Source organism: Acartia tonsa, chromosome 8, assembly GCF_053477335.1.
Source record: "Acartia tonsa isolate MP-2025a chromosome 8, ASM5347733v1, whole genome shotgun sequence".
Classification (NCBI taxonomy): domain Eukaryota; kingdom Metazoa; phylum Arthropoda; class Copepoda; order Calanoida; family Acartiidae; genus Acartia; species Acartia tonsa.
In genome coordinates, this window is record NC_137267.1 from 47481215 (window position 1) to 47546664 (window position 65450).

The 65450-nt window shown below is 33.1% G+C and overlaps 2 protein-coding genes across 3 annotated transcripts in view; both read left to right on the forward strand.

The window, feature by feature from the left end:
- Positions 1-9832, forward strand: part of LOC145325657 (uncharacterized) — a 10736-nt gene extending 904 nt beyond the window's left edge. Inside the window, exons 1-4 of one of the 2 annotated variants that reach the window (XM_080168612.1) lie at positions 786-862; positions 3593-3785; positions 6001-6225; positions 9711-9832. In XM_080168612.1, the coding sequence (XP_080024738.1) occupies positions 840-862; positions 3593-3785; positions 6001-6225; positions 9711-9782 (513 nt within the window). In that variant the 5' untranslated portion in view covers positions 786-839 and the 3' untranslated portion in view covers positions 9783-9832. Of the gene's footprint in view, positions 1-785; positions 863-3592; positions 3786-6000; positions 6226-9710 lie in introns of those variants that run through there. The other variant, XM_080168611.1, reaches the window with a different exon arrangement.
- Positions 9833-16646: 6814 nt separating this feature from the next.
- LOC145325658 (uncharacterized) lies at positions 16647-41577 on the forward strand. Its single transcript, XM_080168613.1, has 7 exons — positions 16647-16715; positions 31615-32276; positions 39149-39180; positions 39760-39818; positions 40199-40284; positions 40690-40733; positions 41459-41577. The coding sequence occupies exons 1-7, from the start codon at positions 16657-16659 to the stop codon at positions 41540-41542; spliced, it is 1026 nt and encodes a 341-aa protein (XP_080024739.1). The 5' UTR covers positions 16647-16656; the 3' UTR covers positions 41543-41577.
- The last annotated feature ends 23873 nt before the right edge of the window (positions 41578-65450 follow it).

The window sequence follows — 65450 nt, forward strand, 5'->3', positions numbered from 1 at the left end:
AATGTCCTCTTCCCTCCCTGAAATATTTTAAGTATCTTGTTGAATATAGAAGCTTGTGTTGACAAGCAACAGTTTAAATAATAGTATCGACTATATGTAGTAAATAGTATGTACGTCCATTTAAAACATGCTAATTTTTAACTTTTTTGACAACAAATTTTTTATGATAAAATCATCCCATTCATCTGATTTTTGGAGTGACGATTCCTAGGACAATAAGGTCAAATATTATAAGCGAAGCATCCTTATAATTAGATCTAAAAAATGAAAGTATGTCCTTATACAATATCTTGTATTTACGCAATTTTGCCACATATTTATGTTCAATTTTTTATAGACTTATGTGTTAATGTTCTGTTTATCACGTTCTGACACTCTACAAGCGTTACTGTTCGTTTGTCCTTCCTTTAGAGCTTCGCTTTTAAGGATGTTGTCATCCTTGTTTTTCATGCATTGCCCTGTGTATTTATAACTTTTATAATGTTATCTCTGAGTGTATATTCAAGGAGGGAGGGGACATTGTCCTGTTTATTACACTAGTCCCCAAACTTGTATAATAACGATTTCTTATTTTTTTGGTTTAACAACTTAGAGAACTGTTGTTAAAATTTGATTGGTTGGTTCATTAAGTTGAGTGTCCATAATATCAACCCCTAATTGAAACCCATTGAAGGATAATTTGGTGTATTATCATTGGGGATGTACATTAATGTATTGTCCATTGTCTTATAACTGAAGTGCACTTCTTTGAAACATTACATTTACATTTACTTTATTAGTCATCAAATTAGTTTTAAGAATGTTGAAATGTATCACATACATTAATATTTTTGTTTAAAATGTCTGATTTTCCTCACATTAGGTTTTATTTAATTTCTTTTATTCTAAGATATTTTGACTGTAGCTTAAGGTCCCAAAAACGGATCTTGGACAAAGTAGCTTCGGGACATTTACTAAAGAAAAGTAGCTTCTTAAGAAAAATAAGTTTCCAATAATAATAAAGGTAATGGACGCAGCGCTCGGCCCCCTGGCATGCCTAGCCGCGGGCGCTCGGCCCTTTAGCCTATGATCTAACCTATGTTAGCCTCAGAAAATTTATTTAAGAAAATATCATAAACTGATATTACATAGGTGGTTTATAATTTCAAGGATTTTACAAAAAGTGATTGGTAGATTTTTTACAATTTTAAATATTGTTTTTACAATTTTTAATAATGTTTTTACAATTTTTGGATAGTTTAGGTTAGGTTATAGGCTAGGGAGCCGAGCGCCCGCGGCTAGGCAGGCCAGGGGGCCGAGCACTGCGGCCATGACCCTTATTAACAATGGAGGCTACTTTCCTTAGGAGGCTACTTTGTCCAGAAGCTACTTTGTCCTGAAGCTACTTTGTCCTGAAGCTACTTTGTCCGAAGCTACTTTGTCCAAGATCCCCCAAAAACTACTGAACCGATTGAAATTTCTATTTGAAATAAGCCTTATATATGTCCTGTTAGGATTTTACTTTCAGATTTAAGTTTTGGGATGGTTTTAAGCTATTTTACAGCCTCTCCCTGCTTCTTTAAATATAGAGCCATAAGGTGCTAGGGACGTAGGGACTAGTAAATCATAATTTATTTCTTTTGATTTATAAAACTTGCTTCATATTTATTTAAAAAATACCTACCATATCACATATATAAAAACAAGGATGACAACATCCATAAAAGCGAAGCTCTGAAATGGAAGGACAAACGAACATTAACACTTGTAGATTGTCAGAACTGAATTAGCAGAATATTAATGCATCAGTACAAACAATATTTTAAGAAAATTTGTTGCTAAACTGCATTAATAGATGATACTGTTTAAGGACATACTTACATATTTGGGACTTGTTTATAGAGTTGCTTAGCTTATAACATTGTACCTTGTTGTAATAGGAATCAGTTTTCAAAAAATCAGAAGAAACGGATAATTTTAATGATTTGTTGTCAAAAAAGTTAAAAATCGACATGTTTAAAATGAACGTATGGACATTCTGGTATTGTTTATAGAGTTGCTACGCTTTCTAATTTGTACCTAATTACAATAGGAATCATCATGCAAAGTTTGGAATCGATAGGACAATTCTAACCTGTTTAAATTAACGAAAAGAGCTAACTCTCTGTGACGGACGGACGGAAGGACCGACCCTAATTATAGAAAAGCTTCACTTTTAAAAAGTCTAATATTTCCTATTTCTTATTGTATCTTATTGGTATTTTCTTGGAATTGAACTTTATTTTCCAACCTGTCTTCAAATTGATTTACTTCTAAGAGTATATTTATTTTTCCAGGGAGAGGGACAATATTAGAAATTTTAATAAATTCAAACTTCTTGAACAAAACCGTCTAAAATAGAGTGTTTACATTCTCCATCCATAGACACCATACAAATATTTGAGGGATAAAGTTAATACCCACCCATGTCCAAAAAAAGCACTAAACTCCCAAAAATTTAAAAACACATCAGGCTAATTTATGTCATTTCATCCTCAATTGAAGATTTAAAGTAAAAGAATAGAAGGGGCACGAGCTATATGTAATTCTACCCACGGGATGGGGACCCTGTATCTACTTTCAAATGGGTCTTTGAATATCAGCCAAAAGCATCGGAACGACAAAAAAGCAGAATGAAGTTTGCCAGCTGCCAAAATAAGGTACTAACCACTTGGGCCAGATGGTTGTTTGGGTTATATATCTATGCGTATACATTTGTTTTACACACTAACGTAACATAATCCAAACACCAATTTTTTTCTGATAATAAATCCCTTGCTCTTCGTAATATTTACCATTCTCTGTCTGTGAAAGTAAGTTTGCAGCTCATCAAAGCAGTTTCCAATGAGTTAAGATTATATTCCCTCTTGGAGCAGTTATTGTTTGTTTTGGAAACTTGGTGTCACACAATCTCAGCTAAATCCTTTTGTTAGCTGAGTATCACTCACACATTTTGCAAAACTAAGTTGCCAAACAAATCATAATCCTTGGATATAATAGGGTTGCCAAATTTTAAAATAACCAGATTCTTGAACTATTACACCTTTTAATGAAATACACATTCTAAATTTTAAATTTTGATAGTTATGTATCGAATTGTATTATTGTTAGCTTTTTTTTTCTCGAAACCAACCCACTAGTGTTTTCATGTCAAAAAAGTTTTCTTTGATATCTCAATCCAATTTGCCTACAAAAATGTAGGGAAAAAATTGGCGGATTTTCTTAAAAAGGGACCATTATAGATTTTTTTTTACTTTTTCTAGTATGTCAAGTCATGTGACTTTAAGGCTGTGCAAACAGCTTAAATGGGTTTTTTCAAAAACCTGGAATTTTTTTGGCCTACCCGTGACCAGAATCAATTAATATAAAATGAAAAGTAAGTAAAATACAGATAGAAATGCTAATAATAATAATATTAATGTTGAATCAATTAGGTGCTTTTTTCTGATTTGCTCATATTGTGTACATTATGTACAGTGACTTTGTTAAAATAAATTCACCCATGAGTGTAGTTAATACTTATCAAATAAATGCACTAAGTTAAAACCAATCTGGCAAGAATTTGTATATTCAGGAAGCAGAGCTATGCATCAGGTGCTAGAGACCTGGCAGAAGAAGAGAGGGAGAACCTTCTTGTCCAAAACAACTGCAGCACAAGTGAACAGATCAAGTATGGGAAGAATGGCTCCAGTGATGAAGCTATGACCAGACTTATTGATGGTGGAGGTGGTAATACATCTCTGAAATGTTCACAGTGTAATCAACAGGTCATTTTTAACTTTTATTTTTTATTTTAATGAGATATTTAGTTTTTAATTGTAATTAGCAGCAAAACCAATAGATTATTATAATTTTAATTAATCTAATCTGGCCTTACCTAAACAACCCCCATGTATTTTGAATAAAATCAACTAAAAAAAATTAATTTTACATTAAAATAATTTTCAAAGATTAATTTTGTTTTTATTTAGTTGATAGTTTTAAAATCTGATAAAAATTTTGTTACCAACTTGTAGGTTATTCAAATTTGAATTTGTAAATGTGTAAAGGTGGAGATAAAACAAATTATCTGACAGGGAGATTAGAGAAAGTTTCACTAGCCCAAGTATCAAATTGAAACTATGTGGGTAGGTGCTCAGGGAGGGAGGGAACACTGGGCTGTTTATCACACTAGTCCTCAAAGTTTTATAATAATATTTTCTTCTTCGTTGCTCAACACTTTGGGGACTTTTATTGAATTTTGATTGGTTGGTTCATTTAATTTTAATTTATAGAAGGGGTAATTTTGTGTAACATCATAAGGGATGCAAATTTTCTTTTTAACCATTGTCTTATCCTTTTAGATCCCTGGTGCTGCATACATGTTGGCATTTAATTTGATAAATTCCATGGTTTGCTTGATTGCATAACTAACAGTAATACATTTATTTTAACCTTTAAACTTTCAGGCCTTTTAGTTTGAGTTTAAATCCTATAATATAAAGTAGTATGGTCTTTTTGTCTGTAGTAAAGGATCTCGCTAGCCTCTAAAACTGTTTTCCTGGTTTTTCTGTCAATGTAGCTCTAGGGAAGGTTTATAACTACCTAAGGGAGGAAGGAGCACAACCCTCTCAAGAAATATAGGCCCTAGAAAAATGTAACTTTTTCTATTGAAAACTAAAATTGATGAAAATGGCAGGATTCGACTATCCCCCCCTCCCATATCAAGTGCTTCTCACCGCGTCATAACTAAAGACGTTAAAAATGGTTCCCACTGCTACTATGTCAGATGCGCGACGTAAATAGTTAGAGTGGGGGGAATGACTTGGCCCAAAACAGGCGCAACTCGTTACCATGCACAGTTGGGACTTCTCAGACAAAGGTCGTGCATCTCGGGGAGTTGGTTGTCTGATGGGTGAATGGAGCTTTACACTGCAATCATAAGCGGAGTATGTTTCAAGGTGCATGGAGAAGAGGTCTAGTACCTGAAGCGACACCTAGCCCCTTAGAGTCTTATCTTATATCAAGTGCTCCTAGAGGCATCTAGGAGCGTAGTCGCTAGTATTATTATTATGAACATTAACCTATTTAAATTCCCAAAGATTTCATAAGTAAATTTTTTTCTCGTATTGATTCCGATCCGGTGGATAGGAACCGGTTCTTATTCATATGAAAAAACCATGTCTAGCATTGTATTATATCCAACTTTCTACGAATATAAAAACTGGTTTTAATCCTATAATTGTACTTTCTATATCCGCGGAAAGCTGTTTATGATACGATGCGAGAAATAACTATTATTGTCTTACTGAACAGTACAAACGTTTATAAGATATAGAAAATATATATATAGATATAGAGAATAAGTATTATTTGTACTTTATAAAAATCAAGCAATAATATTATTATTGCAAAGAAAATTCTTGCCAGTAGCAATGCGACTCTATATATTAATGCTTCTTAGAGAAGGCCAGTAATAAACAAAAAACAATTAGATTTACTATTACTAGAGAATTCCTCTTACAAAGAGCAGGTAGTAAAAAAAACACTTCCTCCCTCATCGTTAGGAAAAACTTTTAAAATTTTTAGTCATTTTATCTAACAGTATGTCTGTCTGTTTGACTATAAAGCTGAGTAATGATAAATACTCCGCTTTTAGCTTTATAAATTTATTAATTTTATTAAGATGTTCTCTGAAACATTGAGCATTGACTGTGTCTGTCTGCAAGGAATTGAAGAAATAAGCCAATTGCCGATCAATTAATGCACATCTCCATGCGATACACAAAATTACCCATTCAGTAGATTAAATTGGTGGTTGAAACGTTCAAACACTCAAACCAACTAATTAAAATTCCACAAAGTTGTTAAGCCAACGAATGAGAACGTTATTATAAAACTTTGGGGACTTATGCAATCCTCTCTCTTTGATTTTTCATCCTTGTTTTCTCTTTCAATCATTGATGCATTTCAGTTTGTCTAATCATTACTTTTTCTTCTTAGATTGAGATTAAATGTTCCAACTGTGCACAATTAACTGCAATAAAAAACAAGAAGAAGCCAACTAAGCAGAAAAATTGGCCTTGCAACATGAATTCTGGCGAGAACGGGAGAGGAAACGCGGCAAAAATGCGCAACCCGCCAGGGTCGCCAAATTCAAGGCCTAGGGAATCCCCTGGGGAGGAGGGATGCGGACAGCCTCATCAAGATTCAGCTCAGACACACAAAGTAAGAGTTTTACATTAAATTAGGTCGATCTGCACCCCTCATCCATGTAATTATATAAAGGGAAGGACAAATAATTTATATACATTTTTAATTATAATAAACAAGAGTATCCCTTTCGTAAATGATATTTATTGTTGGAAAAAATTAAACACTTTTAGTACCTGAGTCCACCAGCCAAATTGTAAATAGAGTACCCAAAATTTTTAAATCATTCAATAAAAAATCGTTGACAGTACAAGTGTAATTAACAGTCTAAAGTTTTTAGTGTTAAAACGCGTATGATCTAGTTATCTGTTACTATTTCTTTTTTATATTAATCTTACTTCCATGATCTACATCTTTATTATATTCTTTTACTTTTTTTTTCAAAAGATATGGTTCATTTAAATTAGATTGGATCCTGTAAATTTATTCGTTTTTTTTGCATTGAAAGTAAGGATGGTTGTGTACTTGATGCAAATGAACTAACTTTTATAACACAGGGTCTTTCTTTTTAAAGGAAGCCTGCAAGAGATACCACGCTTTAACTGCTGAAAGACTGCCACAAGTAGACCAAATACCCCAAATTTGAAGCCTTCAGCTTCTATTACAAAAAAGTTCTAGGCATTTTAAAATGACATTTTATGTACAATGAAAATTTTGAAAGAATTGCAATGCTCATGTTGAAAACTTTGAAATTAAACTACGTGGCCTAGAAACAAAATTATAAGCTTATTTTTGTCATAAATTTAGGTTTCCAGTAACTAATTATATTTTTACAATAAAAATACCCATTTTTATAATCAAAATCATTAAAAAAAATTAAGTTTAACTTGCATTGTACCGAGTGTGCTGTAGCCAATCAGAAAGCTGAATCAGCTTAACAACCAATCACAGCTTAGCTTGTATTAGATTCCCCCTTTGTTTCCGCTGTGATTTTCGTTTAAAATGCAATTTAAATCGATTTTTTTTCATAGATTTTGACTATTAAATCTGGTGTTTTTATTGTAAAAATGTAATCAGTTACCGGCAATCTAAGTTTCTGACAAAGATAAGGTTATAATTTTGTGTCTAGGTGACGTAATTTAATATTGTTTTTTCTTTTATGAGCATTGAAAATCTTTCATTAATTTCATTGTACATAAAATGCTATTTTGAAATGCCTAGAACTTTTTTGTTATTGAAGCTGAAGGTTTTAAATTTGGGGTATTGGGTCTACTTGTGGCAGTCTTTCAGCAGTTAAAGCATGGTATTTCTTGCAGGCGTCCTTTAACTGGCGCTGTTTAAAAATAACTAGCGGCTAAGCCCCCTAAATGCCTCTAGAGGTACTTTAGTAGAGGGAAGTCGACCAACCCCACTTTCATTTATAGTTTTAAAAGAAAAAGTAAAACAATATTTTAGGGAGTTGGAAATTTTTTCAAATGGTGTTTTATCTTTGGAGGGTTATAAACCTTCCCAGGACCTATGAGGAGCAAAATTGTAAAGAAGAACCATATTGGTTCATTTGTTAGTGATATCCTTCACACACAAACGGACAGACAGAGATTATGTTACTCTTATATATGATACCCAAATACTAGAAATATTTTAGGGAAAACGAAAACTACATAATAATATCTTCTACTCTATATTTCACCATGTCCGCCTAACTGTATGTATGTCAATCTTGCTGCTATGAATAAAATTATACTTGTATAAAAGAAATTTTATTTACTTAACCGCTAAATTATTATTCTCTGGCTTATAGTACGCATTTTCTATAAAGATGTGTTACCGTCTAGTCAAATGCTCTTAATATTGACCATTTCATATAAATACATTTGTTCATAATAAGGAACAATTTAACTTAATAAGCGTTTTTTTATTAAACAATAATGCACAACTTTACGGAAATTTCGCAAAAAAATACCGCCTTATTGATTACAACAAATAAAAAGACCCTGTATTTTGAAGATTATACCTTTTTTTTATGCACATGCATTAAGAAATGAACTTTTGTGTAAGAAAAGTAGCTATGTACTGTTTACTTAATTTAGATATAGTCAACAATTTTTGAATGCAATATGCATTATAAAATACAAATAGCAAATTAAATTCAAATTCAAATATATTCTTTAATACATATATGTAATATCTATGTATCTCTTGGGAGATTACAAAAAATATCGTAGAAATATATTTCTAAATTGCGGCTGTGCCCTGCCAATATCCTAAATTATAAAGTAAAAAGGTTATTTTGTCTGAAGCTAAAGATCTGGGAAAATTGGTTAAATTTTTAGGGAAGCTTTATACATATTTGATGATGGATTTATGCTATTTTCTGATCTCCCCGTCATCCTCTAGAGGCTAGGGGCGAAATAGCTAATCTATAATACAAAGTAGCTTGATGTCTGTCCGTCCGTCCGTCTGTCTGTCTGTCCGTCCGTCTGTCCCTTAAGATCTCGCTAACCACTGTACCGATCGGATTCTACTCTTCAGGGTATATACCTATTGGTCCTGTGGTGGTTTTGAGCTATTTTCTTGGGGGGTGGGACACCCCCAACTCCTCAAAAGTGAGGAGAGTATGGTTCGGAGCACCAGAATTTTTTTTTATTTTTTATTTTTTTTTTAAACTACCTTATGGGGCAAAGCCCCTAGAGGCTAGGGGCGAAACCGCTAGTTTTAATATATAATATATATAGGGGCTTTTTATTCGAGGAAAGGGTAAAAAAATATTCTAAATACATTCCAAGACTTTATTCTAAAAATGAATTAGTCCAAAACCATCCCGAGATCTTCGTAAAAGGGAGAATCCAATAGGTTTAATTTGAATCTAGAGACAAAAAAATACTAATTTTGGAGTGTTGCTAATGCTCATTGGTCAGCTAGAGGAATCCATTTAAACAAGAATTACAATATTCATAAGAAGTTATGAAGGGACGGATAAAATGAGTTATAGAGAAGTTGTTTAGTTATTATCATATATACTATGTCTTTTTTATAGCATGACCTACAGACCAAAAAATATATACTGGATGCTCATAGAAATAGGAAATCTTCATTAAAAATTTCATTCGTCTTTCCTAGAAAAGAGTCAAGAAAGGCAAATATTTCAGGTTTTTTTTAAAGCTTTGCTTCAGTCGGATAAATATTGTTCTTCTTCAAAATTGCTTTCCCTTAAAGTGCCTATAGAGCACTTATCCCCCCTCCCTTCCAGCCTTAATATTTGTGTGAAAAATTTAAAAAGATATTGATGTTTTTTCCTTATTTCTAACCTATGTGGGGGCTATAACTGTACCTACATTGCCATAATTCTCTGGAGACTACCTAGTAAGCAAAATATAACCAAACCTAACCTTACCTTAACTATATAAAAGCAAAAAAAACCACCATCATGCCACTTATTTTTTACATAAGTAGGCAGGGGGAGGGGGAGTCCTGTGCTCGACTATGCCCTTTGAGGGAAACCAACGATTTATAGTACTGAGATTCATTCAAAACTATTAATGACATCTATTTTATTTTAGGGCAATTCCAGTTTCTTGAGTTTGATGTCAACATTTATAAATATAATCCTCAAATCTACAACCAGGAAATAATACATCAAAATTTAAACATTTAATCATTATAATAAGGTAACAGGATGTTTATCTGTTTTTCTGTTTGTGGATCTCACTAACCGCTGAACCGACTTGTTTCTCCTTTACAGTGTAGCGTCTCAGAGGTCCTGGGAAGGTTTGTAAATATTTGGGGGAACCACACTCCTAGGATAAATCATCCACAAAAAATAATAATCCCTCTAAAAAAATTCTGTTAGAAACTGAAATTGAAATGATAATGGTTATGCGTAATGGTACTTAAAGTTTAGTTTTATGATTGAAATTTATTCTATTTAGGTATGTGCTTGGTATGGTAATTTTTTGCTTATTTCTAAGGATAAAAAAACCTTGAGACTTCTTCTTACACCATGGCTTCGAAACCGAACAAAATCCGCTTAATTTCTTAACCGGTTCTCAGCCATACTAAATACAATGAACAAAAATAAAATCGTATGATTGATATCAGTTTTGTTAGCCCGGACATTAAAAACCACGGGGCTAAAAAACTGGTTTTAATCTAAAAATTTGCCTTTAATATCCGCGGAAATCTATCTAAAATGTGATGCTATAAATAACTATATTTAAATGCACATTGACATAAGAAAGGCGTTTGATTGCAAAGCATGGTCAAAAGAAAGATTTATACAATATATTTAAATGGACAGGGTCATTTTCCTTTATATACATTAAATATGTTATTATATTTTTAATGAATTACAAATAAGGAGGGTTTTCTTTATGCCTAACCTCTGCAAAGTGCCCTAAACCTGCGGGGATTCTTTGTAACCAATAGCATTTATTCATAGACTCCGACTGCTATTAATTACCAATAAATCACTTTGTTAATTAAGCAGTTTATTCTGTTATCAACTCGACCATAGAACCAGTCTAAAATTCTGTAATGATATCAATTCATTGGGCGAGTGTTTGCACAGAGAGGGAGGGGACATTAGGCTGTTTATTACACTAGTCCCCAAAGTTGTATAAAAACTCTTCTTATTCGTTGGCTTAACAACCTTGGGGACATTTAATGAATTTTGATTGTTTGCTTCATTTAGTTGATTGTCCAGAGCTTGATCTTTAAATCATTTTAAGGGTGATCTAAACCACCCCGCGCGAAATTTCAGCCAATCAGAGCGGCGGATTTTTAAAATGCGCCGCTGTGATTGGCTGAAATTTCGCGCGTGGTGGTTTAAATCACCCTTGAAATGATTTAAAGATCAAGCTCTGAAGTTTCAACCACTAATTGTAATCTACATAAGGGATACTTTGTGAATCATCATTGGGGATGTACATCTTTTTATCGGCCATTGTCTTATCCCTGTAGATCCCTGGTGTTTGCATCACAGAAAGGAAATCATTCCCTTTGTTTTATCTGAGAGCCTTTTAATTTAATGTAGTAGGTTCTCTATTCAACTATTTTATATAACTTTCAGGGCTGGGAGGGAACAATTGACCGTGAATTACACTGGTACCCAAAGTTTGTATAAAACTTTGGGTACTTTATTGGAATTTTATTGGTTAGTTCTAAACTAGAATGCTCTAACCTTTTTAAATTGTAGCCTAACTTTGTAGATTTTCATTGGGGATGTAAACCAATTTATTGTCCATTGTCTTATCCCTTTTAATTTGTGATGACTACCTACCTCTCATTTGCTTCTTTCTAACTATGAATCTTTCTAACTAACTAAATATGCATTTTTATCATCGAATCCATTCTTTAACTCACTATGTTGTTTCTATATCAGAGGTGGATTCTTAAAAAAAATTTGCCCCACTAATCGCTTAGTGGGGCAAAATTGTTTTCGTGAAAAATCCACCAAAATCACATTAAAATTTACAAAAATTAAACAAAATCTTATGTTAACAACCCTTCTATGATTTTGTTTAATTTTTGTAGATTTTTAATGTGATTTTGGTGGATTTTTCACGAAAACAATTTTGCCCCACTACGCGATTAGTGGGGCAAATTTTTTTAAGAATCCACCTCTGAATAGCTTTGGGACAAATAATAATCATTTATAGTTTATCGTATTAAAAACAGCTTTCTGCCGACATGTATGTATATGTACAATCATAAGATTAAAACCAGTTTTGTTACCCCGAGATGCCGAATGTACTGGCTAAACTGGTTTTATGATTGTATTGGTTTTATATTCGTAGAAAACTGGATATACTACGATGCTGTACATAATAATTCCACTGGAGAATAAACATCAGAGCTGGATCTTTAAATCATTTCAATGGTGCACCGAATTTCAGCCAATCACAGCGCGACATTTCGTAAAATGCTGTGCTCTCATTGGTGGAAAGTTGGCTCAACCCGATTTGGCGCACCATTGAAATGATTTAAAGATCCAGCTCAGCTTTACACCTCTTTTTGCCCGTCTGTACGTCCGTCAATTACGTCATGAGGGAGATAATTTTTTCAGTTTTGCTGAACCAGACAGGCAGACATCTTACCCAGGAATCCAAATGGACAAAACACTAGCCGAAAAAAAATCTTCTTTAATGACAATGACAATTAGTGGTTAAAACGTTTGGACACTATACTTTATAAACCAACCAATTGAAATACAATTAAAGTCCCCAACGATTTTAAAACATTTACAATACTTTATCTTTTCATCTATCAATACTTGTCTATCTACCTATTTCAACTTCTATCTATCTATTTCACTCATCCTAATGAAATAAAAGAGCTTACTTGAGATTTGAAGTGGCTTGTTATAAAATTAAATATCCTCCAGACAAATTAAATTAATATCATACACTACATATGCTTACCTATATATTGGCTATGATATTATGTATTTAACCCTTAACAGAGAGGGAGGGTGGGGGGGGGGGGCGTGAACGCCACCCTCCAGTTTTTTCTATCTCATTTTCCGTATAAGATAAGGAGAATTTGCATTTTTTTCCCTCAAGCTCTAATAGTAGCTGAGATGATAGGGGAGGAGGCGTTCAACGCTCCTCCCCTCCACCAAACTCCCCGATCTTTAAAGGAGCGGAAAGGAACCTGACGTTTTAGGGTTAATAAGTTGACCATGGCTAACAAAACCGTTTTTAATCTTTTTTTCATTTTAATATCCGATGAAAGCTGTCTATATAAATAACCATTCTGGATGTTAGAAAATAAATAATAAATAGCATATTTAAAACTTTGTTATGTGTGAACTGTTACAATGTGAAGCTCATAGAAAAAGGAATAACATTATTGGTTGAAAGGATTAGACACTGTTAGTTTGAACCAACTAATCAAGAAACGAATTATAGAACATCTTTTTAAAAAAAATTTGTGTTTGTATAATTTACAGTCCAATAAATGATACACAAAGTTACTCCTTCTGTAGATTAAAATTAGTGGTTGAAATGTTTGGACACTCAACTAAATGAACCATCCAACTCTAATTAACCAACAGTTCCCAAAGTTATTAGGCAAACAAATAAGGAAGCTTTATCATAAGGCTTTGTGGAATAGTTAAATGAACAGCCCAATCCCCCACCCCCCTGCTTATAAACTGACTTAAGACTTGTAATTTTTAAACATTTAACTCATTCCTTTCCTAATTTGTTCAGAGAGGGAGGGGATATTGGGCTGTTTATTACACTAGTTCCTAAAGTTTTACTATAACCTTTTTTATTAGTTGTCTTAAAACTTTGGGGTGTTTAATTGAATATTGATTTTTTTTTCATTAGATTAAGTGTCAAAATGTTTTAACCAGTAAATGTAATCTACAGAACATAAGGGGTACTTTTTATATTATATTTGGGGATATGCATCAATATATCGGCCATTTTCTTATCCCTTTAGATTCCTGATTTAGTTACTGCTTAATAAAGTTTGATAAATGTGTATTACTGCAGACAAATTTAATAAATTACCACTTCTTTAACTACACTACTTAGTTCAGGCTATATTACTAAATAAATATATTCATAATAGTGCAGACAAAATAAATAAACTACCTCTTCTTTGACTATACTACTTAGTTCAGGCTATATTACTAAATAAATATGTATAATAGTGTAGTAATAATAAACTAACTATGTAGATTCATTTAAAAAATGTAGATTTTTACATTTTTGACAATAATTTGTATCTATATCTGATATAAAAAAAATATTCCTAGGGCAACCTAACATTGTTGTAAGCAATGAATTTCTGTAAATAAATTAAAAAATGTAAATAAGCAGTATCCTGTACTCAAGTAATTTACAATTTTGTAACAAATTCATATACAATTATTAAAATCAACATAAATTAACCTGCCCTTTTTGTAATATGCTATGTTGCAAGTCAGGGATATTAAGGGGTAAGATATTGGTCGATAAATTGATTAACATCCCCCAGGACTATACATTAAATTATCCCTCCTGTAAGTTACCATTATTGGTTGAAACGTTTTGACACTTTACTTAATAAACCAACCAATAAATGTCCCCAAAGTTGTTAATTCAAAGAAAATTATTTTAAAACTATGGGGACTAGTTTAATAAAAAGCCCAATGTTCCCTTCCGCCCTGGTTCTAGCACTGTAGATAAATTTGATCAAAACGAGCTTAACCTGCAATGAAATTGTGTATTGGTTTATAATTTAAATGTAGAAGCTTGGTAGTGGTGCAATACAAATACAATTTACTAAAATATTTATAAGTAGCAGCTAAGCCCCTAGAGGCCTGTAATGAAATTGTGTATTAGTTTATCATTTAAATGTAGGTGGTGCTAGTAGTGGTATACCTGTGCATTTGCATTGCAAATAAACTTTACTAAGATATTTAAAAGTAGCAGCTACACCCCTAGAGGCCTATAATGAAATTGTGTATTGGTTTATAATTTAAACTAGCGGCTCGCCCCTAGCCTCTAGGGGCTTTGATCAAACCAATTTTTCGTAATTTAGATTTTTAAAAATTAATCTAAAAAAAAAAAATTCTTTGGGGGGGTTCAGCGGTTAGCGAGATCCTTCGCTACAAACAAACAGACATACAGACAAACAAACAAATAGACAAACAAACAGACAGACATCGTTTTACTTTGTATTATAGATGTAGAAGCTTGGTAGTGGTATGTGCCTGTGCAATACAAATACAATTTACTAAAATATTTATTATAAGTAGCAGCTACACCACTAGAGGCCTATAATGAAATTGTGTATTGTTTTATAATTTAAATGTAGGTGGTGCTAGTAGTGGTATGCCTGTGCATTTGCAATACAAATAAACTTTACTAAAATATTTAAAAGTAGCAGCTACGCCCCTAGAGGCCTCTAATGGAATTGTGTATTGGTTTATAATTTAAATGTAGGTGGTGCTAGTAGTGGTATGCCTGTGCATTTGCAATGCAAATACACTTTACTAAAATATTTATAAGTAGGAGCTACGCCCCTAGAGGCCTATAATGAAATTGAGTATTGGTTTATTATCTAAATGTAGGTAGTAGCATGCCTGTGCAATACAAATAAACTTTACTTAAATATGTATAATTTTTAATTCGGAACTTTTAGAAGCTCAAATGGATTTATTGTTACATGGATCTTTTACCAGATTATCATGTAATCTAATAAAGTGAAGCTTGTAGCTGACTAAAAAAACGATATCCCCATCCAACCCTCTTATCTAAATCCCTCACCTCTTACTTGATGAACGAAATGGCCAATAAATCAGTTACATGTTAGCAACCTAAGTTGACGACAATTTCCACATATATTTTATAATTATTGAAACAACTCACAAATAGTATAGAATTACATAATTTAAGATGTTAGGAAATTTCACAGATGCTAACCAACCATGGCCCAAAATGCGGATAAAATTAGTAAGGTACAAATATACACATTCATTGCAGGTTTAAAGGTATAGGTAAATTTAATTTATTATATTATTTATCAATATATTCAAGGCTATATAAGAATACAATTTTCGTATCTGTTTTATGTAAATAAAAATGTATAACCGCTATTCTTTGAAGATTGTTAAATGTATTGATATAAGTTTATTTCCAGGTTTGTTGTCCCCTGGTCCTGAAGTCCTGGGACACATAATCGGGATTTGCATTAAGTTTAGAATTTTTGTATTAATTTTCGTTAAAAGTTCTCTATAACACGATACGATACATAATTTTATACACAAATATTCTGGTTCAAAGTTTACCTAAATCAACATACATTTATAACAATACTTTTATCAAATTAAGAAAATTATGGAGTGTAGTCCAAGACGGGGGGGGGGGCGAGTATTTTCATATAACTCTTCCTGTTTTCCTGTTTATTTTATCAGCAGTGTAATTATGGGGAGACCAATATAATTTTATGCAAAAACAAAATTGTGTAGTTTGAGTTGTCAAATAGAGTTGTCCCGATTGTGTTCTTTCCCTCAAAGACCTAGCGAGCCTAGAAAATCCTCATTATAATTTTTTTAATAAATTGAAAATGAGAGGGGGGGGGGGAGGTTAGTTTTTAGCCTATCCCTTGTGGGGCTTCCTAAATCTTTGGTGCTATCGTGTACACAAAATAACCTAATCTATAAAAATAAATTACAAAAACAGGAAATCAATTAAATTTCTAAATAAAATAAAAAGATTTTTGACTGATTTAGCGTTTTTTTGCTTCATTTTTTGTCCCTTAAATACTTTAAATGGATTTATTATTACTTGGATCTTACACCAGATTATCATGTACTCTGATAAGGTGAAACTTGTAGCTGGCCTTAATTACGACCCCTCCCCCAATCTATCCACTTTATCTCTATCCCCTTCCCTCTCACTGGATGAACGAACTGATAAATAAATTATGTCTATGTTAGCAAGCTGAATTGGCGTCAATTTTTCCCCTGTCATAATATCGACGTATATTGTACATTCATTATACTTGCTGATTATGTATTATTGTTGTAACTGCAGGAAGGAGTATAACCAACTGGCACAAAATGAGGACAGGTAAATTTTACAATTTCATACCAGTTTGACTCATTAGCATTTTTAATAAATTGAGATGTTTTAAAGGTACAACACTTTTTAAAATAACTTCCAATTGTTTTTTTTAATATCAGCCAATAGCATCGGAAATATTAACAATGCCAAGTCGCTACAAAAAAGCAAAAAGCAATTTGCTAGCAGACGAAAAGGTTCCCACTACTAGAACCAGTTAGTTTTCTGGGTTATACATCTACACTACATATACTTATACATTAATTAATAGAACAATGTCTTAAACTGGTGTTTGAGCCTCGAGCTTCTTAGCATTCTATAATAAAAGAGGTAGGGAAAGGGGCAATAAAATAGCACAATACCGTACTAAGATAAAGATTTAAATTCAAAGTAAAAAATCATAAATTTATCCTAGGACTTTTGTAAAGCTTTTCCAAAAAGGAGAAGTCAATCGTATCAGTGTTTGCCACGATCTTAACAGATAATAAAAGCAGATGGCCTTAACGCAAATTTAAATGTTCTTTTTTTTTAAAATGTGAATACCTGTTTGTTTATTTTTGTTTAAACGAATAAACTCTTTGAACTGCTTTAAAATCTAGTTGAAAGGCCAAAGCTTGACATATTAGCACTTGTATAGTAAATTATTAAATGTTAAAATTGAATCCGCAGTATTTATCAGCATTTAATGCAGGGCTTGGCAGCCGCACGTCAGCAGATATAGAGCCTCAAATTTAAACCTGTTTAGATGCATAAAAATTTGTTTTCAAAGATTTTTTGGAGGATATTGCCATATTTGGGTCAGGTTTAGACATCCAGGGGATAAATAAAATTATAAAGTCTTACAGGCAGTTGTCGAGCCCTGATGTAACAAATGCTTCTATTTATTTATCAGTTGTATTTTGGTTTAGTTTTTAAAATTTGCATCTAAAAAATGCCTCTAAAAAATTATTTGTAACAGATGGGTTACAAAAAAAGCTGTCAGTTCGAATTCTTTAAAATTAAACAATTTATCTCCTATTTTGTCATATATTAAAACTTCGCTCTCTTTGACTTTTACTAAATTTAGGATTTAAGGAAATGGTTTTCTAGTAAGTCTTTGGAACCGAATGATATCCGCTGGAGTAGAACCGGTTCTAAGCCATACTTAGAAATCATGTATTGCAGTATTACAGACAATTTTTTCAGAAATAATAAAATAAAAATCATAAAATGAATACAAGTTTTGTTAGCTCAGGCCTTTGGCATCTCAGGGCTACCAGACTGGTTTTAATTATATTACTTTTATTTTAATATTAGTTGTAAGCTGTCTATAACACAATGAAATGATAAATAAAAATGGTCCCTATATGTTCTGGATATATTTTATAGACATAAATTTAGAATAGCTCTTAATTTCATAATTTAAACGGGAAATCAAATTAACTAATTATAGGTGTTTTTCCTAAATGTGCCAATCGAGCGAATAACTCCTTCCCAATTTTTATTTACCCAGTATCGAATATAACCTAACCTAACCTGACCAGAAGTAATAAACAAAGAGACGAATAGCTACCCAACCCCTTATTTCAAAATTCCTATGCATGACTAGGCACTTTAATGGAAACCGTCCAAATAAAACACTGAACTATCCATATATCCAAGATTTAATTCTAGAACTCAGGGATCTAAAGGGATAAGATAATGACCTATAAATTGATAAACACCCCCAACAAGGATACCCAAAATTACCCCTTTGTAGATTAATATTAGTGGTTGAATGGGTTGGACATTCAACTTATTGAACTATCAAATCAAAATCAAAATCCAAGTCCCCAAAGTTGTTAAGCCAACGAATAAGATAACACTACTTTAAAACTTTGGGGACTATTGTGATAAACATCCCAATATTCCCTTCATCCCTGTTTGAACTTGATATGTGACTAATTTTAAAATTTTGTCAGACAGATTTATTTGTCAGAGCAGGAATTTTAAAATGCACAAAAAGTGATGAATAGGAATAAGATTAGGAATCGAAAGGGATAAGACAATGGCAAATAAATTGATATACATCCATAAGGATTATAAGCAAAATTACCCTTTCTGTTGATTGTAATAAGTGGTTGAAACGTATGGACACTTAACTCTAAAAACCAAACAATCGAAATTCAATAAAGTCCCCAAAGCCAACGAATAAGATAAAATTTGTCGACTAGTGTATTTAACAACCCAATGTCCCCTCCCTCACCTTATAGGAATAAAAATGAGAAAAGAAAAAGATACTTTCCCTCAAAGTTTCTATCGAGCAGTGACACATCCCCCCCTCCTCACATTTTAAAATAAATTGAAAAGGGGCAGGGTATGTTTTTCCTAATACAATAAAGCTGATATAGACTAAGGGACTAGTCTCCAGTTCAGGAAGAGATACTTTGGACTGTAAGTTATCCTTGTCCCCAAAGTTTTATTAATATGTTCTCTCATTATTTAGTAATAGCGGCTACGCCCCTAGAGGCCTCTAGGGGCACTTGTAAATGGGGGAGTCGAATTTGATAACCTAATTACTTATTTTAGATTTTAAAAGAAAAAGTAAAAAAAAATTTGGGTGGGTGGAGTGTCCCCCCTCATTTTTGATTTTAGTTTAAAAAATGTAAAAAAAATTTTGGGGGGAGGAGGGTATTTTTCATTTTATGGGGGGGTTGGGGGTGTCCCACCCCCCAAGAAAATAGTTATAAACCTTCCCGGAACCTATGAGAAGCTACCCTGTTAAGGAGAACCCGATCAGTTCAGCGGTTAGCTAGATCCTTCGGTACAAACACACAGACAAACAAACATCCGGTTACTTTATTATAAGGTACAACAGAAGTGGTAATTAATTGTATTAAATTTTAAGTATTGAAAAATACCGTCTTGCTAATAAATAAGAAAATAAAATTGGCTAGTGAGCAAGTGCCCTAAACTGATCTAGAGATCCACCCTACTAATACAGGGATCTTAAGGGATAAGACAATGAACAATAAATTTATGTATATCCCCAATGATGTTAAATAACATTACTCCTTGTGTAAATTAAGATTATTGGTTGTAAAGTTGAAACAAATTAAAATTCATAAAAACGCCAAAGTTTTTTAAGCGAATGAATAAGGTAACAAGGTTATAAAACTTTGGGTACCAATGTAAAATCCAGTTCAATGTTCCCTCCCTCCATGCTACTAATCTGAGAAGTAAGATTGGTGTTGCATTAAATGATTGTAACCAAAAGTATGTGCACTCCTCAGGGACACATGGATCAAATGATTGTAACCAAAAGTATATGCACTCCTCAGGGACACATGGATCAAATGATTGTAACCAAAAGTATGTGCACTCCTCAGGGACACATGGATCAAATGATTGTAACCAAAAGTATATGCACTCCTCAGGGACACATGGATCAAATGATTGTAACCAAAAGTATGTGCACTCCCCAGGGACACATGGATCAAATGACTGTAACCAAAAGTATGTGCACTCCTCAGGGACACATGGATCAAATGATTGTAACCAAGAGTATGTGCACTCCCCAGGGACACATGGATCAAATGATTGTAACCAAGAGTATGTGCACTCCCCAGGGACACATGGATCAGATGATTGTAACCAAAAGTATGTGCACTCCTCAGGGACACATGGATCAAATGATTGTAACCAAAAGTATGTGCACTCCCCAGGGACACATGGATCAAATGATTGTAACCAAAAGTATATGCACTCCTCAGGGACACATGGATCAAATGATTGTAACCAAGAGTATGTGCACTCCTCAGGGACACATGGATCAAATGATTGTAACCAAAAGTATGTGCACTCCTCAGGGACACATGGATCAAATGATTGTAACCAAAAGTATGTGCACTCGCCAGGGATGCAAAGGATAGAAAATTTGTAATTTTTTTACAAATATTCATTTAACCCTTTACAGTCGGGCCCCTTGCCGCACCTTAAACGGTCGTGGGTGGGGGGGAGGGGGGGCGTTCAACGCACCCCCATATTACCTCAGTTCCTATTAGAGCTAGAGGGCTAAATTTTTTTGTGTAAGTCCCCTGTTTGATAATGAATTTCCGACCTTTTATAAGTCTAAGTAAATTTTCGCTTCCTTCACCCTTTTATTTAACAACCTTTGTTTGAAAGTTTTTAAAATCTTATAGTTGACTTTAGACGCCATTTTACTAGTTCCTGATAAATTTTCTTAAAATACTGAACTTAGCAGAAGACTGACAGATTTGGACTGCTGTTTTTAAAGCAAAGATTAATGTAAATTCTGCTGCTTATTAAATCTTCTAGCAAAATTAAGAAATTAAAGATTCAGTTTTTTGACTTAAAAAGATATTAAGAAAAGGAGTAGATAAACAAGAATTTATATATCTCTAATTCAAGAAAGATTTAATGATTTTACGTTATAAAGTAAAAAAATATATGACTTTTCTGTTTAATAATATTGAATAAAATACGGCCAAACAGTGGAACATATAGATCATGCTCGCACATGCAAACAACAAAAGAAGGCCTACAAATAATCGGGAAAAGTCAAAAGTAAATAAGACAGTTATCTCGCAGTGCACATAAATGCGCAAAATAGACTTTTTTACCGTAAACTTCACTAGATCCTAATTTTCTACTTCTTTTCCTCTCTATTTACAAAACAAAATATAGTGCCAACAGTCAACGATTGACTTTTATTTTGGAAAGAAGTACAATTTAAAAATAAACCCTTTCTTTTTACCCTGATAACAAATATATTTTATACAGGGGGCAAAATAATACATCAAATCCATACATCATATTCAAATATATGAATTTGATTATATATTCTATGCCCACTTTTCAAAAGTAATAAAACAATAAGTAATTGCAAAACTTATTGCACTTGCATATTTCTTTTTGCACATATCTATATTTGCAAGTTTTTGCGGATTTTTTATGTGTTAGTATTGGCCCTGTAGGTGTCCTATTGAATTCCTATTATTCTAAATCTTAATGGGAAAAGGAATTGAAGTTTGCAAGATTTTTTGCGCAACTCTTCAGGGTTGCCACACAAGATTAAGTTTAGAATACATATTTTTTGGAAAGTCTTTAAAAACGTATTCTTTGTCTTAACAACCTTAGGGACTTATATTAAACTTCGAATGATTGGTTTATTAAGTTGGGCGTCCAAACGTTTTATAACCACTAACTGTAAATTTCAGTAGGAGTTATTTTGTGTATCATCATCTGGCATGTACATCAATTTATCGGCCATTGTCTTATCCCTTTATATCCCTGGATGTTAGTGTTAATAGTCAGGGATCTAAAGGGTTAGGACAATGCCTGATAAATTAATATAAATCCCCAATGATGATACTCAAAATTACTCTTTTTGCAGATTACAATCAGTGGTTGAAATGTATGGGCAATCAACATAATGAACCATGCAATTAATTAAAGTCTCCAAAGTTAATAATCAACAAATAAGAAACGTTATTATGAGACTTTGGGGACTAGTGCAATAAACAGCCCAATGTCCCTTCCTCCATGTGTATAACCCCAGTTAAAATTAATTTGACTACCTAGGTTTTATATCTGCTTTTATATGATAGAATAAGTTTCCTACTACCTAAATAGGTTTTGCCCCATTTCTGTAGTCATTGGCAAAACAATTATCATAACCTAACATAACAGAAAGAAAAAATAACTTGTTTTTAAAATTAAAACTAGATTTGTCAACCCCGAGGGGTTCTTAATATAGATTTGTAAGGGATAGGTAAATGGCACATGAAATGTAACTTCAATATTTTTCAATTCCAATCAATTAACTATAAAAGCATCAAAATTAATATCTATTTTATCCTAAACAAATGTCTGCGCCCCTAAATGGATTCAGGGTAAGAAAGAGGGCAAAAATTAAGATACAGATACAAAACTTTACTGCATTATATAGTAGGATACCAAATAATATGTATTTTTTATGTATTAAGTAATGTTAGAAAAATTGGCGTGAATTAATTGTCCGATGTTTTCAACCAACTTTCAACATACAAAATTTCAAAAAATGGCTTAATGGTTATTTCTTTCATCGTATTATAAACGGCTTTCCGCGGATACAATTATAAGCTGCTGAAGGCACGGGCTAAAAAAACTGGTCTTAATCTTATGATTGTACATTTTTATATTCGTAGAAAGCTGGATATAATATGATGCTAGACATAGTTTTTTCGTATGGATGAGAACCGGTTCCTATCCACCTGATTCGAATGAATACGAGAAAAACCATTCCAGTAAACTGAAAAATCACGTACAGCATCGTATTACAGACAATTTTTCAGGAATATAAAAATAAAATCATAAGATTAAAACTAGTTTTGTTACCCCTACAGGCGGAAAGCTGTCTATTTTACGATGCGATAAATAACTATTCCAGTTGTAAAGTCTGAATTAATGCAAAGATTATTATTAAGAAAACTTACCTTTTCTCTTATTCCTGGTGTTATTCACACAGCATCCCCCACAACATTAACATTAATGCCATGGGTTACAATTTATATAACATAATAATAAACACAGAGTTATATAACCTTAGCGGCTATGCCACTAGCATATGGGAGCAGAGAGAGACCACAACATTAACATTAATGCCACGGGTTACAATTTATATAACATAATAATAAACACAGGGTTATATAACCTTAGCGGCTATTCCACTAGCATATGGGAGCAGAGAGAGACCACAACATTAACATTAATGCCATGGGTTACAATTTATATAACATAATAATAAATAGAATTATATAACACTTGCCTACACTCCTAGCATCTAGGAGCAGAGAGGGGATAAACAACTAGCTTAAAACCATTTGAAAATTTAATAGATTTAAGTCATTACAGGACATATGTGAAAATTACCTAAACTAAAGAACCCAATTAGTTCAGTACTTCTTGGGGTTCAGACAGAAATCCTTAATACTTTATATAACTGGATTAGTGGATACGACTCTAGCATCTAGAAGCTCTATATCATAATGGGCAGAGGGGGGCTAGATAAATAGCTTTTAAAAAATTTTGCCTTCAATCAGAAAATGAAAAAAGTCTTAAACCATCACAGCTTACCTAAATAAGAGAACCCTATACGTGTAGTAGTTCTTGAAATCTTAAGCTTCAGACAAAAATTCTTACTACTTTTTATGATCGATACAAGCAGCTGCTCCCCTAGAGGCTTTTAATTTAAAGGGGAAACGATGGAAAGATAAAATAGCATAAAAACATTTTAAGCACTAAATCTGAAAATAAAATAGCCCCAAACCTTCATAGGACCTATGTGAAGCTTACCTGAATTAGAGAATTATATCAGTTCAATAGTTCTTGAGATCTTAATCTTCAGACAAAAAAAGCTACTATAGTAAAGTAGCTATTTTATACTATAGGAAGATAATACCTATTTAAAATCTGTGCAGAAAATTTCATCACATATATTCTCTTAAAAGATTATTCCTAAATAGATGTGTCTGTATTTTGTTTCTTTAATCCTGGGAGGTTTCTATCATAAATCATGTAAAGAAATTTACAGGCATAGCAGGATATGTAAATGTTTTAGAAACTTAATTGTTAAAATAATACATATTATTTTATGAACAATTGTCTGTTTAGTTTAGAATAAAATTCCAGTAAACATAAAATATAAACTTGAATTTCTAAATTATTACAAATTTTATTTTAGGTTTAAAATAATTATCTTTCAAGAATATACTTTAATAAAAATTGAAAAAAGTTACTAGGTATTTTTTGTAAAGTTAACAAATACAAATTAGGAATGTTATTTAACTAATCATTTTATATTTTCACAACCAGAATGGCCAAGTTAAGTAATTGATTTACAATAAAAAAAGAGAAACTGAAAATTTTTTCTGAGAGAAATTTAAAAAAAAATTTCTACTGAGATTCTAATTTGAAACAACTTAGGTGCTAGAAATATCACTAAATGGAAATAGTGGTATTAGGAAAATTTTGAGATTTAACTAACTTTTTATAGTTTTATCTTGTATTTAATCATACAATAATGAAAGCTTCAAAATATCCCTCAGGTTTATTTACTTATAAGTATACCCATGGCAATAGTAAAAGAAATACAATTAAGAATCTGAAAGAGGCATTCTCATCTCATTCTCAGCCTCTTTAATAACATTAATCTCTCTGTTAGTCTGTCTGTGCAGGGATCTAAAGGGATAAGACAATGGCCGATAAATAAAAGGGTACATGGCGTTCCTGCAACTGGCAGAATTACAACTGGATGTATTTTTGTCAAAATGTAAAAACCTCTGCCAAAAATACAGTCATACTTAAAGTAACCGCCATAAAAACATCTAACACAGGCATTTATACATCCAAAATTGTCAACAACTGAACCAAGGATTTATTTACAAAAGGGATGACTTCATTTATTATAATTTGGGATGTAATCATTTAATATCCCATTGTCTTATTCCATAATATCCCTGGAAAACAGTGAAAAAAAAACTGAGTTGGTGATTTATGAATCATGTGCTGTCAAGATAGATATACCTAAAGTAAAAAAATTCATTGCTATCAGCTTATATAGGCCTAACACCCATTCTACTTTGACCAATAAAGAGCAACTTGACCAATTTTTTAATTATTTGTATGAACACTTGGAAACCCTTTCTAAGTATTCAATTCCCATTTATTTTTTTACTGATAGCAACATTGATCTTTTAAAATATAATAATGATGAAAACTCTACTTTATTTACAGATTTACTTATATCTTTTGGATTTCATCAAATTATTAGTAAAGCTACTCGTATTAGTGGTGAATCCCACACATTAATTGATCATATTTTTACCTCAGATAATTGTAATGATATAACAAGCTCTGGAATTTTTATTGATAGTATTTCAGATCATTTTCATCCTTTCATTGACATCAATCTCAAAAAAGGTCCTAAGAAAAAAAATATTCCTCGTCATTATAGAGACTTTTCATTGGCAAATAAAGAAGTGTTCAAAGCAAAATTGCAAGAACAAACATGGAATAATGTACTTCAATCTAATGATCCCAATATTGCAGCAAATAATTTTCATCACACTTTTAGCGAAATTTTCAATATTTGCTTTCCATTAAAAATTGAAAAAGTCAACAGTAGATACAAACCAATCAATAAATTTATGACACTGGGATTGTTAAAAAGTAGAAGGAGGAAGATTAAGCTTGCTAACAAAGCTAAACTCCGCCCTACTGAGGAGAATAAAAATAAGTATAAAAAATATAGAAATGTTTATATATCTCTGATTAGGAAATCAAAACAACTTCTTTTTAATAGCGAAATTTCGGCAGCAAGTGGAGACTCTAAAAAAATCTGGAAAATAATAAATGAAAACATGAATAATGTTTCCAACCAGAACTCTATAGGACCAATTTTAGTAGATGATCAGTTAATCACAGAAAACAAAGAAATGGCAAATCACTTTAATTTACACTTTTCTAATGTAGGTAAAAAAGTCGCTGAAAAAATACCAGAGTCTTCAACTCATTTTTCTGATTACCTCCCCCCTCCTATAAGAAACTCATTTTTTCTTGGACCTATAACTAGGCTTGATGTCATATATTACATTTTAATGTTAAAAAAGAAAAAGTCTCAAGATATGAATGAAATTTCTACCGAATTATTACAATTCATTGCTTGTCCTATAGCTGCTGCATTGAGTCATATATTTACACTTTCAGCTCAAACTGGTATTTATCCAGAAATATTCAAAATGTCTAAAATTATACCAATTTTTAAGTCTGGTGATATGAAAGATATGTCATGTCACCGAGGCGTAACAATAACAGATAATATTTCAAAAGTCTTTGAGAAAATTGTAAATGACAGATTAACAAATTTTCTTGATAAAAATAATTTTTTCTACTCCCATCAATATGGATTTTTAAAACATAGATCAACAAATCATGCAGTCATTGATTTTATTAACCACATTTCTGATAATTTAAACAAAGGAAATATAGCTTTAGGGCTCTTCATGGATGTAGAAAAATGTTTTGATTGTATATCGCATCCTATTTTATTCAAAAAACTGGAAAATGCAGGTGTGCGTGGCATTGCACTTTCTTGGTTTAAAAGTTTTTTTTCAAACCGTACACAAAAAGTAAAAATTGGGGATGAATTTTCTGAAAATACTTGTAATATAGATATTTCTACTTTTCAGGGAAGTGTATTAGGGGTATTAATGTTTATTATATTTGTTAATGATGTACACAATTGTACAGATGCATTTGCAGATTTGTTTGCAGATGATATTTCTACCATCACTGCAGCAAAAAATTTAAAGGATCTTATGATTAAAGCAAACAAAGACTTAGATAATCTCTCTAATTGGTATAAAGCAAATAAGCTTTCTATACACCCTAACAAATCTTATTTTATGATCTTTAGTTCAAACAGAAATATTCTTTCTGATCTTCCTGTTCATGATAGCAATATTTATCTACCTTTGTTTATAAATAATAATGCACCAGGAGAATCTAACATAACTAAAATTTCTCGTGTACAAATGGTACCTAATAAAGATACTAAATCAATTAGAATGTTAGGTGTCTATCTTGATAGCAACTTGAATTTATCAGAACATTGTAAACATATTCATGGAAAAATTTCTAGATCCTTGTATAGTCTTAATTTAGTTAAAAACATTTTGAACAAAGATTGCATGAAATTAGTTTTTAATGCTCACGTCCAATCACACCTTGAATATTGCTGTAATATTCTAGGTATTGCACCGGAAAAATATTTAAAACCAATAAAAATTGTTCAAAAAAAGCCATACGCATTATTAGTGGAGCTTCATACAATGAACACACTCCACCCTTGTTTAAAGAAAATAAAATTCTTCCTCTAGCTGAACTTATCAATTATAATATATTCAAATTTATGCTTGATTTTAAATTAGAAAGACTCCCAATTTCTTTTTCTGGCACATGGATTCAAAACAGTCAACGTGGAACTTATGCTCTGCGCAATACAGATGATTTTTACATCCCCATTGTCCGATGCATTTCATTTTTTAAACACCCTTTGTTTAATTTTCCTCGTGTTTATAACGAGTTACCTAATGATTTTAAAAATCTTGAAACTAATAGAATTCTAAACTTGAAAAAAGTAAAGGATTACCTGTTAAATTCGATATAAATTTTTGTACTTTTGTTAAAGATAGAGAACACCATACTAAATTTTTTACCAACAAATATTAATATTAACATCATACGTGACTACTATGGTTTAATACTTCTATACCTGAACCAACCCACCTTGTCCTGCTTGGGCCACCACCGAGCCACCACTCCTGACAACATCACCATTTTACTATTAATATTAAATACTCTATTCCGGAACCAGCTTTACAGGCAAGCTTTCCTTGTAACAGTGGATAGCTTACATGCCTTCTTGGAATCTGGATCACATGGATCATACCTTTTATGAACCCGACCATAATCATCATGATTTACAATATACAACAATAGTAATAATTAATAAAATATTTTATTTGTAAACATATTGTCAATTTGATCTCATGTAATAAATATTTTAGTATTTAGTATTTAGTATTCTTGGGGAATTTAAATTTAAAAATCAAAAAAAAAGGAAGCAGATTAAATTGAATTTAGGCTTTGATCAACTTTTCTGTTTTTAAATCCTGGAGCAAATTACTTAAAACAAGATTTGATCGTTTGAAAATTGTGTGTTAAACATTTCATTCAGATAGTTATTATTGGAGTCATTATTGTAAACATAATTTTACACAAAATCTTCTTTATTTCTAAAATCTGATATCTTTGTTTGGCAATACTTTAAAATTAACTATGTTGCTCTCCATCAGGAAAAGAACATCTACAATTATAAAAAAATATTTTAAACAAAATGCAGCACATTAGGAAAACAGAAAATCTTTTGGTATAATCAGAAACTATAAAAAATGTTTTATACTTAGAGTTTGAGAATATCTTGTTCTGCTGATATTTCTCAGCAGAAATCATCATTTCCTCAATAAGAAAAGCTTCTTAATAATATCATACACACATATTATCAGTAATATATAAAATTTCTGGGTAAAAAATATAAAATTGTATTAATACATTAATATAATACATGGTAAGTTAACCCCCACCCCAAAACTTTTAAGTTTAGCTTTAAAAAGTATTTTTTTGTATGACTAATTTTTTTCTAGAAATTATTTCTCTTTGCAGAGTTGTGGTACCTTCCCCCAAAATATATGTAAGCCTTCCCAGAACGAAGCTATACTTTTCAGCACTTACACAATCAAAGACAGACAGACACAGATCCTGTTACTTTTATATAAAGATAATGCAAATTAATGTAATAAGGTAGTATTATTCTTTCTATCTTTACTAATGTAATGTATGTACTAATCTGTTGAAAAGGGGTAATTTTAATGGAAATAAAAGAAAAGTTTACTGAAATAAATAAAAGTTGGATTTAACCTATATTTCTATGGTTTAAGTCTACCTTTATGCCCCTACAGGCCTTTAGAGGCTCTTGAGGTAAGGTGGTTGAGGTTGAAAGTCAACTCCTCACCTAAGAGCCCAAAAAACCTTATCAAAACCTATAAGAATCTTCACTGTAAAGGAGTACTATATTAGCTCAGCAGTTAGGAAGATTCTACTGTACAAACAGACAGAGAGACACACATACATCCTGTTACTTTTACTTAAGGACTATTTGATTACACTATTTATTTGTGGGAAAGATATCTCTTTTACTCTAATCTTATGTGTTTATGTGTTGTTAAAGTAGAGATTAACATTATAATATCAATATAAATGGAAATGAGCAGGGAGGAAGGGGAAATAGCGTTGTTTACTACACTAGTCCCAAAATTCTTATAATAATGTTTTCTTATTTGTTGGCTTAACAACCTTGGGGAATTTTATTGAATTTTGATCATTCAGTTGAGTGTCCAAACATTTCAACTACTATTTGTAACCTACAGAAGGGGTAATTTTGTGTTTAATCATTAGGGATATATATCAATTAATTGACCATTGCCTTATCCCTTTAGATTCATGGGAAATGACGCTACTTACTATCCAGGATAAGTAGATAATCCAAAAATTAAAGCAGTTGAGTAAATCAGATTTTACTAATGTAAATTAAATAAAAATCAGAGCATTACCGACAGACTAACAGATCGGACTAAATGATCCTCAAACAGAAAAATCATTACCTATAGAAAAAAACAGCTATCTATCTAAAATAGCTCAGAGTAATTATTTTTTTTCTAATATAAATTTTATGACCATCAGAGCATTACAGACTTACGGACCAAATAAATTGTATACTCATTGTTAATATAGGGAATATTGACGAAAATCCCCTATACTGTTTCCTACAGACAGACGAATGGACATTTCGAGTTTTACATTAGATTTGCTACTAAAAAATAGGCACTACATAGGAAAATATTTACTACTAGCATTTTTTGGGAAAATTAATAATCATGTTTTACTTCTTTAAAGCAAAATTTAATATAAGAATCTTGTAGAAAGATAGAATTGTGCAGAATTTTTTGAACTTATTTGTATTTATTTATCTTTATTTCCCTGTTAACCCTAATAAATCTACTCTAACGCTACAACTCAGGGACCAAAAGGGATAAGATTGGTGTACATCCTCCATGATGACAGACAAAATAATCCCTTCTGTAGATTACAATTATTGGTTCAATAAAACATTGGGGACTAGTTTAATGAACAGCCCCGTGTCCCCTTCCTCCCTTGCCACAAATATTTGCTTATTTTCTTACTTTCAAAATTGAAACGCCAAAGATCAGGGTTGCATTATAAATTACATGGCTTTTAGGAGAAAAATATATTATATTTAAATCGTTATATTATTACTTGGATGTTGCACTAGATTTTCATATAAAAATATAAGAGAAGAAAAAATATTCAAGCAAAATGCCCCAAGCATGTAAGGGAGGGCTATAGGGAGGGGAGGTCATGAAAACAGCCAAAACCACCTAATACATTTAAAAGGCTTACCTATTCAAACCAGCATTTCCCGAGATCTTTAGATTCAAACAAAGAAAACCTGAATACTTCAAATTAAAGGGGCCAAGAAAACAGAAATTGAAATTGAATCTATGTTTTAAGTAGCGAAGCTACTGTATAATTTGAAATGTCCGTGTGTCTTAGTTTGGGGGAAACGTGATTTTCTCGGCTCCTTTAAAAGATAAAAGGCTGAAATTTTTTGACAACATTCCCATTATTAAGGAGCACAATTATCTATAAAACATCAATGGCGGTAAGACCGATTTTTGCAGGTTTTAGGCTATTTTTGTATTTTTCACATTTTTCTCCATATCTTTGGTGTTTATGGTCCGATTTCCAAAATATACATGCTTTTGACAACTTATCTTCAAATTCTTATACATATTTTTGTGCTTCGCTACTTATGGATGTTGTCATCCTTGTTTATTATACTTTTTTGTAGAAAACTATTTTAATACGCTAAACACAGTTTAACAAAGATGACACAATCCATAATTCAGAAGGAAGGACAAAAGAATAATAAACTTGTATAGTAACGTAACTTATTAAAAACATTAATTTGTAAGTCGAAACAAAATCATCTAAAATAAAAAAATAGATTGGGTGACTCTAATCATTCTAAGACAATGACCAACAAATTGATGTACATACCCAATGATGATACAGAAAGTTACCTCTTCTCTAGATTACGTTTGTACACTCAACTTGATGTACTACCAAATCAAAATTCAAGAAAAGTTCCCAAAAACTGTTTTAAGATTTTTGGGTCTATTGTTATAAACACCCCAATGTCCCCTCCCTCCCTGAATAAAGACAAAGATAAAAATGTTGTTTATTACAGAATTCCAAGCCGGGATGTTTGTGAGGAGTTGAAGATATGCAATCAACATTCCTCCATGCTCAACAATCCAACTTCTTCTTCAACCACCAACAATGGAGAGGCTAACACTAAATTTCATTATCATTGTGCACATTACAGTACACAGTTGGACAGTTCGCGCCAAAATACGGACCAATCAGCGCCCAGCAATTCGAAATCTTTGCGCCTCACTCTTGACCAATCAGCGTCAAGCAATTCAAAATTTTCCCGCGCAATTTGTGAAACTGGGTCACAGCAGCTTAGTGAAAGTGAATATTGTTGTACGACTCGTACAACACATGACTGTAGTGACATAAGTAAATGTAAAAATTTTACGTCACATAATTTCACAATAACAGCTGATGACAAAGACCAGATTTTAACCCCAGAAGCAAGTACAGATTCAGGGTTGCCAGACTCTGATGTCTGCACAGTGCAAAGTTGGGAACCTTGTTCCTTTAGTAAATCTGGCAAAGAGCAGGATTCCTGTGCTCCAATAACTGGAGTGCTACGCTGTTGTGAGGTTAGCTGTTGTGGCGAGGAGGAATGTCCTGGCAGAATTGGTCCGCATGATGATACAGAAATAGAAGATACAACAACATGTACAGAGGAGTACACTGAATTTCTTAATTACACTGAATGGGGTAAGTTTCAAAGTTTTTCATTATTCATTTCTCTCCTCAACAAGACCCCTTTTTGGTCGATCTGTTTGATATCATATTACAATGGAGAACATATCCAACGCGAAAAGTGTCTTTGCCCTTTCATTTCAAGTTATTTTTTCCTTATAAACTAGCGGCTGCGACCCTAGCATAAATGGCACTATATTGGATGGCAGAAAAATAGCTTGAAACCATTCCAAGGCTTGAATGTAAAACTAACTAAGCCTAAAACCATTCCGGGGTTTGTGTCAAGCTTAATTGTTTTAGTAGCTATTGAAATCTCAAGCTACAGACAAAATTACCTTACTGCTTTATATAATAGGATATTATAAAATTGAATGGCTTTTCTACTCATGGATGTTTCCATCCTTGTTTGTTTTCTTGTGCAGCTACTTTTTAACACGGAGGGACGGGATATTGGGCTGTTTATTGAATTAGTCAACAAAGTTTTATAATAATGTAATTTTAATGATGAAACAATGAATAATATAATGTGTAATGTAATACAACTTGCTGCTATTACGACTTAAAACTTTTTGTTTGGATATGTTTGAAATATATGAATGTAATTCATATAAAAATATGAATATAACATCTAAAAATGCGATGCTTTCAAATCAGACGGCTGGACAAACGAAAAGGTTCGAAATTAACTTTCTAGTAACAATTATAGAGTTGATACGTTCTCTAAATCATCTTTACATGTTTAAGGAATCAGCATGCAAAGTTAAAATCGATAGGACAATTTAAAAAAGTTAAATCAACTTGTCAAAGCTATCTGTAACGGACGGACGTTCTGAACCTAATAAAAGAAAAGCTTCGCTTTTAAATACGCGTGTATAACTACTATACATGTAATAAAAAGTTATCTAAAAGTTTTTTGAAACTTTGTAAATGTAAAATAAATTCTGTAACTTTTTTTGTAGATACAAACATATCTTGTATAGTCTCATTACATATTTTTTAGATAATTTACATTGAACATAAAATTATGAATATACATTCCCATATAAACAACCCCTTAAATAGTGGATGTAAATATTCATTTACTTCCCGGGGGTAGTCATTTATTTCCCGGAGGTAGTCATTTATTTCCTGGAGGTAGTCATTTTTAGAAGATTTATATTTTTTTTTTGGAAGATTTTTGAATTTTTATTAATTACTAAAAGAAAGAAAAATGAAATAAAAGGAAATAAATGAAAATTAAAAACCAAAATTAAACCACATTTTAGCATAAAAAAATGAGTTTTTTGTTTAAATGAATGATGGGAATAAATATTCATTCCTACACAAAAAACTGGACAGGAATACCCCATTATATTATACTAAAGACTGCGCCCCAAGCATCTAGGTGATTCATTTTTGGAGGGAAAAATATCATAAAACTACCCCAAGACTAAAGCTGTAGACAAAACATTATTACTAATTTATGTAATAGAATTGATTAATTTTTTGTCCTTTTCCTTTTTAAAATTAAAATAAACCCTTCCCCTTTCTTTCATGTTCCCCTAGAAGCCTCTAGGGGCGGATCCACTGGTTACATGATATGGTGGACAAAGTGCTATTCTAACAATTATGATAATCTGTTTTTGATTTCTTATAGGACAGGTAATGACAGATTATGTCTGGTCTATCCAGAAAAACATAATTTTCATAAGTTTCTTTTTTTGATGGATTTTTTTTACAGGGATCTAAAGGGATATACAATGGCTGATAACTTGATTTACATCCCTAATGATCATACACAAAATTACCCCTTCTGTTGATTTCAATTAGTGGTTTAAACGTTTGCACACTAAACTTATTGAACAAACCAATCAAAATTCAATACTAGACATGGAAGTTGTTAAGCCACCGAATAATAAACTGTGTTATAAACCTTTGGGGACTAGTGTAAAAATCACCCCAATGTCCCCTTCCTTCTTCGTGTTTTCATCTTTTCTTAGTGCAAAATTTCATCAAATTTATGATACTTTTAAGTTTTAATCAGTTTGACTTTTGCAAAGTGTTTGTCAATTTTTTTGAAAAGGATGAAAATATCAATTAAAACCCTTAAAGATGCATTCTTTTTCAATATTTTTAAAAAATCCAATAAAAGAAACGATTTGCTAAGAAAAATTATCATATATCAGAATGTACTTTCATAATAAGAAGATTTTTATATATTTATATGTAGGTCGAAATATGTAATGCGTTATACTCTAAAAGATTAATTTTTATGATGGATTGAGAGTCAAGAAAGAAATATTATATTTCTTTCTATGACATGATTGTCGTTGAATGCAGCTATTTTAATACTTAAGTAATGTTGTACTTGTACAGAGTTATTTTAAGGATAAAAAATGTGGCTTGTAATAACCCACTTACCTTTAACCAAATTTATGTCATAAAAGACTCCAAAATTGTTGAGCTAAAGCTTTGGGGACCAATGTAAAAAACCAACTCAATATCTCCTCCCTCCCAGCATACATTACCTAGTTATGTTGTTACTATTTATGATTTATTTTTTGTCTGCTACATCAATGGATATAATATACGTGGATATTATGACAGGGAAAATTTTGTTGTTGTTTAGGTTGCTACTTTAGTCCTCACTAATTCGTAAGTATTTTCCCCCAGTAGGGTAAAAGTAGGGTATCGTTATAGTAGCCAGCTCTGGAAGGATAATTTTATTAGAGTAGGCGATAATATGGTGTAATATCCAAGTAATTATAAATCTATTGCAGCATGTTAATGATGAATAGGAGGGTGCTTTGTCACTGAACCATATAATCATCAAACACATACACAAACACACACACACTGACACACGCATACACACTCATACACACACATAAACATACATACACTCACACACACAAAAAACACACACACACACATACACGCACACACAAAGAGTATTAGGAACTATTACAAATATACAATGTTTTTATCTTTTTTTGGTTGGTTTTAAAAAGGGGGTCGGTAATGAAGCTTTTTTATTATCTTATTTTTGGGATAATGATTCCTAGGGCAACAAGGCACAATATCATAGGTAATGCAACTCTATAATCAAACCCTAAAATGTAATTATGTCCTTAAAAAGTTTCCTATATTTTTCTTGTGTGTAGCTTCTCTACCATGGGCAAATTACATGGTTTTGTACAATGATTTTGTTAGGATATTGTCAGGGATCTAAAGGGTTAAGACAATGGCTGATCAATTATTGTACATTCTCAATTGTGATACACAAAATTAAGAAGATAGTGACTCAGATTATGACGTCAAAAAAATTAACCAATGAGAGGCCAGTATACACTGTAATTGACCAATGGTAAAATTTATAGTGGCCTCTCATTGGTTAATTTTTTTTGACGTCATAATCTGAGTCAGCCACTTTTACTAGCTTCAAAATTAATCCTTCTTTAGATTGCAATTAGTGGTTAAAACGTTTGGACACTCAACATAATAAACTAAACAATAAAAATTCAATAAAAGTTCCCAAAATTGTTAATGCAACAAATAAGAAAAAGTTATTAAAAAACTTTGGGGATTAAGTTTATAAACAACCCCATGTCCTCTCCTTCCTCCCTGTTTTTTTTTTGTACAATGATATTGTAATGTCAGATTTTTCCCAATAATGATATGTCTCCCTACATGAAAAAGACATAAATTATTTTTTTCTCTCATATATTAGTACTTTTTTTCTTCCTTATATTTAAGAAGACACAAAGATGTAACAAAATAATAACTTAGACCTATTACAGTATGGATTCGAAACCGATTAATATCCACTGGATTAGAACCGGTTCCCTCTTATAATGAAAAATCACGAATATTATCGAATTAATAACAATTTTTTTTACAATTATTGAAATAAAAATTATAAAATTAATACCAGTTTTTTGAGTCCGGGCTTTCCACTGATTGGGACAAGAAAAATAGTATGTTCACCTGATTTTGGGAAAAATGATTCCTAGGACAACAATCCTTATAATAAAGTAACAGGATGTTTGTCTGTTTGTGTGTCTGTCTGTGTGCATGTAACCGCTGAACCGATCGGGTTCTCATTAACAGGGTAGAGTCTCATAGGTCCCGGGAATGTTTATAAATATTTTGGGGGAGGGTACCACCACCCTCCCAAGAGAAATCACAAAAAAAATCTAAATTTTTTTTAACTATAGATACTCATACTCAACATAGCTAGGTATCGTAGAAACTTGAAAACCATAGATAGGTATCACATTATTTTTAAAAAAACATTTAAAGTGCCACTAGAGGCTTCTAGGGGGTGTAGCCGCTAGTATACAATAAAATAAGAGATGTCTCTATATAATCGAATACTAAAAATGAAAGCATGTCCTTTACTGTATCCTGTAATTACACAATTTTGCTTATTAAGTTCTGACACTCTATAAGAGTTAATATTAGTTTTTACTTTCTTCTGATTTTAGAGCTTCACTTTTATGGATGTTGTCATCCTTGTTTAGTCTACAATTTAGCTTTGCTATTTTAAGTAGATTCCTAGCGTGGTATTGCCCTTGGAAATATTTCTATTCATTATATATTTCGCAGTGAGTGTACAATCACTTCTGCCATCAATATGAAACCATAAAACTAAAAATAGTTGTTTATCACATCGTAGTATACAGTCAGCTTTCCGCGGAAAAATTATAAAAAAAAAACATTTTTGTAAGCCCCGAAGATTTTTATTTTTATGTTTGTGATTTTTATTTAGATATTCGTGAAAAATTGTCTGTAATACGATGTTTTGCATGATTTTTTGTATGGCTGAGAACCTGTCCGTATACAGCGGATATTAATCTGTTTTGAAGCCATACTGGAAAAATTATTACTATAGCAATGAATGCTCATTTGCTTTTCTTGTTTGTTTTTTTATATGATAAATGTATCCCATTTATTTTTCTTTTGTGTCTTTCTGAAAATCCAAAGCTGATAATACAATAAAAGGCGTGTTGCTTTTGGTTCTAGTCCTCTCTTGGCACTTCGCCTGATAGATAACTTACTCTTTGATTGCACGACCCTTGTTTGGAAGTCCTGACTATGCATGCATGGTAATGTGCTGTGCCTGTTTATTCTAACTACTCTGTCATGCGTCTAATAAAGCAGCAATATGTAACACTTTGAACTTTCCTAGTATGCCGCGGTGTGTTCCATACTCGAACCCGACACCTCCCCGACAGCAGGACGACATTTTGCCAATTACGCGAATGCCGCGGACATGATGAGACAGTTCCGTGCAAAATGTTAATGCTGCAATTTCTACATTATATATACAAATACTTTCACAATATTATTAGGGATGCATAGCAACATTACAATATCTGGTTATGGTGGTAAGGGGGTTTAAGTTTTTTTCCAAGGGGCGTTTTCTCTTGATAGGGTTAAGGTACCCTTCACAAAATAGTTATACACCTTTCCTGGACCTAAGGAACCATAACAGCTGATCGGTTAGCTAGATATTTGCTACAAATAGACAGACAAGCATCATATTCATTTTAAGATATAATAAGTCGACCCTTCGTTTTCAATTTTAGTTTTTTCAGTAACATTTTTTTTACTAGGGATATAACAATAATTTTAACAAAAATTTTCCCCCAACCCTTAAATCTTTAATAGTTACCAAAAACAAACGTGCTACTTAAAAAGGTCCTAGGACAAACAAAGGAGGGACAAACCTCGGAGTTGGCATTACATAAGTTCTTTCCAATAACTATCTGATATGTTAAATTTCGACACAATACAATCTTTCCCGATTTTGTATTAATTTGCGAAACATGATTCCAGTTACGTCATATTTTTCTTTCCCGAAAAAGGGAAGGGGGGAAGAAAAAAAGAGATGGGAGAAAAGGGGGTTTTCCCCATCTCTTTTAAAGAGATTTTCTTCCCCCCTTCCATTTTTCGGGAAAGAAAAATATGACGTAACTGGAATCATGTTCCGCAAAATTAATACAAAATCGGGAAAGATTGTATTGTGTCTTAAATTTCTTTCTTCATGACTTCCAAACAGATATGTTATTGTTTAACGTTATCGTGCTTGGTGTGCAACAAAAACATTTGGCAACGAGCAATAGAAATTGCTAAATATAAGAAAAAGTTGCAAAGATTAGCAATATATTGAAAATTATGCGATAATAGTTATTTCTTTCATCCTTTTATAAACAGCTTTCCGCGGATATAGAATTTACAATTATAAGATTAAAACCAGTTGTTTTAGCTAAAAAATTTGGTTTTAATCTTATGATTGTACATTTTTATATTCGTAGAAAGCTGGATATAATACGTTGCTAGACATAGTTTTTTCGTATGGATGAGAACCACCGGATTCGATTTTTTTTATTTTTTTATTTTTCACTGAAATATTTTAAATTATGAAAGGAGAATAATTGTAAAAGGACGTTCAATGTCTTTTAAAAAGTAACATGTTTTACTTGTAAAGTAAATAATAAAAAAATACAACGAATATTTACATAAAAAACGTTAACTTTGAAGAAAAAAAAACACCAATAAACTCTAAAATTGAAACTTTTTCAAAAAGCTTTTAGATTACAAAAATCTGAAATACATATTTTTAGTAGCAAAGCTCCTCTATAATTTACTTTGTCTGTTTAGTAACGGAGCTATTCTATAATTCATTTTGTCTGTACGACTGTAAGGCTATGGAGAAATAGTAATTTTAATAGCTGTTTTTCAAGATAGAGGCTGATTTTTTTTGTAAAAATTCAGTATACTTATACATTTATTTCCTTGTTTCTTTACCATTTTACTACTGGCTAGCCAAATCCTTAATCGTGGCTGCGACTGCTAAAAATTACTATGAAATTACAAGTGAATTTAAATTTATTTATTTCTAGATGATGAAGAACTGACGTGCAATGTTTGTGACAGGAAAGAAATATTCATCAAATCTCTGTGTGTCTGTCCATACCGAAGGGTTTCGCGCTATCCGCTGAACAGAAATAGTATACCTTTACAATGTAGCTTCAAATGGGTCAAATTCTGGGAAGGTTTATACTCTTTTGTGGGACAATGAATGTAAATGCCCTAAAAAGTTTAAAACCTTCCATGAACCTACAGAATTTAATGTTTCAAAATATAAAATTCTACTATTTAGTATTTCATAAGGGAAGCCTTAAAACCTTTATTTTACAATTCAAATATCTTTTTTGAAAGAGAACATTAAATAAGGATCTAAAATCGTGGAAAATGTTATTGATCAAGGTGTTAAAGTTTTAAAGTAGCGAAACTTTTAGACAAGAAATTGATATATTATTTTTAATTCTTCTTGAAAAAGTTAATAAAACCAAAGCCGGAGTTAAATCTGACCAAGCAAAAAAGTAAAATACTTAAGTACAGACAACCGTTATTTTTTGAGTATCTTGGTTACCAAGAATAAATAAATCTTTCCATAAATCTGGTATGATCTCTTTTGAAAAGGCATAGAAATATTTCTTTTTTATTGTCAAGGGCTTTCAGTAATCCCAAGAAATTGTACGAACATCAAGTTAAAAGAAGACATTGGGGGTAAGGATTTAGTTTATTTTACACGCAATAAATGTTCTTTGTGTTAGATTTGTGTAATATATAAGACAAAGTAAAACGATGTCTGTATGTCTCTCAGTCTGTCTGTCTGGCTGAAGCTTAAGATCTCAATAATCGCTAAAACGATTGGGCTCTTCTCTTCAGTGAATATACCTACTGGTCTTGTAATCAATTTAACTTGATAATATGGACCTCATTTATTGGTCAGTTCGTTCATCCATTAGGATGGGAGGGAATGGGGTGAATGGGGTGGATGGGGGGGGGGGGGGTATATCGTTAACCAGCTTTGAGTATCACTTTATCAGAGAACATAAAAATCTGATGTAACCTCACAATAATAATATATCCATTGTTTTCAATAGGTGTTCAGTTTGTGAGGGATTATTTAACACTGTAATGGATTTAGAACATCACAAAGAAGAGTTAGACCATTGGTCGGATCAAGAACAGGAATTCATCCAATCATTGAATATATCATAACAATAATAATTAACAAATTTACCCCTTTTGTAAATAAAAGATATTGGTTGAAAAGTTTAGACACTACTAGTACAAAAATAAAAAAGTATCCAACTTATTTTAAACTTTGGATACCAGTGTAATTTAAAGTCCAGTTCCGCTTCCCTTCTTTAAATATATAGTGTAATTATAGGCAGCTTGATATTAACAAAGCGTTTGAGTGACGTTAATTTAATGCCCAAAAGGGTTATGCTAGCTATGGTTGGTCATTTTACTAGAGAATTCTAGCTCTTCTACTTGCTATTGAAGATAGATGTCTAATTTTTTTTTCATAGCAAAAAACATAGATTGACCTTCCATTTTCAATTGGTAATGATTAATGGATTTATAATATAGGATGAGAGTGATTGGGACGAAGATCTAGACGATGAAGATGAGGTATCTATCCATCTATCTATCTATCTATATTTCTATCTATTTATCTATATATATATATCTATATATATATGCATGAAACATAATGTTTTACAAATAAACTTTTGTTTTTCATTCTATGTGGACTGTATATATTCACTAGCGGCTTCGCCCCTAGCCTCTAAAGGCTTTGACCCAAGAGGTTTGATCAAACTAATTTTTCGTATTTTAGATTTAAAATAAAATTTTTTCCTTTTTTGGGGGGGTTAGGTTAGGGGTATCCAACTCCCCAAGAAAATAGTTATAAACCTTCCTGGGACATATGAGAAGCTACCCTGTAAAGGAGAACCCGATCGGTACAGCGGTAAGCGAGATACTTCGCTACAAACAAACAGACAGACAAACAAACAGACAGATATCGTTCTACTTTGTATTATAGATTGATTTATCTGCCTCCCTAACTATCCATCTGAACAACGAGTATCTAAAATATCTTTTTTTAATAGCGAAGCTACTATATAATTCACTTTGTCTGTCAATCAGTCAGTCAGTCTGTAACGCTATGGAGGAAATGTAATTTGCTCAGCTGATATTAGAGATAGACAGCTGAAATTTTCAGTGAATATTACTACAGATCCAATCTATACATTGTTTCTGTCTTTCGGTCATTCTTTAAAAGATATAAACGTTATTGTCATGGATTTTGTCATCTTTGTTGTTTGGTGTGTATACTATGTTTTATTTTCTAGATTGATGGTCAAATCTTAGAAACAAGTTTTGGAGTTAGCTCAAGCTTAGCTGAGAAGAAATTACTGCTAGCCTACCAAAATTGATTTTAAAAATTATGAAATATAATAAGTAAATAAAAAATAATGTAATTTTTCATTTTTGATTAATTATATAATCAATTTTAACAAATCATTTTCTAAAAAATAGAAAATTTTCTGGAAAATAATAAAATAAAGAATTATATAAATTAATTATATAAACTGTTTTTTGGTTAAACTTGTTTTCATAAAACTGACAAATAAATGATTTTTACAAAAACATGTTTTTTTTTATAAAATCTTATTGTACAAATTAACTAAATGTACTAACAGCTTCTTAATTTTTTGATATTGCAAATTTTGATGATTCCTGGGCTAAAACTGTAAGACAAAATAACAAATCACCTTTATAACATGTAATAGAAAGTTTGTACGTTGGTTTTTAATTAAATATTAATTTCTGAGTGTATAATAAACTGGCAATTAACAATGCTTTTGATGAGCAAATTGTAATATAGTAATAAAATAGAAAATACTACCGGTTTACTTGCGGCAACACCCCTAGAGGTCAACCCCCTCACCATTTCAATTCTAGTTTTAAAGGAAAAGTTAATACATTTTTTTTTTTGGGGGGGGGGGGTAATTGCCCCGACCTAAAAAATGCTACAGTGTAAAGGAGAACCCTATCGGATTAGTGGTTAGTCAAACACTTTATTACAATACAGATATATACTCTTACTTTTATATATGGATTGAAATAGAACCAAGAGGAAATGTATGATACCTATCTATCTATCCATCTATCCATCTATCCATCTATCCATCTATCCATCTATCCATCTATCCATCTATCCATCTATCCATCTATCCATCTATCCATCTATCCATCTATCCATCTATCCATCTATCCATCTATCCATCTATCCATCTATCCATCTATCCATCTATCCATCTATCCATCTATCCATCTATCTATCTATCTATCTATCTATCTAACTATATATCTATCTATCTATCTATCTATCTATCAAGAGGAAATTTATGACACCTAACTATCTGGATGGAGCCAAAAACAAAAGAGAAATGTTGGCAGAGCAACAAATAAACAAGAAATTAGTTTATGGATTTATATCTAGGAATATCTAGGATTCGTTGGGAAAGTGATTGAATACAGGGATAAGACAGTTGCCGATAAACTGATCTACATCTCAATGAAACATCAATTAAAATTCAGTAATAGTCCCTAAATTTGTTGAATGAACGAATAAGAAAACGTTATTTAAAGCATTGGATAATAGTGTATTAAAGCAGGGAAAGGGAATGTGATTTTGACAAACAATGCTAAAGGAAAATTTCCCACAATCCCCTTCCCGATTTCCTCCCCTTCTTACCCACCCCTCTTCAGTTACATGAAGAAAAAAAAGATATGCCCTCACCTTACTTCGTGATTTTTTGTAGAATTGATTGTTAGAATATCTAGGCCTGATAATAAATAGCTCAATGTCCCCTCCCTCCCTGGATTGGATACACGTCACAACTAAAGAAATAACAGGATTTTTGTCTGTCTGTCTGTACCTATCTAATCGCTAAACCGATATGGTTCTTCTTTACAATTTAGCTTCTAATATGTCCTTGGAAGGTTTATAAATATTTTGGGGAAAATTACTACCAACCTCCGAAGAGAAATCACCACTAGAAAATTATGATTTTTACATTTTAAAAAAGTAATATTGAAAAGGGGGGGGAGCTACCCCCTACCATTTTAAGTGCTCCTAGATGCCACTAGAGGCGTAGCCAATAGTCATAGATGGAGTCATATTCTTTATAATCCTGATAAAATATACATTTTATATAAATAGTTAGATATAGACACATTTCTATCAATGGCGTGCACTGAGTTTTACCAGAGGGGTGTCAATTTTGGTACACTGACAAACCTCCCACTGCGACAAACGTCCTAATGCGACAAACCTCCTAAATGGACAAAAGTCCCTAATGCGACATCTAAAGTAAAACGTCCTAATTTTTTTTTAAATTATGAAATAATAAATCTTCTAAAATTTGAGAACAAAATCCACTAAGAAAAAAAAACATTGGAACAATGAAAACCAATATGGCGATAAAACACAGGGAAATAATTTTTAACTAAAACTTATTTCTTGAATAACTTTATCCATAGGCAAAATTTTGAAAATCTGTCCGACAGTTTTTCCAAAGTCTGTGTTGGCTATCCAATGACATGGTTTCGATTCCAATGCATCCTTGCATTTAATATTTTAAGAGGTTTTACTTAAGAGATGTCGCATTAGGACGTTTGTACTTTAGGAGGTTTGTCGCATTAGGACGTATGACGCATTAGGACGTATGACGCATTAGGACGTTTGTCGCAGTAGGTCGTTTGTCGGTGTACCTCAATTTTGAGTGATTTAAAAGTGTCAGGGAAGCCCATACACCCCCACCCTTTCGCACGTCCTCGATTTTTAGAATGTATGTAATACATTAAAGTTGGCTATGATTATTTTCTTTACATTAATTATCAACTTATGAGTGAGGTGTAATATAATAATACTAGCGGCTTTGCCCCTAGCCTCTAGGGGCTTTGCCCCAAGAAGTTTGATCAAACCAATTTTTCGTATTTTAGACTTAAAGGAAATTTTTTTTTTTAAATAGGGTGGGGAGAAATTTTTTTTTTGAGGGGGGGTTATCGACCCCACTATTTTAATTTTAGTTTTAAAAAGTAAAATCTTATTTTTATTTTTTAGGGGGGTTGGGGGTGTCCCATCCCCCAAGAAAATAGTTATAAACCTTCCCGGGACCTTCAGCGGTTAGCGAGATCCTTCGCTACAAACAAACAAACAGACAGACAAACAAACAGACATCGTTCTACTTTGTATTATAGATTACTAGACAACTATCATGCTAACCTGTTTGTTTATCTAAAATAAAATTAAACAACAACATAATTCTAGCCCAGGTAAGGGTTAGTATCCATGCGGGGCTTTATCCTTACATTACCATCACATTAGGGTTCTTTAACCCCTTTCTTAACCTAAATCAGTCGAGATAATATGCATTAAAAATCGTTTTTTCTCTTTCTCAAAAAGTTTACTTGAGTTCCAAATTCGATGTGGCGGAAAAGGTGAAATTATTTCCTAATACATATCAAATGCAAGCATAGCATGAAATAGTACAATAAAATGAATACTTGCTGTGTTCACAATTAAATTTCTTACATAAATGTACATTATTATTACCAATAACCTAGAAGGGCTGGTCCTCTTTTGACTTAAAATGATTGTCCATCCAAGTAACTTGAGGCATAATTATAAACTACAAAAAAAACTAAACATTTCGCTTTGAAAAAAAAATTAGAAACTTTTTTCACTGGCAAAATATTTTTGGTTATTAAAAACCTTTCATTAAAATAATTTATGCTCTTATACAGAAAATACTTAGTATACAGATGCTATGCAACAGAAACCTACTAAATATTTCTATTAGAAATATGGGCTAATAGTTATTTCTCGCATCGTATTATAAACGGCTTTCCGCGGATATAGAATGTACAATTTTAAGATTAAAACTAGTTTTTTTAGCCCCGAGGTGCCGAAGGCACAAGCTAAAAAACTGGTTTTAATCTTTTGATTGTACATTTTTACATTCGTAGAAAGCTGGATATAATACGGTGCTAGACATAGTTTTTTCGTATGGATGAAAACCGGTTCCTATCCACCGGATTCGAATGAATAAGAGAAATATCTTTATATTCCTTCTGGAAATATGGGCTAAATATCTTTGATCAATGGATTTATTATTACGTGGATCACACACCAGATTATGAAGTACTCTAATAAATTGAAACTTGTAGCTAGCTAAAATAACCTTTCTTCCCGTTCACGCCCTTTATCCTATCCTCTTCTCTCCTACTGGATGAACCACCTGACCAATCAATGATGTATATGTTAGCAACCTAAATTAATGAATAACTTTCCCTTGTAATAATATCCACGTATATTCTATATCCATTTTGATATCTGATTTATAGTTGTTTCATTGACACTTGCCATTGATTTATCACATTTAATACACACACACTATAACAATGGATATAGAAAACATGAATATATTGACAGGGGGGAAATTGTCGTTAATCTAGGTTGCTAACATGGTCCTTATTATTCATTAATTATCAGTATGTTCATCTAGTTAGAAGGGAGAGGATAGGGTAAAGATGGTGAAGTATCTTTATTTTAGCCAGCTGCGAGAAATAATTTTATCAGACTACATGAAGATCTGGTGCAACATCCATTAATAATATATCAAAATTTATATATAACCTTATTCTATTTCTTATTCCAGCACAATTTAAAATATTTTGTCTTCTGTTGAATTTTTTCAACATGCAAAACGTGTTCTATAAAGCGTTTTTCTTTCATTCCGTAATTATGTATGTAACTATGATATCTCTTGAATAGTATTTATTTATTGGTGGCTGCGCCCTGCATTAGAATCTAGTGGCTCCTTATATTAAGAGGTAGAAAAGGACAAAATATAGCCCAAAACCATCATAAGACTCAAAACTATAAATGAAATAACTTAAAACCATCCCTGGATGTATGTGAAGCTTCCCTGAAATGAAGAAAACAAACAGTTCAATAGTTATCAAAGTCTTAATCTACAGCCAACAAAAACATTCGGAGACTTTCATTAAATTTTTATTGGTTGGTTCTTTAAGTTGAGTGTCCAAACGTCTTAACGACTAATTGCAATCTACAGAAGGGGTAATTTTGTATTCATCTTTATCGGGCAATATCTTATCCCTTTAGATCCCAAAGAATACTTGTGAAGACATAAAACAAAGGTAATACCTGAAATAAGATAGATGCAAAGTGATGGCGTAATAGCATCATTAAAAACCTTTTAGGATCAAATTACCATTACCTTTTAAGGGCGGGATTCTCCTTCGATTTAAGTGATCATCTAGAGAATCCAGAGCATCATCCACGTATAAGATGCGATACTCTAACACCCAAGGATATTAGGTTAAGTAACATCAATCAGACAACCAACCCTTTGATTGCACGACTTTTGTCTGAGAAGTCCTAACTGCATGTTGGTGAGTTGCGCCTGTTTATGGGCCAAGGCATACCCACCCTACTCTTACTATTTATGTCGCACACCTGACTTAGCAGCAGTAGGAACCATTTCCAACGTCTTTAGTTATGACGGTGTGATGGCCCGAGATTCGAACTTATCACCTCCCCAGCGACGAGCGGATGCGCTAAATGTTGAGCCACGATCGCGGGTTTTTAGGATCAAATTACTCTATTGTATTTATCCCTCTTAAATGTGTAAGGTTGGGTAGGGAGGGGTGGATGGCAGTATCAATTGTTTTTAAAGTTAAAGGGGAGAGGGCACAGACAGACGGACGAAACAATGTATAGACTAGTTGCGCATGTGTTATAGTAATCTTTACTGAAAATTTTAGCTATTTATCTTTAATAGCAACCGAGAAAAAGTACATTTTCCCTGTAGCGTTGCGGGCTACCGGACTAGCGGTCAGACAAAGTGAATTATAGTGTAGCTTTAACACCAAAAAAAATTAAATTCTATGAAAAAGTCAAACTGTTGCATATATAAGTAAGAAAGTAAAAAAGTTCAGTTTTAAGGCTAATTCACTTAAATACTTTTAAATATATGTATATTTTACATCGTAAATGTTATTAATTCGCACCTTATTAGATACTATACACGATATTTTAGTATGGATCAGAACCGGTTCTAATCCGGATATTTATTAGTTCCGAAACCATACTGGGAAAAAATATCTCTCTTCAAATATAATTTTGAGTTTCATTTTTTTAGGAATCTCAATAGTTGTATTTTCTTAATTCTCCTTTCTTTTTCTGTGTGTATTTATAGTAAAAAGAGTTCTTTTTGTGTGAGTTATCCAGGGAGGGAGGGGACATTGGGAATATTATTACACTAGTCCCCAAGTTTTATAATAATAACGTTTTCTTATTTGTTGGCTAACAACTTTGTGAATTTTGATTGATTGGTGCATAAAGTTGGGTTCCAAATTTATTAACAATTTGTATCTACAGAAGGGTAGTTTTGTTTATCATCAATCAATCTATCTGCCATTGTCTTATCCCTTTATATCCCTGGTGTTATCAATAATGGATGGGTCCATCCTATATCTTCAATTCTCAGTCCATTTAACCAGGGCCTAGCCCCCACACAAATTTATAAGACGATACATTATTAATAGCGAAGCTTTTCTATTATTACGGTCAATCCGTCTGTACTATAAAACTCTTCTGTTGATATAGGCATGTTAGAATTATTGCATCAATTTCAAACTTTGCATGATGATTTCTTAGATAGTTACGTACGATTTAGAAAGGGTAGCAACTTTATAATCTTTACCAGAAAGTCCGTACATCTATTTACATGTGTTATTTTTTAACTTTTTGAAACTAAATATTGTATCATGATATAATTATTCTATATCTGAAGTAATGATTCCTAAAACAACTAAGTACAATATTATAAACATAGCAACTCTTTAATCCAGGCCTTAAAATGTAAGTATACCCTTTAACAATATCCATTATTTAATTAATTTTGCAACAGTTTTTTCAAACTCTAAAAGTGTAAATTTTCGTTTGTCCTAACGTTTAATTCTAGAGCCTTGCTCTTTTGGATGTTGTCATCCTTGTTATGATATTCAGAAGAACAAATACAAAATACAAATTTACTATTTTTCCTTCTTTTTAAGAAGCAAAACTTCCCTATTCTTAGGTTTTTTTATGGCTGATAGTTTTTGTACATCCCCAATATGATACATAAAATTACCTTTTCTAGGTATTTCAATTAGTTGTTCAAACGTTTGGAAACTCAACCTAATGTATCAACCAATCAAAATTCAATAAAAGTATCTCAAGATGTTAAGCCTTACAAATAACATCTAATTAAAATTATTCCACTTCTTTCCAAATATATATTCTTGCCTTTTTTGCTTTGCTACATATGGAATAAGCAGTATGTGGTATATTTGTTTTAGAATTGATAATTGTATTTTGTTCTTTATCTTTTTCCTTTCCTGAAATATGAAGGTATATTAAGTTTTTTTTGTCTGATCCGAATTGGTTGTTCTTTTTAGGGAAGCAATATAAATATCTAGGGGTAGTTTTAGGCTATTCATCAGACCTTATCACCCCCCCCCCCAGTAGTCTTTAATACAAAGTAAAAATATGTCTGTCTTGATGAAACTTATGTTTGGTGTCTGATTTCAAGTAATATACCTACTGATAGGGCAACCCTCCCCCCCCCCAAAAAAAAAGTTTTAAAGTTATGGACTTTAAAACTGCGTTATTATATCAAATATTATGTTTTTCACCCCAACCATGATCGAGGCCAGAGGCAACTAGTTCCTAATATTTTAGTATTTGTATGAGTGTGGCTTAAGATCTTGAAAACTGCTGAACCGATATAGTTTTCCTGTACGGAGAAGCCTCTAATAGGTCTAGAGAAGGTTTGTGAGTATTTTGAGGAAGGGTAACAGTGACAACAACCCTCAAAGAGAAATCGCCCCTGCGAAATTATGATTCTTTACCCCAAAAAGTGAAGGCTCAAATTCTCTCTTTACTCAAGTGCCCCCTGAGGCCTATAAGGGCGAAGCAACTTGTTTTCTATTCATTTCGTTATTTTATAGGTAAATAAATAAAGCCAAATAAACATGTGTATATTTCATGGATGCTGGGGTATATCAATGAAAGATGAATAAATCTTGACCCCATTTGGATCCAAATATTAGCAAAGTGGAAAAGTTTGTACTTTTTTATGAGATTAATACAGTTTTAATTTTCCTTCTGTGCACCTATACTTGTATTTCTTGATACATTTTCAGGGGGGAGGGGACATTGGGAAGTTTATTTTCATAATTATGTTTTATTATTCGTTAACCTAACAACTGTGGGGACTTTTATTGAAATTTTGATTGGTTGTTTCATTAAGTTGAATGTCCAAACGTTTCAACAACCAATTGTAACCTACAAAAGAGGTAATTTTGTGTATAATTATTGGGAATGTACATATATTTATCGGCTATTGTCTTATCCCTTTAGATCCCTGGGTATAATCACATTTGCTTAGACATTTATGTTGCAATATTTTATTATGATTGTATGGTTCTGCATTTCAGAAAGGAATATAAACTTACATTTACCAGATACAAATAGATATGTTGGATCTACTGCAGTTCACGGTAAAATATTGCTGGTAACGAATATTGCCAAAAATCTATGAATTTTAAAGGCTGCTAGCTGCCAAACGGCTGAACGTACAGACCATGACCGCACATTGTTTTAAGCGGCATAAGAAGGCCTACAAATAATCCCCGGGGATAAATTTTGGTTGGGGTAATTAATTTGCTTCGCGCGCCATTTTACCCCTCCCAAAAACGAATTACCCGCTCCCCCCCCCCCTTAAAAAAAATTTACCCACCCCAAAATAAAAGCTTGGACGCCCCTGCCCCTCCCATCCTACTGGATGAACAAACTAACCAATAAATGAGTTCCATGTTAACAAGCTAAATTGACGACAATTTTCCTCTGTCATAAAATCCATTTAAATTGTACATCCATTTTTAGAACGTTATATAAACTTGCATTTGCTTATATATACAATTCTTTTAATAGCTTGTAAATATTCATATTTTTACATGTAAGAGGGGGGGGTGATTTTTTACTGTAAATTATACCAATAATAGTACTCAAAAAAATGATCTCATATTGCTTGTCTCAAAAAAACAGACGAACGATTGACATAACTTAATTATGACAACATCCATAAAAGTGACTCTCTGAAACGGTAGGAACGAACATTAACTCTTGTAGAGTGTCAGAACTCATTAATTAAGTTAATGAAAAGAGCTGTCCGCTATGATTATACAAAAGCTTCGCTTTAAAAAATAACTTAAAAGAACTATTATTATTATTTTATCATATTTTTATTATGAGATTTGCGTCTAATTTCCGTTTGAATAAAATATTAAATATTTTCTTTTTGCAATTTTTAATAAATTTTTCTCAGTATGGCTTCGCAACCGACTAAAATCCGCTGGATTAGATTCAGTTCTCAGCCATACTGATAAACCATGTATAGCATTATATTACAGTTAATTTACCACGAAGATAAAAACTTAAAACTAATAACAGTTTTGTTAGCCTGGACCTTCCACCCCTCTTGTCTAACGTTGCTGGTATGTTCCTCCTCTTTACAAAGAAGCTTCTTATGGCAGTTTAAAACTATTTTGGAGGAGAGTATCTTAACCCTTTAAATAGAAATTTCCCACGGAATAAAAAGTTCTTCCTTCAAAAGATATTTAATTTTTTCACTTTTACTTTTAATATCAAAAGTGAAGGTTCGACTTGGGGAAAAAGACACAACTCATTGTCATGCACAGTTAGTACTTTCAAACAAAAGTAGTGCAATAAAAGAGTTGGTTATCTTCGAAAGTTGGCATGTTAATGCCTTTGGATCTATTATGAAGGTAATTTAGAAGTAGTATAGAAACTATACTTAATTTTCATAAACAAGTTGGAAATCATTGCTTTGTACCAGGACTCGTCAGTCAGCCGCGACTAAGCCTCAAATTTAAACCCCTTTTAATGCTGGGATTGCCACAATTGGGTCAGGTTTATACTTCCAGCTGATTTTTGAAATTGTAAAAGGTTGATTTCCCTGAGGCTTACAGGCAGCTAATTTACACTCACAGAAAGCACTCTCAGAAAAATGGTTGTTCAATCAAATAGTTAACTGTTTTGAAACAGATCCTAAATAGGATAAATCATATTGAGGTGACAGGATATCTCTTTGTGTGTTTGTTTCGAAAGATCTCGCAAACCGCTAAACCTATATTGTCCCCTTTACATGGTAGTTTATCATAGGTCCTGAGAAGGTTCTTAACTATTTTGAGTACCACCAACCTCCCAAGATAAATCGCCAAAAAATACCAAAAATTATTTTTAAATTCCTCGTAGGCAGCGCCAGTGTCGTAAGATGCGAATAAACATTAATAAGAAACATATACATATTACATCTCAAATTAGATATTTTAAAAGAGAACATTTTAAGTGCCACTAGAGACAAGGGGCGTAACCGCTGGTCCTAAATAAAGTCTACTGATTTTAATATTAATGCTATTAATATTTGAAGGTATGACCTAAATTTCTTATGTTACCCTAATTTTGTAAAAGCTTTGCAGTTAAATGTTCTGTGCTTTGGAAAACTAATATAAAAGTGTAGTATAAAGCAGAGATATAAAGAGATAGGACAATGGCAGATAAATTGAAGTACATTACCAATAATGAAACACAAAATTACCCCTTCTGTAGATCACAATTAATGGCTAAAAAGTTTGGACACTGAATAAACCAACCAATCGAAATTCCCCAAGGTTGTTAAATCAACAAATAAGAAAACTTTATTATAGTACATTGGATACAAGTGTAATAAACAAGCTATTGTCCTATCCCCTCCCTCCCTGGGTATAAAAGTATAATAATAATACTTAACCAGGAGTTCAACAACTTTACTCACACAGACACATATTCACACACATATTTCATCCTATTATATAAAGTAACATAAAGTGATCAACACAGTTTAATTTAATATGTTATTTTTATATGATAAGTCCAATACACAGTGTTTCATGTTACAAAACAATCTTCAGTTGGGTTTATATATAAAAAGACATGATGCTTTAATGAGTAAAAACTATAAACTGTTTATTAAAAACAAAATATATTTTTTTTTCTACAGTGGAGGTAAGGGTAAGGCCTTGTTGTCTAAAGCTGACTTGGGGACTTTTATCCAACTTTGAATGGTTGGTTCATTAGGATAAGTTTTTAAAAGTTAAACCACTAGTTGTATTCTAGAAAAAGGGTAATTTTGTGTTTGATGATTGGGGATTTACGTATATGTGTTAGCCATTGTCTTATCCCTTTACGCCTTGTCTAAAACTGTTGAATATCTGTCCATATTTCTAACCAAGATCTCAACAAAAGTTGAAGAAATATTTTATTTCAGATTTGGGTCATAAATGCTTTGTGTTGGTCACAGGGTTACAGGTATACGCCAATGAAAAAGATTATTTCAAATTTAAACATTCTGAGCTTGTTTACTACACGGATCTGAAGGGGTTAGACAATAGCCGATATATTGATGTACATCCCCAATGATGATACACAAAATTACACCTATTTTAGATTACAACTAGTGGTTGAAACGTTTGGACACTCAGCTTAATGAACCAACCAATCAAAATTCAATGAAAGTCCCCAAAGTTGTTGAACCAACGAATAAGAAACATTATTAAAAACTTGGGGGACTAGTGAAATAAACAGCCCAGTGTCCCCTAGCTTGCTGTGTTTATTTTGATTTTAGGGGGGAAACTACTTTTTAATTCAAAAATTCGTATGTAAGTAACGGAATGGAAAAAACATATTTTATGTGTAAATTCACTTTATCAATGCACATCCATAAAAAAATTTACCTGGTCCGTCGGCAATACTACAAAAGACTAATGAATATGTTATATAAAATCATTACGAGATTTTTTACTTTCTAGGTAATGATTTTTTACGGCTGAACATTTTTGTAATTTTGTTCATCAACTGCACACATTAAAGAACGTAATTGGAGTTCTTTAATTTCATTATGATTAATATTTTCCATCTTTCCAATTACTTGAGCCCTGATTAGTTGGTATAAACTCCTGAGTATGTCTGGGTCATCAGGTTGATAACAGGTTCAATTAAATTCAATGTGTAACCTTAACATGGACAATTATTTCCATGACCATAAAAAGCGCAGCATAAAACAATGTTGACAACATCCGTAAAAGCGAAGCTCTAAAACAGTAGTACAAACGAACATTAACATTTGTAGAGTGTCAGAGCTGAATAAGCAGAATGTATTTGTAATTTTTTTTTATATATTTTGAAACTAAATTTTATAGAGAAGCTGCTCTATGAACAAGACTGTAAAACGTTATACAAGAAAACATGGCAAATATTTAATACTAGAGTTGGGCTCGATATAATTATCTCGCTATTGGCTAGGTTTATTCAATGTTTTATTTACTTTCTTTTGGTTATCTGAATTCTGACTATTAACCCTATTCTTCCATTATCTTCTCCCTGACAATTTCTTTCTTTAAACTATTTTAAGATCTTAATATTTTTTTATTTCAAATTATTGTCCTGAAAGGGTTAAAACGTTTAGTTAACTGTTAAATTTTAGTTCAATATCTGACCACATTACGCACGTATCGCTAGTATCAAATTATTTTAAACTAAGTTTTCTTTTATTTACAATATCATGAATTTAAATTTTCTGTTTCATGGATAGAAATTTAATACTTCAATATAATTCAAATAGCAACATGAAATAAAAAAATGAATTTATTCTTCATACAGTAAAATAATGGGTCTTATCCTTCTGGTCAATGAGAGTTTATTACGGATTATTGGAGCACTATGAGTTTTAAACATTCATTGCTTGGAAAATTTGAGCTCATATATAGACATTTATTTCCTATATAGATCTGTCATGGATCTTAATGCAATAAAGTAGGCTGTTTTGTAAATGTTAAAAATTGAAAGATTTCAGTAAACAAAAGTTCCCACAAATATAAGTATTAAATTACAGTACATTTAGTTAAGTAATGAAAGCATATAACAAATATAATATTTGTAAAGATTATCAAAAAGCTTAGAATTTAAAGGATATTACCTTTATTAAATTGTGTTTTCTGTGATTGAGTGGCATTTAAAATGTTCTCTTTTAAAATATCTAATTTGAGATGTAATATACTGAAGTAATGATATAAATGTTGGTATGTGGTGTAAAACAAGGACAACAATTATGATCATAAGTAGCACAGCATTGCAAGTTAACAATTCATTCAATGAAACAAGGATGAAAACATCCATAAAAGCGAAGCTCTGAAACGGTGGGACAAACGAACGTTGACAATTGTGTCAGAACTGAATAAGCAGAATATAATATTGATACAAAAGTCTAAAAAAAATTTAAGTAAATTTGTTGAAAAACTTCTTGAATTCAGTATAATATTTAAGGAATTGTTGTCAAAAAGTAAAAATCAGTATGTTTTAAATTGACGCACGGACTTTCTGGTAATTTTAGAAATGTTACGCTTCCTAAATCGTACCTATTTGTTATAGAAGTCATCATTCAAAGTTTGAAATCGATACGACAATTCCAACCAATTTAAATTAATGAAAAGAGCAGCTATTTTATTCTAAAAACCAGAAAGTTGATAAATTTATGATTATAAATTAATTGTACAATAAAATTAAAGATACTAAATAAATACTAAAACTTTGTCAAATACTAAATTAGGTTGTGACATACGGACGAACGGACAGAAAAATACTTTCTATATAGTAGCTACGGCAATATAAAGTTTGAAGGCAGAGAAAAGAGAATTATATTCTGACAAACCATTCTAAAAGAAAATTTACCCACAACCCCTTTCCCTTTTTCCTCCCCTTCTTACCCACCCCTCTTCAATTACATGAAAAAACAAAATATACTTCCACCTTACTTTAAAAGGTTTCGGGATTTTTTTCTGGAATTGATTGTCAGAATAGCTACCCCTGGTTTGAAGGTAAGTTTTGCTAAGTTTTGTGAGAATTGTGCTAAAGAGATAAAGAGTAAGATAGAATTTCAGGGATCTAAAGGGATAAGACAATAGTAGATAAATTGATGTACATCCCCACTGATGTCACACAAAGTTACCCTTTCTGAAAATTAAAATAAAGGGTTAAAACGTTTCGATACTTAATTTAATGAACCAACCAATCAAATGTAATAGAATTCCCCAAAGTTCTTGAGGAAACGTTACTATGCGATTTTTGGGGACTAGTGTAATAAACAGCCCACTGTACCCTCCTGCCCTGTAGAATTGTAGATAATTTGAAAAGATAAAGATAGACAGATGAAAGAGATGAATTAAATTGATTCATATTATTTTACATAAAAAAGAACAGTAGTGTAATAAAAAGATTTTTATAAACATTACTATTTACTTAAAACATATGTTGAATTGCTTGCTACGTTTTTAAAAAGACGGTTTTTATCTTGGTAAAGAAAAAAATATTTGCTAAAATTTATGCACATTTAAAAGTTTTGTGTGTGCAGATGTTTCTGCAAATTTTTAATTTTGGAATGTGAAAAATAATCAGAAAATTTTTATATGGATAATATGACAGAGCAGAGGTGGATTCTTAAAAAAGAATTGCCCCACTAATCGCTTAGTGGGGAAAAATTGTTTTCGTGAAAAATCTTCCAAAATCACATAAAAAATCTACAAAAATTAAATAAAATCTTATGTTAATAACCCTTCTATGATTTTGTTTATTTTTTTGTAGATTTTTAATGTGATTTTGTTGGATTTTTCACGAAAACAATTTTGCTCCACTAAGCGATTAGTGGGGCAATTTTTTTTAAGAATCCACCTCAGAGGTCTAGTTGCTATAAAGGAAATTTTTTTTTAATTTATGACTTGTTTAACCCATTAGTGACGAACCGGCTTTTAACGCCTGGTTCCAGAAAATGCCGAAAAAAACCGGTTCTCAGTTTTAGGATTGCATCATTCTCAGTATAAATCCCCCCTCTACTACCCTGGTTTTCATTTCCCCCTGGAGCAGGCAGTTTTGCTTACTTCCGTTTGCCGGTATAGCTTAACAAAATTTGAAAACCAAGAAAAACGAGGTGATTTTAAAATACCCCTCCTAACTTTTTTGTTTATGAAGTAAAGTTAGTGATTTTTTTCGTGAAATTTAATGTTTATTAGCAACTACATTCATTTGTGAATTCGTTTTATTCAAATTATTATTTTTTATATGATTTTTTTATCGTTTTTTTACGTTCTATATAGCTCCGGCTCGGCGTGAGTAAAAATACCCGCTAGTTTTATTGCCCGGCTCGGCGCGAGTAAAGATACCCGTCCACATATAATATCAAAAGTTTTAAAAATTCCTCGAAATGGGCTTTTTTAACCGAAAAGGGCAGTACCTATAGCCAAAATCTTAAATGTGATATAAATTGTTTTGTATGTTAGTTGTAGCTCTATCAATTACATGAGGTTATGTAGTTTTCAATTACGGATCGTATCGTAGTTTTAAAAAGTGTTCATCTCACTTTGGGCGTTCAAAAATTACATTTTTAATTTTTTGGGTCAAATAACCGGGTATTTAGGACAAAACCGGGCTTGAATGCCGGGGGAAAGCACCAAAAAACGCCAAAAGCGGTTACCTATGCCGAACGGTTTCTTTACTCGCGCCGAACCGGGTTTTATTGCAACTTTCCTGTGCACGCCACTAGAGCAAAACAAAAAAATTGGAATTCCGTTTTTACCATAACAAAGCTTCCCTGAGATTTTCAGCTCGATCGGTCCATAAAAGTGGCGCTCGGCACTAATGGGTTAATATGTGTTTTACTATATTAATAATTTTTCACCATCCATTATGTACGGACAGACTATGTAATTTGCAATTCTAAAGATTTGATAATAGATATTTATCGCATCGTATTATAGACAGCTTTCTGCGGATATTGATATAAAAGTTTAAACTGGAATTGATTTTGTTAAAATATTCGTGAAAAATAGCATACGAATAAGTGATTTTTCAGTATTCCTGAGAACCGGTTCTAATCCAGTGGATATTAATCGGCTTCAAAGCAAAAAATATCTTACTGAAGTGATGGAGCCTAAAGTTTGTGTGCATCTCTGGTTATATGATTTACATTTCTTACTTTATACTAACAATTTATTTCCAGTATAAAATAGTATTACAGACAATTATCCATGAATATTAAAATAAATATCTTGTGGAAGTGATTATTATTATTATTATTTAAACTTTATTATGATATGTAAAAAAAAGCGAGGTAAAAGATCACAGGTTTTAGAATAAAAGTAGCACATATTTAAATTATTATTAATAGAAAGATACTATAAAATCTATATTATTGAAACAAGCATTAAGATAAAATCAATTCAGGATTCGAGAAGATTAGAAGGATGGTTCTTGAAGAGCAATCTTGAGACATTCAATATCTCTCTCCTCCATGGCTGAGGTTGCAGGGCTGGAGATGCCCTGCTCAACAAGGAAGTTGCTGAACAATAGGTTGGTCAGCTTTGCAGGCGCAGAGATCCTTCTTGAGTCTAAAAGAGACAGTGGGAATTCTTTCAAATTTGTGTTGGCAGCATCGTTGAGGTGAACGCCATCAGTTAGGTAGCTGGCTGGAAATTTGCCTTTAAAAATTTCCTGATAAGTCACAAAGTGAACACGGTTCTGGACCACGCCTGGACTTGCCTGTATGTAGCTTGTGAATGTACTGGTGTAGGCGACCATGTCCAGCGGTGAACCGTCCAGGCTGTTGATAGCATGGTCAGTGGCGTCACAGCATGGGGTGACATGTCTTGGGGTAGGCCCCAGCAGAAAGATCCGGCCAGGGAAGCAGTCCAGAAGTGATCTTAGGACTCGTCCGAGGTCAAGGATGAGTAGGCCCATATCCTCATCTGTTGGAAGAGCAGGACTTTCAAGATGGACTACCCCGCCTGCAGTTTTGTGACTTGCTTTGTATAACATTAAGTTTCCTAAGAAACTAAGAATGCAAATATCATTCTTGTCTGCTGACTTAAATAATGACTTATCACATCTCCTTAGGAAATTAAGGAAGTCATTGCTTTTAAATGCAGTAAACACTTCCACACCCTGGTTCTTGGTTATATTAATTAATGACGGAGCAGCATCTCTGAGGATGGAAGATCCAGCTAGGAAGATTTTTTTTCCATGGTGGGGGCTGTCCAGTAAGCCTGCATGGATATCATCTTTAGAAGGTGTAGAATGTCTGTCGATTAGATCCATGCTGACAAGTGTTTCTGTGAGGTTACAGAAGAATATAGCTTGAATGTTCTGAGGCATACCATCAGTCCAATTCTCTTCAAATCCCCCATAAAACAAAGAGTCGCATTTTAGCATGTGATTGGCTGACTCAATAAATATTGGTGGGGCAGGTACTGGAATTTTAGAGACTGATAACTCAAGGCCTGTTTGGTACAAGGGTCGCCAGAGGACAAATGACAAATCATTATCGACTGGTCCCTTACCTAGGAATTCCCCTTGAAGGGAATGGTAGAGATGGCTGATAGAAATCAGGTGTGCCAGGTCATGACCAGTGTTGAAGGGAGCAATTGACGGCATGACTCTAACCGTAGGCATCAAACATCTTGCCCAAGAAGCAAAGTTCTTAAACTCACTGGCATACTTATGAAAGCCAATTTTCATTAAGTGAGACAACAGAAACAAGACTAGAATGCTGCCTTCTTTGATTCTCAGCTTGTTTCGCAGGTGATAGAGTAGAACTTGTTTCAGTTGATCAAAGGTACCTTGGTGAACGCGAATCACAGGGCAACAGCTTCCACGGGACCCAATCTTGGGGGGTAAAAACTCGTCACCCAAGATGAAGATTTGCTTGTTGTTGTTGATACTGTGACACTGTTTGTCAGAGAAGCAACTATGACAACTTCCTCCATGGAAGGAAGAAGTTACTTCAGTCGATGGGGGTAGATCACCAATAACTACTGACGGGCGAGGTGTATGCCAGACTGACCTTGACCGTGGGTCAGCCCAGAAATTTGGAGCTTTTTCACACGAGAAATCATCCCTAGTGATGGCTTCAGTGTTTCCCATCATTACAACACTGAAGTATGCAGATCTTTGTGTGTGGTAGTTGGAGTTGACTGCGTGAGCACTCAAGGCTGGTGGCGCTTTCCCTGGCTGGTTGTGGTGGCGTCCCTTGCGGTCAAATGATCCTGCGGTGCCTGCCCGGTCTTCACGGTAGTCTGAAAAAAGACATTGTGTTAAAATCCTTCAGCAAGGAGAATATAAAAAAAATATTACTTCCTAGGGCAATGTGAAAGAATGATCTTTAATGATTTTGTTAACCACTGAACCGAATTGGAACCCCAAAGTTTGTGTGCAGTGCATCTCTGGTTATGATGATTAGATTTACATTTCTTACTTTACACTAACAATTTATTTTATATTATAATCTAATCTTATCTTTATAATGTTTTTAGGTCCCTTGGGGCTCACAAAACTGTTCTTTTATTCTAATATTTGGGGAAAGCTGTCTTTAAAACTATGCGATAAATAATTATTATAGTTAAACATTTCATTTATTTGTCAAAGCCATGTAAAACTTTGAAAGGCAAACTTCTAAATTTGATTTAAAGAAAAATTGTATTTTTTAGTATTCTGCAGTGTTAAAATTAGATTTTGATTAGATATGATAAAAATGTGTAGATTTATAAATAAATTGCATTTAGGAATTTTATATGTTTACTATTCCAGAAACAAATAATTATAATAAAATGTTGATTTTTAAAGGAAAATGTAAAAAGAGCAATTTTTTAAAGATAGGAAATGTTCCCCTGTAGCCAACAACTGAATTAATTCGAAAAACTATTTGGTAATTTCAGTTGATTTTATCGAGATTTCTGGGGGAAACGACTCGTTGTAAATTTGACATTTTCATATGCAACCCCAATTTTATTTTATTTATTTATAACGAAACTTTTTTATGATTTACTTTGTCTGTCCGTCTGTCATTCCGTAATTCAATCTATGTTTTTACGTCCTTTAGTGCGAATATAGGTTGAATATGATATGGGCTCAAAATATAGGTGCAATTATATACTTTTAGAATATCTATGCCAAATTTAAAAATTAAAAAAAATCCTTAAGTAAATATTGCAATTTTAGTGTCTACCTCGACATATGATTAGTCAGTTGTCCGACAAAATCGTTTTTTTTAACCATTATAAGACCTTTTTTGGGTATAGTCCTTTCCATGACATCGCTCCATATGGGGCGATGATTTTAATTGATCGCCTCTTATGACAAGGGGCGATGTATTGGCTCCTTGAAAGGAGCGATTTAATAGCCCCTTATAACAAGAGGCGATGTTATGACTCCTTGAAAGGAGCGATTTGATAGCCCCTTGCCCTAAGAGGCGATTAAATGATCCTTTATCGCTCCTTTATCGCCCCTTCTAAAGAGGAGATGATATGTCCTCTTATCCCAAGGGGCTATTTAATTAAATATCGCCTCTTCATGGCCCCTTCACTATTATATATATCTTAGTCCCTTGATGGCCCCTACATCGCTCCTACATCGCCCCTTCATCGCTCCTCCATCGCTCCTTCTCCAAATTTATATTACATTGTACTTTGATGGCCCCTACATCGCCCCTCCATCGCTCCTACATCACCCCTTCATCGCTCCTTCTTCAAATTTATATTACATTGTACTTTGATGGCCCCTACATCGCCCCTCCATCGCTCCTACATCGCCCCTTCATCGCTCCTTCTTCAAATTTATATTACATTGTACTGTGATGGCCCCTACATCGCTCCTACATCGCTCCTTCATCGCTCCTACATCGCCCCTTCATCGCTCCTTCTCCAAATTTATATTACATTGCAACTTGATGGCCCCTACATCGCTCCTACATCGCTCCTCCATCGCCCCTCCATCGCCCCTTCATCGCTCCTTCTCCAAATTTATATAACATTGCAACTTGATGGCCCCTACATCGCTGCTACATCGCTCCTCCATCGCTCCTCCATCGCTCCTACATCGCCCCTTCATCGCTCCTTCCACAAATTTATATTACATTGTACTTTGATGGCCCCTACATCTCTCCTCCATCGCTCCTCCATCGCCCCATCGCCCCTTAATAGCCCCTTACCTTAATTTATATAAAAAAAAGCCCCTACATAGCCTCTCCATCGCCCCTTAATAGCTCCTTACCTTAATTTTTATAACATAGCCCCTACATAGCCTCTCCATCGCCCCTTAATAGCCCCTTATCTTAATTTATATAACAAAGCCCCTACATAGCCTCTCCATCGCCCCTAATAGCCCCTTACCTTTATTTATATAACAAAGCTCCTACATAGCCTCTCCATTGCCCCTTAATAGTCCCTTACCTTAATTTATATAACATAGCTCCTACATAGCCTCTCCATCGCCCCTTAAAAGCCCATTACCTTAATTTATATAACATAGCCCCTACATAGCCTCTCCATCGCCCCTTACCTTAATTTATATAACATAGCCCCTACATAGCCTCTCCATCGCCCCTTAATAGCTCCTTACCTTAATTTATATAACATAGCCCCTACATAGCCTCTCCATCGCCCCTTAATAGCCCCTTACCTTAATTTATATAACATAGCCTCTACATAGCCTCTCCATCGCCCCTTAATAGCCCCTTACCTTAATTTATATAACATAGCCCTACATAGCCTCTCCATCGCCCCTTAATAGCCCCTTACCTTAATTTATATAGCATAGCCCCTACATAGCCTCTCCATCGCCCCTTAATAGCCTCTTACCTTAATTTATATAATCCTTACCTTAATATATATAACATAGCCCCTACATAGCCTCTCCATCGCCCCTAAATAGCCCCTTACCCTAATTTATATAACATAGCCCCTACATAGCCTCTCCATCGCCCCTTAATAGCTCCTTACCTTAATTTATATAACATAGCCCCTACATAGCCTCTCCATCGCCCCTTAATAGCCCCTTACCTTAATTTATATAACATAGCCCTACATAGCCTCTCCATCGCCCCTTAATAGCCCCTTACCTTAATTTATATAGCATAGCCCCTACATAGCCTCTCCATCGCCCCTTAATAGCCTCTTACCTTAATTTATATAATCCTTACCTTAATATATATAACATAGCCCCTACATAGCCTCTCCATCGCCCCTAAATAGCCCCTTACCCTAATTTATATAACATAGCCCCTACATAGCCTCTCCATCGCCTCTTAATAGCCCCTTACCTTAATTTATATAACATAGCCTCTACATAGCCTCTCCATCGCCCCTTAATAGCCCCTTACCTTAATTTATATAACATAGCCCTACATAGCCTCTCCATCGCCCCTTAATAGCCCCTTACCTTAATTTATATAGCATAGCCCCTACATAGCCTCTCCATCGCCCCTTAATAGCCTCTTACCTTAATTTATATAATCCTTACCTTAATATATATAACATAGCCCCTACATAGCCTCTCCATCGCCCCTAAATAGCCCCTTACCCTAATTTATATAACATAGCCCCTACATAGCCTCTCCATCGCCCCTTAATAGCTCCTTACCTTAATTTATATAACATAGCCCCTACATAGCCTCTCCATCGCCCCTTAATAGCCCCTTACCTTAATTTATATAACATAGCCCTACATAGCCTCTCCATCGCCCCTTAATAGCCCCTTACCTTAATTTATATAGCATAGCCCCTACATAGCCTCTCCATCGCCCCTTAATAGCCTCTTACCTTAATTTATATAATCCTTACCTTAATATATATAACATAGCCCCTACATAGCCTCTCCATCGCCCCTAAATAGCCCCTTACCCTAATTTATATAACATAGCCCCTACATAGCCTCTCCATCGCCCCTTAATAGCCCCTTACCTTAATTTATATAACATAGCCTCTACATAGCCTCTCCATCGCCCCTTAATAGCCCCTTACCTTAATTTATATAACATAGCCCTACATAGCCTCTCCATCGCCCCTTAATAGCCCCTTACCTTAATTTATATAGCATAGCCCCTACATAGCCTCTCCATCGCCCCTTAATAGCCTCTTACCTTAATTTATATAATCCTTACCTTAATATATATAACATAGCCCCTACATAGCCTCTCCATCGCCCCTGAATAGCCCCTTACCCTAATTTATATAACATAGCCCCTACATAGCCTCTCCATCGCCCCTTAATAGCTCCTTACCTTAATTTATATAACATAGCCCCTACATAGCCTCTCCATCGCCCCTTAATAGCCCCTTACCTTAATTTATATAACATAGCCTCTACATAGCCTCTCCATCGCCCCTTAATAGCCCCTTACCTTAATTTATATAACATAGCCCTACATAGCCTCTCCATCGCCCCTTAATAGCCCCTTACCTTAATTTATATAGCATAGCCCCTACATAGCCTCTCCATCGCCCCTTAATAGCCTCTTACCTTAATTTATATAATCCTTACCTTAATATATATAACATAGCCCCTACATAGCCTCTCCATCGCCCCTAAATAGCCCCTTACCCTAATTTATATAACATAGCCCCTACATAGCCTCTCCATCGCCCCTTAATAGCTCCTTACCTTAATTTATATAACATAGCCCCTACATAGCCTCTCCATCGCCCCTTAATAGCCCCTTACCTTAATTTATATAACATAGCCCTACATAGCCTCTCCATCGCCCCTTAATAGCTCCTTACCTTAATTTATATAACATAGCCCCTACATAGCCTCTCCATCGCCCCTTAATAGCCTCTTACCTTAATTTATATAATCCTTACCTTAATATATATAACATAGCCCCTACATAGCCTCTCCATCGCCCCTAAATAGCCCCTTACCCTAATTTATATAACATAGCCCCTACATAGCCTCTCCATCGCCCCTTAATAGCCCCTTACCTTAATTTATATAACATAGCCTCTACATAGCCTCTCCATCGCCCCATAATAGCCTCTTACCTTAATTATGTAACATAGCCCCTACATAGCCTCTCCATCGCCCCTTAATATCCCCTTACCTTAATTATATAACATAGCTCCTACATAGCCTCCCCATCGCCCCTTAATAGCCCCTTACCCGATTTTATATAACATAGCCCCTAAATAGCCTCTCCATCGCCCCTTAATAGCTCCTTACCTTAATTTATATAACATAGCCCCTACATAGCCTCTCCATCGCCCCTTAATAGCCTCTTACCTTAATTTATATAATCCTTACCTTAATATATATAACATAGCCCCTACATAGCCTCTCCATCGCCCCTAAATAGCCCCTTACCCTAATTTATATAACATAGCCCCTACATAGCCTCTCCATCGCCCCTTAATAGCCCCTTACCTTAATTTATATAACATAGCCTCTACATAGCCTCTCCATCGCCCCATAATAGCCTTTTACCTTAATTATGTAACATAGCCCCTACATAGCCTCTCCATCGCCCCTTAATATCCCCTTACCTTAATTATATAACATAGCTCCTACATAGCCTCCCCATCGCCCCTTAATAGCCCCTTACCCGATTTTATATAACATAGCCCCTAAATAGCCTCTCCATCGCCCCTTAATAGCCCCTTACCTTAATTTATATAACATAGCCCCTACATAGCCTCTCCATCGCCCCTTAATAGTCCTTTACCTTAATTTATATAAAATAGCCCCTATATAGCCTCTCCATCGCCCCTTAATAGCCAATTTATATAACATAGCCGCTACATAGCCTCTCCATCGCCCCTTAATAGCTCCTTACCTTAATTTATATAACATAGCCTCTCCATCGCCCCTTAATAGCCCTCCATCGCCACTTAAAAGCCCCTTACCTTAATTTATATAACATAGCCTCTACATAGCCTCTCCATCGCCCCTTAATAGCCCCTTATATCCTCCTTCAAAACAGTTATACACCTTCCCAGGATCTATTGGAAGCTACCCTATAAAGGAGAACCATATTGGTTCTGCAGTTAGCGATCTTCTTTGATACATACAGACAATGATCCTGTTACTTTTTATAAGGATTAAAAATAAAATGGCCTAAAGCCATCTCATTACCCATAGGAAGCTTCACTGTAAAGGAGAACCATGTCGGTTTAGTGGTTAGCAAGGTACAGACAGACATACATACAGACAAAGATCCTGTTACTTTATTATAAGTATTAAAATAAAATAGTTATTAACCTCCCCAGGACCTATGAGAAGCTACCCTATTAAGGAGAACGATCTCAGGACCTATAGGAATCTTCACTGTAAAG

What these genes read in the sequence shown, in the direction of transcription:
- LOC145325658 (XM_080168613.1), top strand. Translation starts at nt 16,657, where the DNA reads ATGTATTATTGTTGTAACTGCAGGAAGGAGTATAACCAACTGGCACAA. An exon ending in TCTTAATTACACTGAATGGG is followed by an intron (nt 32,277 to 39,148) that starts GTAAGTTTCAAA and finishes ATTTATTTCTAG; the next exon opens with ATGATGAAGAACTGACGTGC. An exon ending in TGACGTGCAATGTTTGTGAC is followed by an intron (nt 39,181 to 39,759) that starts AGGAAAGAAATA and finishes TTTTTATTGTCA; the next exon opens with AGGGCTTTCAGTAATCCCAA.